We start from the raw sequence: 72,089 nt of genomic DNA, 5'->3' as shown, positions 1-72,089 counted from the left end.
ATTCAGAGGCAAGGAGAGGAAGCATCTCACGCAATAGATTCGAAACAGGTCGAACCGGACAAAAAGAGCGGCTTTTACAACGCACCCCGTCACCAAGGAATACACTTATCTTGAGAGCCTGTCCCCTGGCTTGCCGAAGAGATACGATTCCGAGGCACTGCACCTCCGGCTCCATTTTATTTTCACAATCCATTTTGGTTTGGAGCGTGGTGAACTAGCTAATTAGTGATACTGCGGTGGTGTCCGGCGACCCTGATACAATAACATAAGTAAGTTTAAATGCACCTAAAAAAGAGTACTCGACCCCACTGTTCCCAAATAAGAGTTTTTAAAAAAAAAATCAGATACATTATTATTATTAATTGTGAGAATTGATCACATTACTCCTAATTACTAATATTATTTTAATTGAAAGCCGCGCTGTCAATTTTGTTTTCTAGATCCTTAATAAATGCACAAGCATTAGAATCAGAAAAATAGGACATGCACATCCAATAGAAAGTACGACGGTGTCCGTATTAGTGGCAAACAACAGCCATCAATACACACAGGAAATCAGGAATGTATGGCCCCTTGGCACACTTGTAGGTTCAAACTCTGAATGCAGAATCAAAGCCATCTTCTTCTTTTCAAAGTAAACACAAAAGAATCATGGCACTCTAGTACCGGATGGAGCCCCCATCCAGTACTAGAGTGGCCATCCCGCGCGCTCCCACCAAGACTTAGATTTTTTGGCGCACACATCGAGCAGCACAGGCGCGGCGCCCCCTTATCTGCTCTTCCTCTCTCCTTCTCTCCTTCTCTCCTTCATTCTCTCCTCTCATCCTCTCCTTCTCTCCTGTCTCTTCCTCTCTCCTCTCCTCTCCTCAACAGAGCCAGCAGCGGAGGCGGCCAGAAGGGGGGCGGCGTAGGCGGGGCCGGCGGCGGGGAGGCGGTGGCCACCGGTGTCGGGGAGGGCCAAGCGGGCCGGGGAGGAGGGGAGGGAGGGAGCCGGGGAGGCAGGGCCATCGCTGGCAGGGAGGGAGGGAGCCGGGGAGGCGGGGGCTGCCGGCGGCCGGAAGGGAGCCGGGGAGGCGGGGAGGCGGGCGGGGCCGGTGGCAGCGGGGCCCACGGCGGTGAGGGAGGCGGGGGTGGGGGGAGCCAGGCAGGGCCGGTCGGGGGGCCGGTCGGGTGGGGGATTTTTCTTATTTTTTAATTTTTTGACACCCTCTAGTACCGGCTATTTCAGCCGGTACTAGAGGGATTGCCAGTACCGGTTGAGCAACCAGTACTAGAGGGGGGTTCCCAACCTATAGTAGATCCACTTTTTCTAGTAGTGCAATTGCAAAGTATTAGGCCTCGTCTAGCTCTACAATTTTGATATAAAGTTTCTATTCATCCAAGATCAAATGAAAAAGTTGGTACTCAAAACATACATCCATTAATCTAGTCGTGCTAATCCTTACCATCAAATAAAAAACTAGCATGTGTTGTGTGTTTGTGACCCTAAACGATCACAAATGAATAACTTATGTGAATAACTAGCATCGGACGCACGAGCAGCTGTCCGATTGGGTCCGACAAAACTTCAGGATCTAGCTTATAAAAAAGTCCCACCGAAACATTGTTCCATGCTGCATGAAACATCCCACTATCCATCGCCAGGTCTAGAGCAAGCACCACCTTCCAATCTGCTGCTTACCCAAGCTAAATAGGGGCATTAAAATTGCAGAAATATGTCGCATATCCTTCTCAAATTAAACTAAATCGCAACATCCAAAAATTTCTTACACAAAACCATGAAAGATATCGATTAGATAGGTGTAACAAGATGGAATATGGTATGCAACATATAGATTCCAAAAAACAGATGAAACATTGTCTAATGATTGTTGAAACAGTCGAGAAAAATAGATGTAACATCTAAAATTAAGAAAAGAAGCTTTATGCAAATTGCAAAAAGCTGACATAAGTGGTTAAAACATTTCAAATCGCCAAATACCACATTTAAATGACTAGAAGAAACATCACGAAATCAATTGCAACAGTTGAAGATGAAAACATTCAAATGGCTTGCCTTTCTCCAGATTTGACCCTCCAAGCATGAGTCCAGCCATTTGCACATTAGACCCTTGGGAGGAGCTCACCGGAGAACAACAAGACCATGTTCTCCAACAAATTTCCGATCAAATTGCAACATAAAAAACAAAGCATTGCAACATCTGGCATCACTAGCTACAACATCAACCAGCACTATCGGAAACAGTAGAATTGTGGAGTGCCTGAGGGTTTACCGAGTGCATTCCATCGGGCACTCGGCAAAGATCCTATTTACCGAGTGTTTTAAATGAAACACTCGGCAAACAAATAGCACTCGGCAAAACCCAACTTTGCCGAGTGCTTAAAAGAAAACACTCGGCAAACTATAACGAAACACTCGGCAACACACGGACACTTGGCAAAGTACACTACGTAAAAAATGATTTTTAGCAATGGTTTGATTTTTTTGTAGGGGCGGCTGGTGATGGAGCCGCCCCTACAGTAGCGTGCTCGGTTGCCCAGACACCAGCCGCCCCTACAAATGGAACAGCAGGGGCGGCTGGTGTTACGAGCCGCCCCTACAAATGGGGTCTGATTTGTAGGGGCGGCTCAATCACCAGCCGCCCCTGGAAATGATATTTGTAGGGGCGGCTGGTGATTGAGCCGCCCCTACAAATGGCCCCGTATTTATAGCACTGATTTGTAGGGGCGGCTCAATCACCAGCTGCCCCTACAAATGCCCCCCCCCATATAGAACAGATGCAGCACCTTCTTCTTCCTCGGGTCACTCACTCCAACCCGTGAAAAAAAGGTGGGGAGGCCTTGGGTACCTCCCAAAAATTGCTCTACTAAGGGGGGAAGGTTTTGGTCTCAAATCCTTTGGTGGAGAGGTTGTAGAAGGTAAGAAAATGCTATTCTATACTTTTTTTGAAGTTTTAATGGTTGGTTAGTGAGTAATTAGAGTTTTATTTTTCTCTCTCTTCTATGGTGCTTGAGCTATTTATGAAGCAAATTAGACCCAACTTTTGAATGTACTAGGGTAAATTAGGGAGGGGAACAAGATCATACCCTTATTTGGTCCATGTTTCTTGATTTTATTGAACAATTAGTTAGTTTTATGGATGTTTAATGTGCATGTGGATCTAGATCTAGGGTTTGGTTTTTTTATTAATTTCGTTTTTGTAAATTTATGTTTGATGAAATTGGACTAGGGTTTGTATGAAAGATATTGGGTAAAGTATAATTCTTGCTAATTGTTGTCTTTAAAATTATTTATTGTAATCAATAAATATGTATTTTAATTATTTATGGATAAATGGGCCGTTAATTAATTTTCTTTTACCATAGTGTGTTTGTATGCTTCATATAATTATATTAGATTTATATTCATATATCTAAAGTATATACAATTATTCTCAAGTAATTATTAATTTGTTTCATTTTTATATATATCTGAATAAGTACTCCTTTAATGTTTGTTTTGTTGTTGTTGTAAAAGATGGAGTACAGGAACTCTTGGATGTATGGTTCATTAAGGTTCAAGGCAGGTTTCCGTGAAGAGGTGGATAAATTTATTAAAGCCGCAAAGAAGCATGCAACGACATTAAAAGAGAATAAGGATACAATTATTTGCCCATGTAAAGATTGCAAGAACCATATGGCATGGACAAATGTGACTATCATCATATCACATTTGATTATGCGAGGATTTGTTGAGGACTACATAGTGTGGATTCATCATGGTGAAACGGTTATTGTTAACGACGAGGATGAGGAGGAATACGACGACGAAACCATAGAATCCATGTCCTAATATTCAGCAGAGCTTCATGCATGAATGGATTTAGATTTTGGCAATGAACAAGGTGGTGATGCTGGTGGTTGGGATGGTAACGATGAAGGTGGTGCCAATAATGATGGTGGAGCATGTGTTGGGGATGAAGATGATTTGGAGGACATGATTCGAGCCCTTGGACCAGAGATTTTACTAAATAACCTGAAAGGTCTAGAAAATTTGGAAAGGGTGACAAAAGCATCGAAGGAGACTGTGTATGGTGTTGAAAAGGGTTGTCCGATACATTGGACATTGCTACGTTTTGTGCTTGAGCTACTCATCCTGAAGGCTAAGTATGGCTGGTCAGACTGTAGTTTCAATGATCTATTGCATCTCCTGTCATGGGTGCTGCCACAACCAAACTCAGTTCCCACCAACACATACCAAGCGAAGAAGGTCATAAGTCCATTGACAATGGGGGTTGAAAAAAATCCATGCATGCCCCAACCACTGTATACTTTTTCGTGGCGAAACGTTCAAGTCACTGGATAAATGTCCCTGGTGTGGGGCCAGCCAGTACAAGAACAATGACCTTTACGGTGGGGACGAAGCCTCCACAGGGAAAAAGTGGAATAAGAAGGGTACCAAAAAGGTGGTACAAGAATCTTAGCCCCCAGAGGACACTCCATTAGGCAACGATGTAAAGCAGAGAAGAATTCATGCCCTGGTAATGTGGTACCTACCAGTGACCGACCGCTTGAGACGTATCTTCGTAAACCCTAAAGAAGCCACACTCATGACATGGTGGGGCGATGAGCGCAAGGTGGATGATGATAAGATTGCACACCCAGCTGATTGTAGTCAGTGGCAAAGGTTTGATGAGAAGCACAAAGAATTCAGTGATGACCCAAGGAATGTACGGTTTGGCTTGAGCACCGATGGAATGAATCCCTTCAATGAGAGGATGAGTGACCACAGCACATGGCCAGTGATCTTGACCATGTACAACATCCCAACATGGCTGTGTTAAAAGAGAAAGTACCTTCTCCTCACTGTTCTTATTTCTGGCCCTAAACAACCAGGCATTGATATAGACGTGTTCCTCGAGCCCTTGATGCAAGCAATGGAGAGGCTATGGAGGCATGGGGAGCAGATGTACGATGCGTTCCGAAAGGAGGACTTTATATGTAGAGCAATAATATTTGTTACTACCAATGATTACCCCACGCTGTTTGCTTTGTCTGGACAGATCAAAGGGAAGACGGGATGCTTGGTTTGCTTGGATGGTACTACATGGGTGTACCTGGATGCATCCAAGAAGACAGTTTACCTAAGGAACCAACGCTTCTTAAAGATAAGTCACAAGTACCGCAGCAAATTGTTCTTTAGATTTTATGACAACGCCCCAGAGATTGAACCCCCTCTGGAGAGACGTCATAACGGAGAACACGTGTACAGAATGGTGAAAAACATACGCATTGTCTATGGAAAGAAGAATCCGGATGGGACGAACAGAGATAGAAGCACACCTCCTATCGAAGGCGTACCTTTCAAGAAACAATCGATCTTTTTTCAGTATCTGCCTTATTGGCTAGACTTAGAGGTCCCCCATGCCATTGATGCTATGCACATGTAGAAGAATGTCTTTGAGAGTCTCATTGCTATGTTGATGGACACAGGCAAGTCAAAGGATGGTCTGAAAGCACGGAAAGACATGGTGCAGCTAAACATGATGCCACAGCTTCACCCGGTACCTGAGGCTAATGGAAAATACACTCTGCCCGCGGCATGCTTCAACCTAACACCAGACGAGAAGAGAGCTATATGCACTTTCCTGAGAGGGATCAAAGTCTCGACTGGGTTTTCAACAAATGTGAAGAAGCTAGTGTTGATGAAGGACTTGTCAATAACACACTGCAAGGCTCACGATTGCCATGTGATGCTGACAATATTTCTACCTATTGCAATCAGGGCTATAAAGCCAGAGTTCTTGAAAATGGCCATCACCCGCATGTGCTACTTCTTTTTGAAGATCTCACAGAAGACGATTGGCAAGCAAGAGCTGAGTGACCTACATGAATTTGTGGTGGAGACACAAAACCAACTGGAGATGTGTTTACCTCCTGCTTTTTTTGATATAATGCCACATCTCATGATTCACATGGTTCATCAAATACAGGCGCTTGGCCCTTGCTACTTGCATGAAATGTGGTCCTATGAGCGGTTCATGTCGGTTCTAAGTCGATACGTGCATAATCGAGCATACCAAGAGGGCTCCATGATAGAGGGTTACAGTACTGAAGAAGTCATCGAGTGCTGTCAGGAGTACCTACAAGTATAGAAAGGGATTGGTAAACCCGATTCTCATCACAAGGGTAGGCTGGCTGGGAAGGGCACCAGTGGTAGAAAAGTGTTCATCAACCATGATTACAAAGAGGTGAGTCGGGCGCATTACAGTGTCTTGCAGAGTACACAACTGATGCAACCGTATATTGATGAACACTTGGCTATCATTATGGCGGAGAGAAATGGTCGTTCGGATGATTGGGTCATGAAACAACACAAGCAACAACTAACTACATGGTTGAAGGACCAAAACATACTGCCTAGAGAAACCATAGACTCTATTACCATCAGTAGGTTGGCAGAGGGGCCATCGAGACAAGTGACATCTTGGAATGCTTATGACATCAATGGGTATACGTACTATACCCACGCAAAGGATAGTAAATATGTGAACCAAAACAGCGGCGTTCGAATAGAGGCTCTCGATGGATTAGGGCAAAAGATCCAATACTTTGGCATCATTGAAGATATATGGGAACTTGACTATGGAAGGGATATAACGGTGGCCCTGTTTCGATGCCACTGGATCAAACAACACCAACTGAATGAGATCGGATTGAGAGTCCTGGACCTCGAGAATCTAGGCTACCAAGATGACCCTTGGGTGCTGGCTTCATGTGTCGCACAAGTTTTCTATATGTCTGACTCACAAAGTAACCTCCCCCTGAAGAAGAAGACAAAACACATGGTTTCCTCCGAGAAACAGCCCATTATTGGAGTTGATGGCGTGGACGATGTTGAAGCTTACAATAACTACGATGAGATGCCACTATTCACAGACTTTCCTAAGAAGATCAGTGTTGTGGAAAAGAACCTCCCCAAAGACATATTGCCATGGGAACGAAAAGGTGTCAAGGGGAAAGTCGTTACACTGGGCTAGCTAGTTGTTGAACGTGGAGTGTTTGTGTAAGTGTGTGTTTGTAAGACTTTATTTATGCATGTGTGTGAGACTATATATTTATGTACGTGTGTAAGACTACATATTTTTGTATGTGTGTGAGACTACATTTATGCATATGTGTGAGACTACCCTTTGCAACATCCAGATGACTCTATTTGAACATCCACTCTATTACTACTAAAACTTTATGAAATCACTTAACACTTTATGAAATGAAGAAATGACCAAAATAAAAGTCGGAGATCTTGATGAGTTATACAACTCTTATATTCATCACCTTTACAGCTGAAATCATTTAGTGTTTGAAAATCAGGTTTGAAGCTGCCATTTTCTGAAATTTAAAATTTGAGGTTTCAAAATCTTGTTTGAAGTTGCCATTTAGTGAAATTCAAAATTTCAACTGTTCAAATTTGGTCAAATGAAAATATGATCAAAATAAAAGTTGTACATATTGATGAGTTCTACAATTTTGGTATTCATAAGTTTTTCATCTGAAATCATTTACTCTTTCAAAATATTGTTTCAAGTTCAAATTGTTTGAATTTTAAAATTTGAATCGTTCAAACAAAGTCACATGACAAGATGACCAAAATAAAAGTTGTACATGTTGATGAGTTATATAACTTTTATGTTTACAATATTTTCATTTTATTTAATTTAATGTCATAAAATTGTAGTCGAAGTTTTAAAATTCAAATTTTTAATTTTTGTTTTTTTTGTTTTCTATATTGTTTTGACTACAATTGTTTATATATATATTTCTTCATATATAAATTAATACAAAATATTATATTTGTGCATATACACAAATTGTTTTATATTACTTTGTGTTTTTATGATATAAAAAATATAGAATTTATAATTTAAAAAATAGAAACTAATTGTAGGGGCGGCTGGATCAGGAACCGCCCCTACAAATGCATTTGTAGGGGCGGCTGGATCAGGAACCGCCCCTAGAAATGTATTTGTAGGGGCGGCTGTATCTGGAACCGCCCCTACAAATCATCCCAACTATATAACAAGGCCGCACACGGGAGTTGCCTGTTGGGCGCTCTCTTCTTCTCCGACGCCGTCAGGCTGCCTCCCGGACCTGTCCCGACGCCTGCCCCGCACACCCCCTCCCCGCACCCGCTCCCTCACCATCCTCCACCGTGCGTCGGGTCGCCCCTCGCCGCAGTCGTTCCCTCGCGGCGCAACCGCACCCACGTTCCCCATGTCGACGACCGTCCGTCGCCCCTCACCGCCGTCCGGCCCTCTCCCGGCGGCCCCCCTACAGATCCGGCCTTCGCTGAACTCGGAGAAGCCACAACACCTTCACGGCTGCCCAAAACGCCCTGGATCCGAGCAGCTCCGCATCCTCTTCGGTGGTTCACAGTCCTAGCGGCCAGATCCGGTTTGCCGAGGTTCGTTTCTTCCCTTTTCTACCCTACCTACTGTTCCCTTGATGCAAAAGTGAGTCGCATAACAGGTACTACATCACGAAAGACTTGCATTTGAGTATTTGTGCTCAAGTATTGCTGCTTGCAATGGAAACCTCAACTCTGCATATCATTCCTTCCTTTGAAAAGTGTCTGCCCCAAAAAACTGATTGTTATGAAACCTAAGCACTGCAATCTTATACGGTCAATGTTATTCTTGCATAAATTTATTGTGGTTCAATATCTTGTAGATTCTAACTGGTTGGATAAGAAGATACTAGTTTTTAATTTACTGTTCTGAGACCTACTTTTGTGGCCAGCCTGGTAAACATCCAAAGTCAAGATAGCTTATATATTTGTAAACCTTGAAATCAGAACACAACAATCAATAGGGACAAGACCATTGCCACAAAGCCACGGCACCTTCACGGCCGCCCCTCCCAGACCTGTCCCGACGCCTGCCCCGCGCGCCCCCTCCCCGCACCCGCTCCCTCACCATCCTCCGCCGTGCGCCGGTGTAACACCCTAAAAATGACATTCTTTTAAAATTAGTAAATATGATTTATTTATGCAAATATGTGCGCATTAAAATATAGGGAAATAATAAATTTTGTGGAATTAAAATTTAAAAAAAAGGTTAGAAATTTTTTTTGATGCATACAGGCTGCTGCATATCTAATTTTGTGATGATTGATCTTGTTTCAAATTTCAAATGAATTCAAAACTTATTCAAAAATGCCTTTGGAAATCCATGTGGAAAAAGAAAGAAAAATGCAAAATTCATTTCCCCACCCCCTTCTTCATTTCGGCCCGCAGGCCTTCCCTCCGCTGGCCTTTTTCCTCCCGCAGCCCAGCTCGCCCCCCTCCTTACGCGCTGCGCGGCCCAGCCGCGCGCCTCGCTCGGCCCAGCAAGCCACGCTAGCCCAGCTTGACGCGCGCAACCACCGCCGCGCCTTCCTCGGCCTTCCTCGCGCCCACAGCCGCTGACCGCCCGGCCCCGCATGTCAGCGCCATCCCCTTCCTCCGTGCGGCTCGGCAACCGCCTGCACGAGCGCTTGAGCAATCGCCGCCCACGCTCCTGGCGTCGTGGGAGCACCCCCCTGCTCCTCGGCCCCGATTTGAAGGAGCCGAGCCCCCCCCCCCCCCCCCCCGCACTCCCCTCCTCTCCCCACTCCATTTTCTCTCTCGCGTTCATGCCACGGAGGCCACAACCGCCACATGGAAGAGCTCCGCCGGCCACCGTCCTCGCCATCCGTGTCGCCACCTTCCCCGAGCCGAATCCATCACCGAGTTCCCCGCTGTGAGCCTCCCCTTGCTCTCCTCTTTCTCCCCGGCCCTTTTCTTTGGCGTTAGATGGTTCCTAGCACCGTAGCCACGGGCGTCCGCGAGCTTTGGCTGTCGGCCATGGTGTCCGCTGCCTCAGCTCACCCCTCTGGCCATCTTCTTGGCCCAGCCTTGACCCCCGCTCCCCCGCTTCTTCCCGGTGCCCTCGGATATGCATTCCGTGGCCCGTGGGGCCATAACCGAGCCCGCCGGCGAGCTTTCGCTGCCGTCCATGGAGGTTGCCGCCGGCGTTACTGTGTTGGCCGGGTCTCCTCTCTCTTCTCTTCCCCTGGTTTCGATTCCAGCCGTCCGTTTTCCGATTAGCGGTCGAGATTAGAAGATACCTATTCGGAGGTCAAATAGCTTAAGAGCCCCTCGGTTTTCATCTAATTGAACCCGCAGTCCAATGCATAGTTCCCCGAGTACGCATCCTCGTTTTGAAAATGTAAACTTCACTGCATAAGTCTAAAATACGTTTTTAGTATTTACAGAAATGCCATTTGAACTGTTTTGCTTATAAAATTGTCGTTTCAGCTCCGAATTGATCCATTCAAATCGCGTTAGCTTCGTAATTCCATAATCTACATGTTAGAACCACTGTTAGTCAAGTTTGGAACTTTTTAATTTCATGGTTAGATTTAATTAAATATATGGCTATAGGAAAACCCGTTTAAATCATAACTTTCGCATTTTAGCTCCGTTTTTCGTGAACTTCGCGTTGACGTGATCGTAGCGAGACGTAGATTATTTTAACAAACATTTTACCTTGTTTTCTATACTGTTGGTGTACTGTTCTAATGATAGGAATGTTTGCTTTGCATGAATGCTTTTGGAATGTTGTATGTTGCCGTGTTGGTCGCGTTCAGACGGTGAGGAGAACGTTGGAGACCAAGAATTCTTCGACGACCAGCAGGACCAGCAAGGGTTTGTGAACCAAGGCAAGTATAGCATGGGCCTACCTTGATGTCCTATTTCACTTTAATCAATTACTCATTTGCATGTGTCTAATTTTGATACCCATAAGGACATCCTATTGATTGATTATCCTATTCCTTGTCTCCTATGGGTTAAATGCATATGGGTAGATTGCTAGTGCTCTAACTGAACTTGATCTATATGATGATGAATGATTCTATGGAATTGAGTTTAACATGATTTATAACAATTGTTCCATAGGGCGAAGGTGCAAATGACTCTTGATCATGTTGCTCCTAGCCCTCCATAAGGACTTATCTGTCGGCAAAAGCTGGGACTGACAGTGCAACCGGGAGAGTCATATGGCTCTGACTTTAGCTCAGTAATAGGACCTTTTCTAACTAGTTAGAAGTTACCTTTTTGGCGCAAATGGGGCTTGCCACATTGGGTATAGGGCTGCCTCTGTTCCTATGAGTATAGCCGCGATGGATATGTGCCATAGAAAAGGGGGGTTCCTACATCTGCCTGCCAAGGAAACCTAGCGGCCCTAACTTGTTAGAGAAACCTATGAAATGGCTTCATAGTGTACCCTGCCCGCTCACCTTGGCAGTGACATGGGAGTAATTAACCTGGGCATATGGGGATCATGACTCGCGGTGAATGTGCACCACCTCTGCAGAGGGTAACAAACTGTTATAACAGCCATGCTCATGGTCATCAGCGGCCTGAAAAACTCATAGAATAACTGGATACTTGTTGAGGATTATTTAAGTCATTCTACGATGATATATGGTACACTTGACCCTGATATATGTTCTTATGGGATTAAATGGGAGCTTAAGCATAATTTGATAATACCTAAGAATAAAAGTTTGACTTACTAAAAATGCTAACTGCAGTAAACCAGAGTCAACCTTTTTGAGCTTCATAACCCCATGTTAGCTTGTTAAGTACGAGATGTACTTACGCTTGTTTATTTTCTTTATTTGGATAAAAATCCCGGATGGGTAACAGATGACAACGGGTATGAGGAATTCCCGGAGGATTTTTAGGCTTGTGGTCAACCAGTTGACCTTCCCTGTGATGAAGCCCCTCGAGAGAGAGTTACTTTTTATTTTCCGCTGTGATGTTTAAGACTAAGATATGTTATGACTCTGATGTATGAGACACTGTGATGATACTTTATGTAATTTGTCAGCTTGTGTGTGTGATTGATTCCTGGGCACACACGAGTTTTGTGCATTCAATTTTATCCTTAAAATTGGGTGTGACAAATTGGTATCGGAGCCGTGTTGACTGTAGGACTCAAGCCTAGTTAGAAAACGGTCATTTTTAGCACCTTTGCTCCTCTGGATTCTTGCTTACTGTCTTATTCTTGTTATTTTATTAAAACATTTATGTTTTTCATACCCTAATCTATTATTTAAAGTTGTTGATTCTAATTCTATCTCACTTTAAATCTATAGATGTCTCATAACCCGAAGACTGCTCGCCTCAGCACCGCCGGCTATCGTGCCCTGTTCACCCTGCGTGCCCCACAGGCGGAGAGGGAGATTGTGATCATCTCCGACGACAAGGAGATGGCTACCCCGACGCCTGCACCTGCTCCTACACCAGTCGCCGTGCCGGTCTATCCTGTTGTAGCTACACCTGAGGAGTCGACGGCTACTTCCCCTACATCTGCACCATCCCCAGCTGTTCCCGTGGTGGATGAGGAGATTGGCTGGAAGTGCAAGTACTACTTCAAGCTAGCCCTAGAGATAGCCTACTACCACACCCTCCTCACTCATGTACTGGACGACTACTAGCCCGACTTGCACGCCTCCATCAGCTACCACTGTGCCGAGTACCAGCATCCATTGGAGGCTACCTTATGGAAGGTAGAGCTGGTGGTCACCGCTTGGAACGACGTCAAGAATGGACATGAGGTGGAGACTGTCCACTGTGCCCCTGCCAGGAGAGCCCATGCCTTGGATGGTATGGAGGATGCAGCACAGAATGCCTACATCCACTACCATGGTCGTCGCTTTGTGGCCATGAGGGAGGATCGCTTCAGGTTCCTTCCTCGAAATGATCATGAGGGTGTTTGGCAGGTCTTGGCTCCACCAGAGAGTGACCCAACTCTGGAAGCAACGGTGCAGCATATCCACGCTATGCAGGGGGTGGATGAGGAAGTCAAAGGAGAACTGCGTGCATCTCAGAGGGCTCAGAGACGCCTCTAGAAGCAAGTGGATGAACTTCGAGCTCAACTTGGACAGCCATCCATCTACAAGAAGAAGCGTCGGTCCTTCACCATGATTGACACCGCTCCATAGGTGTTAGGTGCCTTGATCTAGATTACCACGACGTTAGTTTGTGTTTCATATTTAGTTTTGTTTGGTCTTGTGAACTTGGATGATTAGATGTTTAATTTGTGAACTTGGTTGATTTGGTATTTGTTTGATTGCTGGAAGTTTATGGGCATGTCCACAACTTCGTTAGATTGGAACTTTAAGTTTAGAATGAAATCTTAATGCAGATGCCTCGCTTTATCTAATCTCTGTTGTGCTGATTTCTGGAGCAGCCTGTGTTCATTATCTGATATCTCGAAATCTGAGCTGTTAAAAATTCTGAAAATTTTGTGGAGATAACTAGACTTCTGTATCTTTCAAATGTCTCTGGAATCACGTCAAAAGCTGTTCAGGTTTGTGAGATCTAGCTGACACAAGTTGATGTTCCTGCGCTGTCTGGAACCCAGAACAATTTCTGTTTAGCTCTACTTTTGACCATGTGTGTGTCAGAATCTGTAAAATTGATCTAAATAAAAGTTGTAGCTGATCTCCTAAGCTTTCTAACAAATCTTCGTGCACCTCTGTTGGATCTCTGAAACTCGAGTTATCACAGTTTTACTGAACTGCTGAATTTGAATCTTGTCCAGAAAATTCTCAGCATTATTTCTTATCTTTTGTAAGCTCTCTATAATTAGAAAATCTCTAAATTTTGCACATTTGTTGGAAGACAGATGGCCGCAAGAGGAGGAAGAGGCAGAGGCCATGGACGTGGACGTGATGCTCTCATAAATCCACCACCACCGCCACCTGTGACCATGGAACAGATATTGAGAATGCAAGCGCAGCTGATGCAAGCTATGATGCAGCGCTTGGACAATGAACCTGCAAGAGGACCACCGCCTGTTGAGGTTAGAGATAAGCGTGGAGAGTTTATGAAAGGTCGACCATCGGTGTTCACCCATGCCTCAGACCCTATGGAGGCAGATGATTGGTTGCGTGCTGTGGAGAAACAACTGAACATAGCACAATGCAACGACCTTGAGAAGGTATTGTACGCTTCTGGGCAACTCCAAGGAGCTGCTCAGGATTGGTGGGAATCATTCTAGTTTGGACGTCCCAACAATGCTCCTGCTATCACTTGGTAGGAATTCAAGGACAATTTCTGGTCATACCATATTCCCGATGGACTAGTGGAACTGAAGCAGGAAGAATTCAGATCTCTCAAGCAAGGATCCATGACAGTGGTGGAGTATCAGGACAAGTTCGCACAACTATCACGCTATGCTCCAAATGATGTAGCGGATGACAAGGATAAACAACGCCGTTTCCTCAAGGGACTCTATGATGGACTGCAGCTCCAGCTGATGTCTAATACTTACCCTAACTTCCAGTCTTTGGTGAATCGCGCTATCGTGATTGACGATAAACGCAAGGAGATGGAAGCTAAGAAGAGAAGGCTCCAAGGGCAAGCTTCTGGAAGCAACACTCGCCCACGTGCTTATCCCCAGCAAGGTTTCCAGTAGAGGAATCAAGGACCAACTCCCCAGGGAAACCATGGTCAGTATCCTCAGTGGAACCAGTTCCAGCAACGCCCTCAGTACTAGCAACAGTTTGGAAATCAGCGTCCCCCGCAACAGACCAGCAATCCTGCAACACACCAGGGAGTGCCCAACAATGCTCCTATGAAGAGTGGTGCACCCAACAATCCCAACGCCTGCTATCGCTGTGGAGAAGTAGGTCACTATGCTCATCAGTGTCCTAGGAAGCAGAACCAACAAGCACCTCAAAACCAGACCAGCAATCAGAAGTTCAACGCCCGACCACCTCACACCGCGAAGGTGAACTATGTGTCATCTGATGCAGTTCAGGAGACGCCTGAGGTCATGTTGCGTACGTTCAGGGTCAACTCTATCTCTGCTACCGTACTTTTTGATTCTAGTGCTTCGCATTCTTTTATCTCCCAAGCTTTTGTTAGAATGCATAGCATACCTTTGTGTGCCATGAAAAACCCCATACTAGTAAATTCCCCGGGAGGAAGTATGCCAGCTTCTTATTGGAGCCCCTCAACTAACATTTCCTTAAGGGGGGTAGATTTCAAAGTGAAGCCTATAGTGTTGAGAACAGCGGGAATTGATCTCATTCTGGGGATGGATTGGATGAAACAACACCGGGCATTGATTCAGTGTCAGGAGAAAATCTGTGGTTGTGACATCACTCAATGGAGATAGAATCTGTGTAGAAGTGGTAGTGCAAGCCCAGCCTATAGCCACAGTGAACCAGCTAGATGGTGAAGTCAACGAACAAGATCGTATCGTGGAGGAGTTCCCGGATGTCTTCTCCGATGACTTGCCAGGTATGCCACCTGACCGAGACATTGAATTCATTATTGAATTATTACCTAGAACTGCACCAATAGCTAAACGTCCATATAGAATGGGAGTTAATGAATTAGAAGAGCTTAAGAAACAACTAAAAGAGTTGCAAGAAAAAGGTTTCATACGCCCCAGTTCTTCCCCGTGGGGGGCACCTGTGATCTTTGTGGATAAGAAGGATGGTAGTCAACGAATGTGTGTGGATTACCGCTCACTTAATGAGGTTACAATCAAGAATAAATACCCATTGCCTAGGATTGATGATTTGTTTGATCAGTTGAGAGGAGCCCATGTGTTCTCCAAGATTGATCTCCGCTCAGGTTATCATCAGCTTAAGATTCGAAACTCAGACATACCCAAGACAGCATTCACTACACGGTATGGATTATATGAGTACACCGTTATGTCTTTTGGATTGACCAATGCACCTGCATACTTCATGTATCTGATGAATAAGGTGTTCATGGAATTTCTGGATAAATTTGTGGTGGTATTCATAGATGACATACTAATATTCTCCAAGACAGAAGAAGAACATGTTGAACACATAAGGATGGTCTTGCAAAAGCTTAGAGAGCATAAGTTGTACGCTAAGCGGAGTAAGTGTGAGTTTTGGTTGAAGGAAGTCTCTTTTCTGGGTCATGTTGTTTCTAATGGTGGAATAGCAGTGGATCCAGGCAAAGTGCAAGATGTACTGAATTGGAAACCACCAACAATGGTAAGTGAGATTCGAAGCTTTTTGGGATTGGCTGGATACTACAGAAGGTTCATTGAAGGTTTTTCCAAGCTAGCCAAGCCCATGATAGCTCTGTTGGAAAAAAATGCTAAGTATGTATGGTCGGATAAATGCCAGGCAAACTTTGAAGAGCTAAAGAAGAGATTGACTACAGCTCCAGTATTAATTTTGCCCGATTTAAGCAAGAACTTCTCTATATATTGTGATGCATCCCATTTGGGCCTTGGATGTGTGCTTATGCAAGAAGGAAGAGTGGTGGCATATGCATCTAGACAACTGAGGAAGCATGAGTTGAATTATCCTACTCATGACTTGGAATTGGCAGCTGTGGTTCATGCTTTGAAGATCTGGAGACATTATCTAATTGGACACAAGAGTGATATCTATACAGATCATAAGAGTTTGAAGTATATCTTTACCCAATCAGATCTGAATCTGAGACAACGTCGTTGGTTGGTATTGATCAAAGACTATGATTTGGAAGTGCATTATCACCCGGGAAAGGCAAACGTCATAGCAGATGCACTTAGCAGAAAAAGCTATGCCAATGGACTTCAGATGATATCTATGTCAGCAGAGTTGTGTGCTGAAATGGAGAGTCTCAATTTGAGCCTTGTCACTAATGCAATGGAATTGGTGATAGAGCCTACATTGGAGCAAGAGATACACAAAGGTCAATTGGAGGATGAAAAACTTAAGGAGATAGCAGAGAATGTAGTGCTTGGAAAGGCACCAGGATTCAGAATGGATGAGAATGGCACTCTTTGGTTCGAAAAAAGGATATGTGTACCTGAAGTGAAAGCTATCCGTGGTGCAATTCTGCAAGAGGCCCATGAGTCTGCTTACTCTATACATCCCAGAAGTACCAAGATGTACTTGGATCTCAAGGAGAAGTATTGGTGGTATGGTTTGAAGAGAGATGTGGCAGAATATGTGGCTTTGTGTGACACTTGTCAAAGAGTGAAAGCTGAGCATCAAAGACCTGCAGGGTTACTACAACCAATGAAAATTCCTGAATGGAAATGGGAAGAAGTTGGTATAGACTTTATTGTAGGATTGCCCCGCACTCAAAGAGGCTATGATTCAATATGGGTAATAGTGGATCGACTCACAAAGGTTGCCCACTTTTTACCTGTCAAGACTACCTATACTGGTGCAAGACTAGCAGAGTTGTACATGGAAAGAATAGTGTGCTTACATGGTGTTCCCAAGAAAATTGTGTCGGATAGAGGCACTCAGTTTACATCGCAATTCTGGCATAAAGTACATAGATCTTTGGGGACAAATTTAAATTTCAGTTCTGCTTACCACCCGCAACTGATGGATAGACTGAAAGGATCAACTAGATTTTGGAAGATATGTTGAGAGCTTGTGCACTTCAGTATGGTGATAGTTGGGATAAGAGTCTGCCATACACAGAGTTTTCGTACAACAACAGTTATCAGAAGAGTCTCAAAATGGCACCTTTCGAGGCGTTGTATGGACGTAAGTGTAGAACGCCTTTGTTCTGGAATCAGACTAGAGAAACTCAAGTGTTTGGACCCGATGTCCTTAGAGACGCGGAAGAACAAGTGAGAATGATTAGAGACAATTTGAGAGTGGCTCAGTCCCGACAGAAGAGTTACGCTGATACTCGCAGAAGTGAGCTGACTTTCGAAGTTGGTGATTATGTGTACTTGAAGGTGTCACCAATCATAAGCGTGAGAAGATTCAATATGAAGGGAAAATTAGCACCAAGGTATATTGGACCTTTTAAGATCCTAGAGAGACGAGGAGAAGTAGCTTATTAGTTGGAACTGCCTGAGAGTTTGTCAGGTGTGCACGACGTGTTCCATGTTTCCCAATTGAAGAAGTGTTTGAGGGTACCAGAAGAGATAATTCCTTTGGAAGAACTTGCTGTTAAGGAGGATCTTACTTATGAAGAGTATCCGATAAAGATCTTGGAAACTGCCAAAAGAGTTACGAGAAGCCGAATCATAAAGATGTGCAAGGTGTAGTGGAATCGGTATACAGAGGATGAAGCTACTTGGGAAAGAGAAGAGGATCTGAGAAAGACTTATCCCCAACTATTTGAGTATTTGAGTAAGCAATCACCCGAATCTCGAGGACGAGATTCATCTTAAGGGGGGTAGAATTGTAACACCCTAAAAATGACATTCTTTTAAAATTAGTAAATATGATTTATTTATGCAAATATGTGTGCATTAAAATATAGGGAAATAATAAATTTTGTGGAATTAAAATTTATAAAAAAGGTTAGAAATTTTTTTTGATGCATACATGCTGCTGCATATCTAATTTTGTGATGATCGATCTTGTCTCAAATTTCAAATGAATTCAAAACTTATTCAAAAATGCCTTTGGAAATCCATGTGGAAAACGAAAGAAAAATGCAAAATTCATTTCCCCCCCCCCTTCTTCATTTCGGCCCGCAGGCCTTCCTTCCGCTGGCCTTTTTCCTCCCGCAGCCTAGCTCACCTCCCTCCTTGCGCGCTGCGCGGCCCAGCGCCAGCCGCCAGCCCAGCCGCGCGCCTCGCTCGGCCCAGCAAGCCGCGCCAGCCCAGCTTGACGCGCACAACCGTCGCCGCGCCTTCCTCGGCCATCCTCGTGCCCGCAGCCGCTGACCGCCTGGCCCCGCGTGTCAGCGCCATCCCCTTCCTCCGCGCGGCTCGGCAACCGCCCGCGCGAGCGTTTGAGCAACCGCTGCCCACGCTGCTGGCGTCGTGGGAACACCCCCCCGCTCCTCGGCTCCGATTTAAAGGAGCCGAGCCCCCCCTGCCGCTCCCCTACTCTCCCCACTCCATTTTCTCTCTCGCGTTCACACCACAGAGGCCACAACCACCGCACGGAAGAGCTCTGCCGGCCACCGTCCTCGCCATCCGCGTCGCCGCCTTCCCTAAGCCGAATCCGTCACCGAGTTCCCCACCATGAGCCTCCCCTTGCTCTCCTCTCCGGCCATCTTCTTGGCCCAGCCTTGACCCCCGCTCCCCCGCTTCTTCCCGGTGCCCTCGGATATGCATTCCGTGGCCCGTGGGGCCATAACCGAGCCCGCCGGTGAGCTTTCGCCGCCGTCCATGGAGGTTGCCGCCGGTGTTACTGTGCCGGCCGGGTCTCCTCTCTCTTCTCTTCCCCCGGTTTCGATTCCAGCCGTCCGTTTTCCGATTAGCGGTCGAGATTAGAAGATACCTCTTCGGAGGTCAAATAGCTTAAGAGCCCCTCGGTTTTCATCTAATTGAACCCGCAGTCCAATGCGTAGTTCCCCGAATACGCATCCTCGTTTTGAAAACGTAAACTTCACTGCATAAGTCTAAAATACGTTTACAGTATTTACAGAAATGCCATTTGAACTGTTTTGCTTATAAAATTGTCGTTTCAGCTCCGAATTGATCCATTCAAATCGCGTTAGCATCGTAATTCTATAATCTACATGTTAGAACCACTATTAGTCAAGTTTGGAACTTTTTAATTTCATGGTTAGATTTAATTAAATATATGGCTATAGGAAAACCCGTTTAAATCATAACTTTCGCATTTTAGCTCCGTTTTTCGTGAACTTCGCGTTGACGTGATCGTAGCGAGACATAGATTATTTGCACAAACATTTTACCTTGTTTTCTATACTATTGGTGTACTGTTCGATAGGAATGTTTGCTTTGCATGAATGCTTTTGGAATGTTGTATGTTGCCGTGTTGGTCGTGTTCAGACGGTGAGGAGAACGTTGGAGACCAAGAATTCTTCGACGACCAGCAGGACCAGCAAGAGTTTGTGAACCAAGGCAAGTATAGCATGGACCTACCTTGATGTCCTATTTCACTTTAATCAATTACTCATTTGCATGTGTCTAATTTTGATACCCGTAAGGACATCCTAGTGATTGATTATCCTGTTCCTTGTCTCCTATGGGTTAAATGCATATGGGTAGATTGCTAGTGCTCTAACTGAACTTGATCTACATGATGATGAATGATTCTATGGAACTGAGTTTAACATGATTTATAACAATTGTTCCATAGGGCGAAGGTGCAAATGACTCTTGATCATGTTGCTCCCAGCCCTCCATAAGGACTTATCTATCGGCAAAAGCTGGGACTGACAGTGCACCGAGAGAGTCATATGGCTCTGACTTTAGCTCAGTAAAAGGGCCTTTTCTAGCTAGTTAGAGGTTACCTTTTTTGCGCAAATGGGGCTTGCCACGTTGGGTATAGGGCTGCCTCTGTTCCTATGAGTATAGCCGCGATGGATATGTGCCATAGAAAAGGGGGGTTCCTACATCTGCCTGCCAAGGAAACCTAGCGGCCCTAACTTGTTAGAGAAACCTATGAAATGGCTTCATAGTGTACCCTGCCCGCTCACCTTGGCAGTGACATGGGAGTAATTAACCCGGGCATATGAGGATCACGACTCGCGGTGAATGTGCACCACCTCTGCAGAGGGTAACAAACTGTTATAACAGCCGTACTCACAGTCATGAGCGGCCCGGAAAACTCACAGAATAACTGGATACTTGTTGAGGATTATTTAATTCGTTCTACGATGATATATGGTACACTTGACCCTGATATATGTTCTTATGGGATTAAATAGGAGCTTAAGCATAATTTGATAATACCTGAGAATAAAAGTTTGACTTACTAAAAATGCTAACTGCAGTAAACCAGAGTCAACCTTTTTGAGCTTCATAACCCCATGTTAGCTTGTTAAGTACGGGATGTACTTACGCTTGTTTATTTTCTTTATCTGGATAAAAATCCCGGATGGGTAACAGATGACAACGGGTATGAGGAATTCCCGAAGGATTTTTAGGCTTGTGGTCAACCAGTTGACCTTCCCTGTGATGAAGCCCCTCGAGAGAGAGTTACTTTTTATTTTCCGCTGTGATGTTTAAGACTAAGATATGTTATGACTCTGATGTATGAGACCTTGTGATGATACTTTATGTAATTTGTCAGCTTGTGTGTGTGATTGATTCCTGGGCACACACGAGTTTTGTGCATTCAATTTTATCCTTAAAATTGGGTGTGACAAATTGGTATCGGAGCCGTGTTGACTGTAGGACGCAAGCCTAGTTAGAAAACGGTCGTTTTTAGCACCTTTGCTCCTCTGGATTCTTGCTTACTGTCTTATTCTTGTTATTTTATTAAAACATTTATGCTTTTCATACCCTAATCCATTATTTAAAATTGTTGATTGTAATTCTATCTCACTTTAAATCTATAGATGTCTCATAACCCGAAGACTGCTCGCCTCAGCACCGCCGGCTATCATGCCCTGTTCACCCCGCGTGCCCCACAGGCGGAGAGGGAGATTGTGATCATCTCCGACGACGAGGAGATGGCTACCCCGACGCCTGCACCTGCTCCTACACCAGTCGCCGTGCCGGTCTATCCTGTTGTAGCTACACCTGAGGAGTCGACGGCTACTTCCCCTACACCTGCACCATCCCCTGCTGTTCCCGTGGTGGATGTGGAGATTGGCTGGAAGTGCAAGTACTACTTCAAGCTAGCCCCAGAGACAGCCTACTACCACACCCTCCTCACTCACGTACTGGACGACTACTACCCCGACTTGCACGCCTCCATCAGCTACCACTGTGCCGAGTACCAGCATCCACTGGAGGCTACCTTCTGGAAGGTAGAGCTGGTGGTCACCACTTGGAACGACGTCAAGAATGGACATGAGGTGGAGACTGTCCACTGTGCCCCTGCCAGGAGAGCCCATGCCTTGGATGGTATGGAGGATGCAGCACAGAATGCCTACATCCACTACCATGGTCGTCGCTTTGAGGCCATGAGGGAGGATCGCTTCAGGTTCCTTTCCCACGTCGCTGAACGTCTGTCGCCCCTCGCCGTCGTCCGGCCCTCTCCTGGCGGCCCCCTACAGATCCGGCCTTCACTGAACTCGGAGAAGCCGCGGCACCTTCACTGCTGCCCAAAACGCCCTGGATCCGAGCAGCTCCGCATCCTCTTCGGTGGTTCACAGTCCTAGCGGCTGGATCCAGTTTGCCAAGGTTCGTTTCTTCCCTTTTCTACCCTACGTACTGTTCCCTTGATGCAAAAGTGAGTCGCATAACAGGTACTACATCACGAAAGACTTGCATTTGACTATTTGTGCTCAAGTATTGCTGCTTGCAATGGAAACCTCAACTCTACATATCATTCCTTCCTTTGAAAAGTGTCTGCCCCAAAAAACTGATTGTTATGAAACCTAAGCACTGCAATCTTATACGGTCAATGTTATTCTTGCATAAATTTATTGTGGTTCAATATCTTGTAGATTCTAACTGGTTGGATAAGAAGATACTAGTTTTTAATTTACTGTTCTGAGACCTACTTTTGTGGCCAGCCTGGTAAACATCCAAAGTCAAGATAGCTTATATATTTGTAAACCTTGAAATCAGAACACAACAGTCAATAGGGACAAGACCATTGCCACAATGTCACCATACAGGTTGTCCACAGGTTAAGCTCATCGGGAGAACATAACTGACATTGTCAAAGAATAACAGAAAATTAGTTTTGACTTGGCTTTAGTTCTAATATTGATTACAGCTGGAGTATGGTGTTTGTTTATCTGGATTTTGTATTCATCAGCAAAGCTCAAGTTATCACAGAGCTGAGTTTTGTCTCACATGTCCGAGATACTTCATCAGTCATCAGTATTGTTTGTACTTGAGTTCGTGTCTAAATGTTTGCCTTGCACTTAGGGTCGGAGATCAAACCATGACACTTTTATTAAATTGTATGTCATGTTGCAACCCCACGGACATGTTCACAGCTAGCAGTTTACAGAAAAAACTTCAAGTACATGTGAAACACTGCTGCTTGATGTGTCGTCTTATTTTTATGTGTGCGCTACATAGCCAACCAGCTAGCCGGTATATATGTTGTTGGCCTATAGATATAGATGTCGTCAAGTGGATATCGTTCGCTTGATATATGTAGATGAAAGCTATGTGGTGTGATATATATAGCCATCTTTGAGAAACGTAACTTTACGACCATGAATGATGTTGTTCGTCCGACTGACCGACCTCACCGCCGGCACACGTACCTTTCCCATGACACTTACAGTTTCAATTTCATTACCGAGCCATCGATCTTATATATTACATTATGACATCTGTAAAACGATTCTTCTATGATTCATCCATATTGATCATGGATCATATGCTGCATTATTGGCCAATACACTCTCAGTTTGATTGCTCTTTTAGGTTCATTTCCTCACTCTTTCTTAGACATTAGATGAAATAGATAGCCTGTCCTACTGTTGTAATTAATGTGCTGCTATTCTATTCTCTCAAGTTCTACTGTTGAGGGTGGCAGTTTAGCCTGTTTTTTTATGCTCTTTGTTTTTGCTGATTTGGATGCGCTTCTTTTTGGGATCGACCCAGCATGGCCGTCTGCAGTGTCTTATTATGAATAGATATCATGTCCCCGAGGTAAATAGAAATTGACGCTATACTCAATATGACCACTAAAATATATACTTAGGGTGAATCTAGTATATATCGTTGCTGGAGCATTGCTAACACAATTCATTGAGTACAACTAGCTGCAGTTCATTGAGTTTACATTTGGTTTATTTATTTGCAACTCAGATTACAGTGGTTCATTGAGTTTCAGAAAATTTGTAGTAGCTAGCTGAGTTTAGTGTGGTTTTCATTTCCTGTGCAATGTCATTTTCATGATACAACAATCTACCTTTATAATTTGTTCCATGCTTAGCTGTTGTGTTTTTTTGTAGCTGTTTGTTTCTTATATTAGTCTCTTTTTAGCTTGAACTGCATGGATGCTGGGCCCGTTGGTGGATGGTTAGCTGTAGGTTAGTTTCATATCAATGTTTGAGTGGTTAGTAATTGAGCCTTTCAGTTTTAAATATTTGAGAAGTGAATAAAATAAGTTCCTAAATAGGCCATTTGACATTGCTAACAACATTGCAAGTGAATCATACATATTCAAATCAGATTGTTACACATATTCAAGTAGCAGCCATTTCAGGTTCCAGATCTTGACTGTAGCATTTCACTTATATGATTGGTTGTAGCATTTCACTACATACCTGCTACTGCTATACTACTATCCTACTGTACTACTCTCTACTGTACTGAACTACTACTACTCTACTTGCTACTACTAGCTACTCCTACTCCTACTAGCTGGCTGCTACTCTACTCTCTTCCCTTGCTGTTGGCTGCTACTCTACTACTATACTGTCCTACTGTTGAGGGTGGCAGTTTAGCCTATTTTTTATGCTCTTTGTTGTTGCTGATTTGGATGCGCTTCTTTTTGGGATCGACCTAGCATGGCCGTCTGCATTGTCTTATTATGAATAGATATCCTGTCCCCGAGGTAAATAGAAACTGACACTATACTCAATATGACCACTAAAATATATACTTAGGGTGAATCTAGTATATATCGTTGCTAGAGCATTGCTAACACAATTCATTGAGTACAACTAGCTGCGGTTCATTGAGTTTACATTTGGTTTATTTATTTGCAACTCAGATTACAGTGGTTCATTGAGTTTCAGAAAATTAGTAGTAGCTAGCTGAGTTTAGTGTGGTTTTCATTTCCTGTGCAATGTCATTTTCATGATACAACAATCTACCTTTATAATTTGTTCCATGCTTAGTTGTTGTGTGTTTTTTGTAGCTGTTTGTTTCTTATATTAGTCTCTTTTTAGCTTGAACTGCATGGATGCTTGGCCCGTTGGTGGATGGTTAGCTGTAGGTCAGTTTCATATCAATGTTTGAGTGGTTAGTAATTGAGCCTTTCAGTTTTAAATATTTGAGAAGTGAATAAAATAAGTTTCTACTACTACTGCTGGCTGGCTGCTCTACTACTATACTGTCCTCCTGCTCTACTACTATACTGTCCTCCTGCTCTTCTACTACTATATTGTACTACTCTACTACTCTACTACTACTACTATACTACTATACTGTCCTCCTGCCTTTCAGTTTTAAATATTTGAGAAGTGAATAAAATAAGTTTTAAATATTTGTTTCCCTTGCTGCTGGCTGCTACTACACTACTATATTGTCCTCCTGCTCTTCTCCTACTACTCTACCACTCCTCTTCTACTACTACTCTCCTCTACTCCACTCTACTCCTCTCCGCTCCTAAGCAGTTGTTGCTTTTTTTTGCTACTTCTACTACTTTCTTACTACTACTGTTTACTACTTCTACTTCTGTCTTCTATCAACTACTTGTACTTCTGTCAACTACTTATACTACTTCCCTACTACTACTGTCTACTACTTCTAATTGTTCGATCTGTCTATCAGGTTCGGAAGATATTAAGCATATGATGTTCATGTGTGATTGAGCAAAGTCAATATGGCAGCTGTTGCTTTTTTTGGGAAGTAGCACCTGCTTTTTATGTCAAATCTCCCCTCTCCTCTATTTTTGCCACCTTTCCTATCCTCTATGTTTGGGAAGCAGTAGCTGCTTTTTTTTACACCTTTTCCTCTCTATGTTTGTTAAGCAGCTGTTGTTTTTTTGCCAAATCTCCCCTCTCCTCTCCTCTCCTTTGTTTTGCGATGATGAAATTGTCCAAGTCCATACATTATATAGAATATGAGCTGATGATCAAGAACTTGTGAGGAACTTGGCATCATTAGCAGCCGCCCCTACATTACCTTCTCCTCTCTTCTCTGTTATGATGCCTTGACGCTCCAAGTTCAAGATCAGATGATATTTGACATGTTTCTGAGGCCTCTACCACTGTTACTTCTTGTTTTTTTATATATTGTTGTTTTATAGGACTACTTTGGTTTATAGACCTTTTTGATTTCTTATACCTTCTCGCGTACCTAAAGCACACTTTCTTGCATCTATTAGAACAAAGCGTGAAATAATGTCGCGGACACCAGACAGTGCAGCCCGATGCCCAAGCATGATGAGTAGCCAACCCTTGAGGAGAAAGCACTAGAGGACCAGCTTACTCAGGAACAGTTCAATAAGGAGGTACAAAATGATCTAGAAGTGATGCTTACTCAGGAGCAGTGTGACGAGGAGGAAGGCCCCGAAGGAGAGGCTGCTGAAGGTGAAGAAGAAGAGGATGATGCTGATGATGACTCAGAAGAGGGATATGTAAGTCCCGAGGATCTTTTCCCACATGAAGCCAGAAGGAGGCCAATGGAGGAAGATTTGGACAAGGACTTTGACCCGAACGAGGAGGTAGGGAAAAAGCCTTAGCTTGTAAATTTGCTAAAGCTTTGGCTATGTTACATCTACTAACACTTTGACCTGTCGTATATACAGGTCCCTCCTAAAACTCGAAAAAGACGACGTCGACGTCCGCGACATCTCGCTGGACAAAACGGAGTAGAGGAAAGGAGAGCAGAGGCAACAGCCATAGAGACAGATCACGATGCCTCTGCTCCACAACGTGAAGACACAACCACGACTACCAAGCCTAAGAGGAAACGAGGGGATAGAAAAGGAAATCTATATCCAGATAAGGCATGCTATGTGATAATGGAGGTCGGGCCAGTAGGGGAGGTCCTTGAGCCGAAGGAATTAAGAGGACGATTCCGTAATGCGATCGGGGCCCTAGTAAGAGATAAATTGAACCCAGCAATCCCTAACTGGAAAGAGGTACCAGAGAACAAAAAGAATGAACTATGGGATAGGCACTTGAGGGTCAATTTTAGATTTCCAGAGGGTAAGCATGAACTGGTAAAAAAATGCTTTCAAGATGATGGGAGAGGTATTTCGACGTTGGAGGTCGGACCTCAACACGAAGTATATCCAAAAGGGGTTAACTCCCTTCAAAGAGTTCGGCAAAATAACTCCTAGTCAATGGGAGGAGCTCGTGGCTCGGAGGACTTCACCAGAGGCATTGGAGCTTAGTGCCCGTAACACCGAGCTAGCAAAGAGGAACAAACACCACCATCATCTAGGCCCCGGTGGCTACTATGCCAAGGAAGAGCAGTTTAGGAAGATGGACGAAGAGGCCACAGCTGCTGGGAATATCGATGTGATGAATCTGAAGGTACGCTCAAGGAACTGGATATATGCGAGGAGTACAGAAACATCCGGCAGTAATCTTAAGTTTGATAAGCCAGAGACCCAAGAGGCGGTATCAAGGATACTGAAATATGCTGAAGACAAGGAGAAGGGCTCCTTCAATCCTTCCAGAGAGAGGGACGAGCATTGCCTTGGCTTGGGAAACAAGGAGCACACAGGTCGCACCAGGGGGCTAGGGAAAAGGATGACCTGGAAGCAAGGACTCAAAGAGGACAGGCACATGTACAAGAAACATGCCCGAGACCAGGAGACTAGTCTTGAGCTCCAAGTGAAGGCTCTAGTTGCAAAGGCGCTGGAGGAGCAAGGACTGTCTACAGAGCCATGGATGTTAGTGACGCCACCAGGAGAACTGGCATTAGTTGGCAGCCCTCCGATAGTTCCAAGCAGCCAAGGTTCCACTGTAGCCTCAACCCCCATCGATCGCATACGGGAACCAACTAGTTGCACCTTGGTGTTTCTAAGCGGCCAACAGAACACTGTGATGGAGGTGGCAACGGGGGTGGCACATCCTCCCGGTGGCTTACACCATAATAATAAGATACCGCTGGACTACACTAGGGTCGAGGTGCATACCATGAAGCCTGAGTTCATGCAGTGGAGGATAGACTACGCAACTCCCGAGGGGCTAGTGTTACTCGGAGACGTTATTGGGTAGTTCATCCTCTGGCACAAATGGGACATTATATTCACTGCTTCTTCGCCACCTCCCCCTCTCCCAAATTTGGAGCAAGTTGTTGAGGTTGGGGAGATATTTTCACCGTCTCGTGACCACCACGTACCTGAGATGCCACATTCTTCCCCGCCTCCTAGCGAGCATGTGCCTGATGAGATGCCACAACCTTCTCCAGCTCGTACCAAGCAAGTGCATGATGAGATGCCACAGTCTTCTCAACAAGCACATGAACAACGAGTGCCTCCTGAAGAAGGTGGTGCACAAGAAGACAAGGACATGCCTGAATGGGAACTTTGAAAGAAGATTCCAATCAACATAAGGCCAGTTTATGTTCCGGTGAAAGATGTCTCATTGGTGTCCAAGTGGTATTCACATGATCAGTTCAAGCCTGAGAACCAAGTTAAACAAGTCCCAGAACGGGGTTCTGAGGAGGCCGTAACTAGCAAACTCCACCAAATTGCAAAGCAATATCCAAATGTTGATGACATCAAATGGTCAAAGGATTGCCCGAAAACATATGAAAGAGGCTAGCCCTTTATACCAAACCAGGACATCCGGTGCCTACCACTTGGAATGAGAAGGTTCCATGATTGGTACTTGCATGTTCTCCCAACGAGCATAGATCTCGTACAAGCATGCTTCCCCACCGGCATATTTGGAAGCCCAGCCGGGAAAATTGTCTTTGACTTCAATGACATGCACACATGCTTTCACCTGGGAGAAATGGAGATGAATCTAATTCGCATGTGGTGCTTGTAAGTCCTTGTCCTCCCGATATGATATGAATGTAATCTTTGAATTTTGTTGTAACTAACCAACGCCGTGATTTGTAGAATGCAAGTGCACATTGTCAAACAAATGCCAAGTCTGAAAGCTGGGTATGTAGACCCTCAAGCTATAGCCCAACCAAATTTTAATTACCCTAAACAGTGGACAGTGGATGCCAAAGAGCTAGCTGCTACAAAGACTCTTCGGGAGAAAGAGCGCATCTGTACGGCGAAACTAAAAGAAGAGTCCCTTAAGGTTGCGGCATACATTACTCTGGCTTTCAAAAATATACAACAACACTCTACTATATGGCTACCATACAACTTCGAGTAAGTTCAACTATATACTTAAAGCTTTGTTCGATATATTTTATTCGATGCAAAAGAGCTTATCTAGTTCTATGATTAAATCCATGCAGCAACCACTGGATTTGTATAGCCGTCGATGTCGGGAGGAGCATGGCATGGGTCTTTGATTCAATAGATAAGGATCCGGCGACATACAAAGACTTCATATCGATTCTCAAGACGTATACATATCGAAAATCCTCATTAGCTTATATGTTTGTATACATAATTGTAACATTCACTTATGGATACTAACAAGTTGTATTTGCTAAAATAATTTGAACAGGGCATTTAGGTTCTATGTCACTCATCATCACAGAAGGCATGATCCAGCAAGGAAGGAAAAGCTAGTTATAAAAACACTATGTGCGGTAAGTGTAGTGCGAGGAATACTTACCGACAACTCGCCCTTCACCCACTCTGCCTTGTTGGGGACTACCCTGCCATCGCGATCAGTGGCGTAGTGGGGCCGGATCAATAAATTTGCCGAGTGTCCCTTGTACGACCCTCGGTAACTATTCTTTTTGCCGAGTGTCAGGTAGAGAACACTCGGCAAAAAAATTTATATTTCATGTTGCACCGTCCTCCTTCATAGCGTGTTCTACTAAATTTGTTATGATGCATCTTGAAAGTACCTTGTCCAATTCACTCAACAATGCATATTTGATTTTTCTACGAATATTATTCAATTATTTCATGCAGTTATAGCTCAAATCAATTTATATCAATTAAAATTCTATAATTGCAGTTAATAAATTAAAATTATCAAACAGATCCAAAAACTTCCCAAAATTTGACATGGACCAATCTATGTTGTCTATTGCCTATACAAAAAGTTTTGAAGTCAAACCCCAATTCGACCGTCACTTTGACTCCAAATCTTACCAGATCCTTCTCAACTCCTTGATTCTTCTTCGGAGATGCTTCGGTTTGTAAGTGTCGTACGTGACAAATTATGCGAAACCTTCTCAATTTTTTCCACAGTCTCCATGTATGATATCATGAGATCTTGACAAATCTCATGATTTTCAGACTTCGTTTGCTTTTTTAGAATTTAAAAACCATTCGGCCACACGTTCGTGGTCGTGTTTCCTGAACAAAATATTTGAAAATTCTTTTCATTTCCTGGGTAAGGCCCCAAAATGGACACAATAACATGAATATGATTTTTCCACTCAATTTATTCCATTATTTGAATCACTTGCAGTTCAAATTTGAATCACTCGAAAATTTGAATCACTTGCGGTTTTGCTACAGTAACGGCGGGTTGCTACAGCGCCAGGGGTTCTGTCTTTTTTTTTCCTTATTTCCGCTGAATCTTTGAAAAATCATAGTAAATCACAGAAAAATCATAAAATGGAAAATCTAATTTTGTTGGACTCCACATGAGTAGATCTACACAGTGAACATATAATATGGTACACTTTAGCACAAAACTTTTACTGTAGATCTATATTAATTAGAAAATCTAATTTTGTCTATAATTAATTGGAATTTATCTATAACTAAGTTATACATGGTCCAATGAGTACGAAATTTTTACTATAGTTTAAGCATATAATAATTAATCTACCATAAAAATTTCACCACAATTGGACCATAGAAGCTGCAGCTATGAATTATTCTAATTAATTACAGATAAAATTGGATTTTCCAATTAATCTAAAGCTACAGCAAAAACTTTGTTTTAAAGCATACTATATTATATGTTCACTGTGTAGATCTACTCATGCGGAGTCCAACAAAATTAGATTTTTCATTTTATGATTTTTCTGTGATTTAGTATGATTTTTCAAAGATTCCGCGAAAATAAGAAAAAAGACAAAACCCCTGCCACGGTAGCAAACCCGACGTTACTGTAGCAAAACCGCCGCTGAAAACCGCCTAAGGGGTAAAATAGACGGTTTTGAAAAGTTCAGGGGGTAAATCAGACCGTTTCATAGTTGAGGGGGTTATGTAGACCACCCCCCATAGTTGGGGGTGGAGTAGACTTTTTCCAAGCATTTTTAGGGGCGGCTGGTAACCCTTTGTAGGGGCAGTTTGGCCAGCCGCCCCTACCGAACCGTCTCTACAAATCATGCATTTGTAGGGGCGGTTCCCAGGCCGCCCCTATAAATCGATTTGTAGGGGCGGCTGGTATTACGAACCGCCCCTACAAATAGATTTGTAGGGGCGGCTCAATCACGAACCACCCCTACAAATTGATTTGTAGGGGCGGCTGTAGTGCCAGCCGCCTCTATAATACCTATTTGTAGAACCGCCCCTACAATATGTTTTCCCGCCAAAAAAAATTCAAATTTACAATTCAAATTCGACCAGAACTGTATGTTTTCGCGTATTCCATCCAGCGTTCGCGTTGCCGAACGCCCCGCGACCAACGTTCTGAACCGCGTTCGCGTTGCCGAATGCCCCGCGACCAATGTTCCGAACGCGACTACCAGCACAATAGTATTATATAAACTATAATTACAAGTCCAATTCGTAAGGATATATACAATCCATCGTTTAATATACAAATTTCATAAACATTGTTATCAACATCCTAGAGCTAGCCTTTCAGTCTCACGAAGGTGTTGGTACTGAGGATTTCTACCTAAGTCAGACTCTCGGTCATGGTAGGCGCCTTTGACGTGTACAATCTAGTCCAATATGAAGTTGCAAAGGTCGCCGACGAGCTCTAAGAGTTGGTCATCCTTGTATGGGTCTTTTTTCATTCCTTTCTCTTCTCTCCACTACAAGAGAACAAGTTTCGGTTTAGTATTTCATACCATGTACGGAGTTTTTATACTACTGATGAAGAGGTTCAAACTTACCCTTAAGGGGTGTCTCCTGTAGGCACTGGTGTTACTCATCATAGAACATATATAGTATCCACAATGTACACTCCCAGGCCTCTGCTTGGGGCACTGTGTGTTTTGCATATGAAAATGTTAGGTAATGCTTTTGACAGCCATGTAATGGAGTACTGAAGAAGTAAGTTACTCAATACATCACATTCACTAGACATTCTAGAAGTAATGACTGTATACATCGCGTTTATATGCAGGACTTCTATAGATGCCAGGAGAGGTACGAGGCCAAGGCTACCTCCATCTCTGAAGAAGCTGCCAAGAAGCTCGTGAAGGACATGCACTACGAGGTGCGTGTCTAGGCCATCATCGACTACTATACTCAATACAGAGGGATGAATGTTAAAAAAGAAGAGGCAAGAACAATGAACCTGACCCGGGAACAATTCTTGAAGGTAAATATAGAACATTAATACTTACTTTTTATGAGATTAATTACGCTTAATTTCATTTTTTCGTATGTCATACACTTGATGACGTAGGTGCCCCGTACTGGTGCGCCGGCAAACCCGGTGCTGGAAATACATGGTGGACAAGTGGTCGGATCCCGGGTGGGTGGAGACACACAACGCTTGCCGGGACTGGTTTTTGCTGATGCCAGGTGCATCACACCATCAAGGCAGCCTGAGCCTCGACGAATATAGGGAAAAATGGGTACGCGAATTTATTTATTTATTCTAACGCTCAATTCTGCATAATTTCTAATCATTTTACATTTTTGCCGTAGTCGTCGTCACATGATGGCCAGCCTTGCTCCCAGATCATGGCATGGGTTCTGTCCAAAAAGGGCAAGGCGACAACAAACATCGACTTCAACCCGGAGGACCTGCCCGAGGCGTATAGCGATCCCAGCATCCACAGCCGTGTCACTGAGTACACAGCGATGGCAAGGGAGGTTCATGTGCCAGAGTTCTATCCGAGCACCCAGGATCTTGATGGAGAAATCATGATGAGGGTTGGAGGAGACAAGAAGCATGGCCGGTACTAGATTGGCGACAGTACAATCGACACGGCCTCTACTCACACTCTCTCTCATATCCAAGCAAGGAGCACGAGCTTGAGCCCGGCGATACGCCCACGTCCAACCACTACATAGTTCCAGATGGAGGCTCTCTAGGTTATTTCTATTTTATTCATCATTTGTTGATTGTTACATACTTTAGCTTTGCATTGTAACATTGGGATGAAATATTATAGGCCTGGGTGGAAGCAGAAATGAAGCAACGGGAGGAGATGGAGGCGAGGATGGAGGAGATGATTCGGCAGAGGGTAGCGGCCGAGCGGCAGAACATGGAGGAAGAACAACAACTGACAATGGAGCATATGATTTAGTAGAGGATAGAGGCCAAGCACCAGAGGATAGAGGAAGAAAATCGGTTGAGGATGGACCAAATGTTCCAATACATGCAGCATTTTGCATCAAGTATGGGTCAACCTTTGCCTCTGCCACCGATGCTATTCCCTCCACCTTAGCCACCCACAACTACTCCTGTGAGTCACTTGACACCTTATACTGCAGATTGAATACATTGACTTAGAGAACTTTAGATGTTAGCTCAAAATGACTTAGAGAACTTTAGATGTTAGCACAAAATGACTTAGAGAACTTCAGATTGAATACTTTGCATGTTTTTGTGACTAGGTAGAGATGTAGAGTCGTGGGTAGTCTTGATGCTTTGTTTAGATAGGTTTTGGTCCATGAGTCGGCTGGATGATATTGGGCATGTGAATTTGCAATATTGCAACTAAACTCTTAAGATTAGCTTGGGCTCCGTAGTTCTCTGTTTTGTGCAGAATTAAGTGCAATCTCCATGTGTCAAGGAACCTTAGATATTAAGTGCATCACATATAAATATCAATCTTGTCTCACACATGCAATCTCTTTTCTTTTGTGTAGAATCAATCGGTGGCATCAAATAATCAGCCTCAAGACCCGGATTTGTCGCAGTGGTTCCAAGGGCATCCGCACTGATTGCATTTGCATTTGTGGCTTATTGTGACTTAGTTGTGACTTGTGATGATGGTTTATTATGCCTGTGATGATGGTTTATTGTGAATTGTGATGATGGTTTATTGTGAATTGTGATGATGGTTTATTATGCCTGTGACATATAATTATGCATGTGATGATGGTTTATTGTGAATTGAGAGGGATCCGTTATATGTGACAGATTAGTAAAAAATGGGGGGTATTGGTCGCTTTGCCGAGTGTAACACTCGGCAAAGAGAGGCTTTGTCGAGTGTCAAGACAAAACACTCGGCAAAGAGGCCAATTTCTGTTATTCTGGGAACCTTCTTTGTCGAGTGTTTTGGCTTTGCCGAGTGTATTCTAATGCACACTCGGCAAAGTGACCATAAAAATCTGGCCGTTGCGCGCTTGTTTGCCGAGTGTATTGGGCGTGACACTCGGCAAAGTGTCTAAACTTTGCCGAGTGTTTTTCCGTCGTGCACTCGGCAAAAGCGCCGTCACCGTGCCATCCCGTTAACTTTTTTTGCCAAGTGTTTATTTTTGCCGAGTGTTTATTGACACTTGGCAAAAGGCTTTGCCGAGTTCTCGATGATTGACACTCGACAAAGAGCTCTTTGCTGTTAAAATGTACGCCGTGTGCTCTTTGCCGAGTGTTACACTCGGCAAAGCCTTTGCCGAGTGTTTTTGGGGCTTTGCCGAGTGCCCCTAGCACTCGCAAAGCTACTGTATCCCATAGTGCAGCTACAACAAATAAAGCTTGTATGTACATATAACAAATTAAATGCATTGAATAGAGTGAGTTTAGTGATTTTACCAGAATCGGCCAGAATACATGGGAAACAGCAAGTGTTCTTGCAGATTGTGTCGGAGCCACCCGCAGCAATAAGTAAAACAACATGCTTTTGCCCGGCCGGATATCCATCAGCCGCACTTTGCCGCGGTGGCCGGGTTAACATTGAGGCTCAAGATGACCAGGCACATGATCACCATCAAAGTGGTAGTCCTCTTTCCCTCCATTGCCTCCTCTTGCTGCTACCTTCCTTGGTTACCTAGCTAAGTTTATTGGTTTTGTGTTGAGAGGTGATTCTTGAATGGACGTTGCCGGCTGCAATTTATAGGCAGCTGCGCTATGTGATGATATGGACAAGGTCCAAATGGGTGCATGGTCCTGATATGGATAAGGTGTGAATGGCTGTCTACTTGTATAGTATAGCTGCAATGTACGTATGTATCTTATGCATGTATACAGTTGATGGATGTACATGTTTGTTGCACAAACTCTGAACCGACTCTTCATAACATGTCTTTGTTACCAAGTAATTTTACTTTTGCACGTTTCAGCGGAGAGGCAGAAGAGAATATTTTTCAGAGAGGGCAGAGAAGGGGGTTGGTGGAGGCGCCGTGGTAGGGTTCCCCGTGTTGCTAAGATTTTTGCATTTTACATGTGTGTATAGATCACTTCGTCATGCAGCGCCCAACTCCAGGTTGTACCCCAGCAGACCACGTTCTGTTTCTTTGCCTCCAATGAGCATGCATGCCTCCACAAGGACCACAAGACTTAGTAAAAAAGCTAAACTTTGCAACACGATGTAACACCCTAAAATTTGCAACTTTGGAAATAGGGTTAAAATGATTTATTTGTGAATTTTTGTTCTCATGAAACATAGGAAAATAAAATAAAATTCCTTAAAATAAAATTCATCATAGGGCTGTGACTTGTTTGTGCATTCATGCTGATGCATTTGATTCATTGAGATGGGTGGTTTTATCTAAAACTTCAAAATGAATTCAATTGCTTTTGAAATGAGTTTAAAAATAGCTTGGAAATAAAAGAAAAATAAAATAAAAAGAGAAAATCCCTCCTTCCCTATAAAACCCGGATGCCTGCGCCATAACCCGCCGCCTCCATCTAGCCGCTTTGGAGCCGCCTCCGTGCCCTAGCCGCAGCCCGAGAGCACCACAAACCTTGGGTAGCCGCTGCCGCCGTTCGGTTCGCCATCGCGTTGCGTCGTCGATTTGCCCAACCACCTGCTTTGCTTCGTGTGAAGGTAAGGAAGCTGCCTGGGCCGCGCGATCGTTCTCTCTCTCTCACTCTCACGTCGTCGCTGGATTTGCCGAGCCGCTCCGCCGCGTAGCCCGTCGCCGCCGTGCCATGTCGGGCCACCCCGATGCCCTCATCGAGTTCGCCATCTCTTCTGTTTGCTCCCTGTGCTTTGCTCATGGTGAACCGAGGCCTCTAGGGCCATTTCCAAGTTCGCCGGCGAGGTGCTCGCCGCCATCAATGGCACCCCACCGTGCCGCCCTTCCTGTTCCGGCCAGGGGCAGGTTACCAGCCGTTCTCAGCCGTCCATCTCCGATCCAGTGGTCCAGAATCCCCGATACCCCTTCGCGTGGTCATCTTACTAAAGAGCCCTTCGGTTTTCAGTTATTTGCACCCGCGGTCCAAAGCGTAATCACATATTATGTTTTCTTCTTTGGAAAGCGTAGTTTCTTCGGTTTAGATCCAAAATACGTTTTCACTTATTTACATATTTGCCACTGATTTTGTTTTAGCCATAACTTCTCCATTTTAACTCTGATTTGACCCGTTCAAATTGCGTTAGGTTTGTAATTTCATAATCTACATGTTCATACTACTCTTAGATATGTTTTCAACTTTTAAAAGTTGAGGTTAGATTTAATCTATTATTTTAATAAAGGAAATATTGTTTATTTCATATCTTGTGCGTTTTAACTCCGTTTTGACCCATTCAAGTTGTGTTAGATTCAAAGCAACGAGATCTATGCATTAGAAACAGTGGTTACCATGTCATTATTTCTGGAATTTCATGGTTTAAACTCTAATTTGAATAATAATTATGCAACTGAAATTTATAAATAAAATATGACTTGTTTTATTTTAGTTTTATAAATCAAATCTAAATTTGACTTAATTCAATTTATAATATTTATAAAATATCTTATATATATATGAATTTATATGGTTAAAATAAATGAAGCCTATAGTTTTCTTTTCCACGTATAAAGCAAATCTCTCGGTAGTTGTATCTTTTCAACCGTAGCTCCGATTAGAGTGCTTCTTGCGACTGTGTGTTCGTAGCGAGCGTAGAATCGTGTTTCAAACTCTTTTACTTATTTTTCTATGATTGGTGTACTATTCTAATTTAGATCTATTGTTTGTTTCGTGTATGATTGCATGGATGTTTGTGTGGTGCTTTATGATCATGTCCGGTCGATGAGTTATACATGGTGAATCAAGGTGCAGATCTTTGAACTTTTGGACTTGAAGAAGGATCTAAGTTTAAGGCAAGTATAGCATGGGATCATCCTTGTTGTCCTATACACCTTTAATCATTTAATTCATACTGCATGTGTCTACCTTGATTACCACTAAGGATTTCCTAGTATTTTTGTACCTTGTGCCTTGATACCTATGGGGTATTGCATTGAGTAGTATGATGCTAGTGCTCAACTAAAGCCATGATCTTGTAACTTGACTAATGGTATATGCAATAAACTTTAAAAGATGCTTTTTAGCAACATGGAACAAGGGGGCTAAAGCATTGGGCTGTTTTTATGGTGCTCTAGATTCCTCTCCCTAAGGACTTGTCTGTAAGTGATCATCTGGGACTTATAGTACAATTGTGAGGGCTACATGGCTCTGGCTTTAGCTCAGTATGAGGACCTTTTCTAGCTCGTTAGTGGTTACCTTTATTGGCGTAAGTATGGCTTGCCGAATCGGGTATACGACAGCCTCTACTCTTATGTGTATAGCCATGATGGAATTGTGCCATTCGATAGGGGGGTTCCTATATCTATTTGTCGAGTGAATCTAATGGCCCTAACTTGTTAGACGAACCTTTGAAAGGCTTCATAGTGAACCCTACCGACCTTCCTTGGTAGTGGGTCAATAGGTTGGCCGCCTTTGGTGAAAGGGTAAATCATGACTCATAGTGAAAGTGTACAACCTCTGCAGAGTGTAAAACTGGTATATCAGCCGTGCTCATGGTCACGAGCGGCCTTGGAACATTTATGAAATAGATGATGTACACTAATAATACTGATGATAAAGATGCTCATTAATGATTACTGTTTATGCTATTCATTATTCATGTTTACCTGATCATGTGTTTACATTGGCTTGTGGATAAATTTGTTGCTACTCAATTGCTAAAATGATGGCTCGTTAAAAGCTAATCATAGTTAAACCAGTGTCAGCCTTTTGAGCCTCATGAACCCCATGTTATATTTGTTGAGTACGATATGTACTTACGCTTGCTTTATTTTTCAATTATTTGGATAAAAATCCTGGATGGGTACCAGATTGCTAGAGTTTGGAGGCATTAGGCTTGTGATCAACCAGTCTATTGTCCCTGTGGAATTGGAGTCTTCGCCTAAAGATCAGAGTTGCCTCTCTGCTGTCTATACACTGAGGTTATATTCTTTATACTAATACGCTATGTATTTAAGCATTGTCTAGTGATATTACCCTTATTTGTAGCTATATGTGAGATTTGACTTCCTGGACTCACATATGCTGTGTATCTATTTTTGTTCTTAAAACTGGGTGCTACAAAGTGGTATCAAATCAATGCTGACTATAGGACGCAAGCCTAGTTAGAACTGAACGTTTTAGCATGCTTTCATCTCTGCTTAATTCTTGCTTTCACTCTAACCTTGATATTTTCTAAAGTTATGCTCACTTCGGCCTCTGTTCTATTATGAAAACCTTGTTTCCTCTCTGAATCCTCTCTCTTCGTCTAAAAGATGGATCGTAATGAGGAGACCGTCGACATCATATCTCAGGAAGACCAAGTTATGTCACCTTTGACCGCCTCTGACAAGGAAAAGCTATCAGTTATGCAAAACCAAGTACTAGAAGGAATAATTCAACATGGGAACTCTCAACAGTGCTCATTGCCAGGTCAGATCAACATACCAAAGGGACCAGTGAAGAGACAAGTAGCAGAAGCTTGGAAGAAATAGGAGCAAGGAAGTAAAGTAAAGAGAAACTGCATCCAGGGAAGATTGAATAATGTGGATATGATTACTACTCATGGACCTAAGGAGGTTGTGTATGGTTTCATTCTAGTAAACTCAGCTCCCACCACAGTGCTGTTTGACCCCAGAGCTTCACATTCGTTCATCTCTAGCCAATATGTAGAAGATCATAAGATAAATATGCTTCTGATAAGGAAACCGGTGATAATTAACTCTCTAGGAGGTGAAGTGAAGGCAGACCACATATGCCCAAAAGTTAGTCTTGACATAAAGGGGGTGAACTTCATGGCAAACCTTATCATTTTGGAGTCAATGGAAATTGATGTTATCCTAGGACAGGGATGGTTATCTGCTTGTAAAGGAGTGATTAAGTATGCCTAATGTTTGGTTCTTCTAACAACACTGCAGGAGAAAGAATTGAGTATGAAGGTATTCAGCCTGTACCCGAGGACAATATGGATAAGAAGAGGAAGGCAATATCATCAAAGACACCAATGACGAAGTCCTGCTAGACTACCCAAGAACCTTAGTTAAGAAATAGGAGTTTGTGCCCTTTATGTAATAAAAACGATAGTATCGCAAGTTGAGTCAATGATTGAGTTGTGCACCTTTATTGCATGTTAAATTGTCATTATGCTTATGATTGTTTTGAGCCTTTGTAATGATTGCAATGATCTTGTTGGGTGTTCCCACAATTTCATTTAGTTTATAGGCCTAAGGTATAAGGATCAGTGCAAGAAATAGTTGGATTATGGCTTTCTTCTGTTTTCTCTATCCTGTCTTTTCGGAGCAGCTTGCACTCTTCGGCTTATATCTCTAATCTTAGTTGACCAAAAATCATGAGAAAATTCTGGACAATAGTAGACTTCAATATCTTTATCTGAGCGCAAGAATCACCTTGATAGCTATTTTTGTTATGGAGATACGAAAATCACCAGGCAATGCATCTGTGTTGTTTGGAACCCAGAACAGTTTCTATTGTGCACTATTTTCGACCAAGAAAACTGAGGAATTTGGAAAAATGTTCTATAAGGAAGTTGTGGAGAATTTTATAAGCTTTCCAATGGTATAAGCTACAACTTGATTGGATTAACAGGATAAGAATTACAGCTGTTTCACTGCACTGCTGTTTTCTACCTGTGAGGAAATTTCAGATTTCTTGTTCTTGCCCCTCTACAAGAGTATCATTGGGATGTTAGAACATCTTGATACTAGTTAACTCATCTAGAAGAAGGTGCAAGCTACCCTTCTTGTGTCCCCTACTTTATCTTTTCTTAAGGGGGTAGCCAAGCTAAAAATTGCAAGATGAAGGTTTCATATGTTCTGGAGTTTCACTTGGAAGTATAGGTTATGCCTCTAGATGAGAGATCATCTTCCAGCGCAGATGGATAAATTTGTTGGGTCATCTACAAGGAACTGATGTATTCATCAAGAATTGACCTTCTCTTCGAGCTATTATCCACTAGGGGTTTAATCTTCAACATACCTAGGATAGGTTGGTATGGATGACGTAGGAAGGAGATATTGGACATCTATAGTCAATTCAATGGAGACTTAGAACATCTCAATGATTTACCGAGTTAGAAAGTGAGTTTTGGTTCAAGGGAAGTTATCCGAGATCCTCAAGATATTGGTAGAGCTGCTCGTGAAGTTTTAAGTTAGTTGGATCAAAAGACCTCAGCTAAGTGTTTGAAGGAGTCTAAGAAGAGGTTGAAGTAAAACCTATATATTAGCTTTGCCAGATCCGGACAAGAGCTTCATATCTACAATGATGCACCTTGTCAAGGTGTGGAATGCGTCTTTATACGAGAAGAAAAGAAGTGGCTTATTCATTAAGTGAATTAAGGAAGCGTGAGTTGAACTACCTAACATTTATCTGGAGTTATCCATTATGGAGCATGGAAGTAATATCTTCTTGGAAGTAAAAGTGACATCTAGGAGGATCACAAGAATCTACAGGACATTTTCACTAAGTTGGTCTTGAGCTTGTGATATCCTCATTGGAATGAAATTGATTGTGACTCGGAAAGGTGCTATTACTTCAAGGATGCAAAGTCATGGCCGATGCCTTTAGCAATGGAGAATTGTGCTAAGAAGGTTCGGGTGACACCAAGGATCAAGAATTGTATCCCAAGTTCGAGCGACTTAACTGGAATCATTAATGTTTTGAAGGTTGGTAGTAGAATCTCCTTCTGACCAACAGATTCGTCAGGCTTCGTTGGAAGGTGAATATTTTAAGAAAGAGAATTGATATTATGGACTAAAAAGGAAAGGTGGCCTAGTGATTGGAGTTACCTGAGTATTGTTTGGAGTACCTGTCAGAATCTTAGAATCAGTTGGTAAGATACTTGGAGTAAGGTTAACAGGTATGCAAATTAACGTGGGATCCTTACCAAGATGATGGAATTACATGAGGAAGTAAAGAAGAATCTAAAGACGAAGTATCTCTATCTCCTAGTCCACGTCGTCCAAATCTCGAGGACGAGATTCATCTTAAGGGGGGTAGAATTATAACACCCTAAAATTTGCAACTTTGGAAATAGGGTTAAAATGATTTATTTGTGAATTTTTGTGCTCATGAAACATAGGAAAATAAAAAAATCCTTAAAATAAAATTCATCATAGGGCTTAGCGACTTGTTTGTGCATTCATGCTGATGCATTTGATTCATTGAGATGGGTGGTTTTATCTAAAACTTCAAAATGAATTCAATTGCTTTTGAAATGAGTTTAAAAATAGCTTTGAAATAAAAGAAAAACAAAATAAAAAGAGAAAATCCCTCCTTCCCCATTCTAGCCAAAAGGCCCAGCAATCCCCCTCTTTCTCTCCCCCTCAGCCCACTCTCCCTCTTTTCTCCCTACGGGCCCAGCTTCATTTGGAGCTGAGGCCCAGCACCCACTCGCGAGACCAGCAGCAGGCCGGCCTACCAGCTTGGGAGCCGAGCGCGCCAGCACCGGCCCAGCAATGCCCGCGTGGACCCCAACCTCCCTTCCTCTCTAACAGACAGGCGGACCATGCGCCTTGAGCCGCTGATGCCTGGGACCCGCATGTCGGGGTTGTCCTCCACCTTCAGCCCGTGCCCGGACAGGACTCTACCGAGAAGGGACTCCGCCTCCGCCCCGATTCCTCGCGACTTGACGTGACCCGCACGTCGAGCTTCCCTATAAAACCCGGATGCCAGCGCCGTAACCCACCGCCTCCATCTAGCCGCTTTGGAGCCGCCTCCGTGCCCTAGACACTGCCCGAGAGCACCACAAACCCTGGGTAGCCGCTGCCGCTGTTCGGTTCACGTCACGTTGCTTCATCGACTTGCCTAGCCGCCTGCTTTGCTTCACGTGGAGGTTAGGAAGCCGCCTGAGCCACGCACTCATTCTCTCTGATTCTCTGTCACTCTCACGTCATCGCCGGATTTGCCGAGCCGCTCCGCCGCATAGCCCGTCGCCGCCGTGCCACGTTGGGCCACCCCGATGCCCTCATCGGGTTTGCCATCTCCTCCGTTTGCTCCCTGTGCTTTTCTCATGGTGAATCGAGGCCTCTAGGTTCATTTCCAAGTTCGCCGGCGAGGTGCTCGCCGCCATCAATGGCGCCCCACCGTGCCGCCCTTCTTGTTTCGGCCAGGGGAAAGTTACCAGCCGTTCTCAGCCGTCCATCTCCGATCCAGTGGTCCAGAATCCCTGATACCCCTTCGCGTGGTCATCTTATTAAAGAGCCCTTCGGTTTTTAGTTATTTGCACCTGCGGTCCAAAGCGTAATCACATATTACATTTTCTTCTTTGGAAAGCGTAGTTTCTTCGGTTTAGATCCAAAATACGTTTTCACTTATTTACATATTTGCCACTGATTTTGTTTTAGCCATAACTTCTCCGTTTTAACTCTGATTTGACCCGTTCAAATTGCGTTAGGTTTGTAATTTCATAATCTACATGTTCATACTACTGTTAGATATGTTTTCAACATTTAAAATTCGAGGTTAGATTAAATCTATTATTTTAATAAAGGAAATCTTGTTTATTTCATATCTTCTGCGTTTTAACTCCGTTTTGACCCATTCAAGTTGCGTTAGATTCATAGCAACGAGATGTATGTGTTAGTAACAGTCGCTACCATGTCACTATTTCTAGAATTTCATGGTTTAAACTCTAATTTGAATAATAATTATGCAACTGGATTTTATAAATAAAATATGACTTGTTTTATTTTAGTTTTATAAATCAAATCTAAATTTGACTTAATTCAATTTATAATATTTATAAAATATCTTATATATATATGAATTTATATAGCTAAAATAAGTGAAGCTTATAGTTTTCTTTTCCACGTATTAAGCCAATTTATCGGTAGATGTATCTTTTTCACCTTATCTCCGTTTGGCGTGCTTTTCGCGTCTGTGTGCTCGTAGCGAGACGTAGATTCGTTTTACAAACTTTTCATCTGGATTTTATGTTTGGTGTACTGTTCTAGTTTAGTCCTACTATTTGCCTCGTGTATGATTACATGGATGTTTGTGTGGTGCTTTATGATCTTGACCAGTCGGTGAGCTATACGTGGTGAATCATGAAGCAGATCTTAAAGTTTTGGACTTGAAGAAGGATCTAAGTCTAAGGCAAGTATAGCATGGGATCTTCCTTGTTGTCTTATACACCTTTAATCATTTAATTCATACTACATGTGTCTACCTTGACTACCACTAAGGATTTCCTACCACTAAGGATTTCCTAGTACTTTGTACCTTGTGCCTTGATACCTATGGGGTATTGCATTGGGTAGTATGATGCTAGTGCTCAACTAAAGCCATGATCTAGTAACTTGACTAATGGTATATGCAATAAACTTTAAAAGATGCTTTTTAGGTACATGGAACAAGGGGGCTAGAGCAATGGGCTGTTTTTATGGTGCTCTAGATTCCTCTCCCTAAGGACTTATCTGTAAGTGATCATCCGGGACTTACAGTACAACTATGAGGGCTACATGGCTCTGGCTTTAGCTCAGTATGAGGATCTTTTCTAGCTTGTTAGTGGTTACCTTTATTTGTGTAAGAATGGCTTGCCGAATCGGGTATAGGACAGCCTCAACGCTTATGTGTATAGCCGTGATGGAATTGTGCCATTCGACAGGGGGGCTCCTATATCTATTTGCCGAGTGAATCTAATGGCCCTAACTTGTTAGACGAACCTTTGAAAGGCTTCATAGTAAACCCTGCCGACCTTCCTTGGTAGTGGGTCAAGATGTTGGCCGCCTCGAGCGAAAGGGTAAATCACGACTCACAGTGAAAGTGTACAACCTCTGCAGTGTAAAACTGGTGTATCAGCCGTGCTCACGGTCACGAGCGGCCTTGGAACATTTATGGAATAGATGATGTATTTGCCTGAAGTCTTCGCCTGTGGAATTGGAGTCTTCGCCTAAAGATCGGAGTTGTCTTTCCGCTGTCTATACTCTGAGGTTATATTCTTTATACTAATACACTATGTATTTAAGCATTGTCTATTGATATTACCCTTATTTGTAGCAATATGTGATATTTGACTTCCTGGGCTCACATATGGTGTGTCTCTGGTTTTGTTCTTAAAACCGGGTGCTACACACGATGTATACAGAATTAGTAGCTAGATCTATATATGAAATTCATCCTAAAACTGATGGGTGGAGACAAGTAAAAAATACCAATTTGATTTCCTATCTAATTAGAGGAAATATGGATGGATCGTCGCAATTAGCGAAGTGGCTACAATTTCCATATAAAGGTGCGCATTGCATTCAGCAAGAAAATTTAAGTTGCTACTGAATCTATGAAAAAAATGAGCTTACGTTATCATATATAGGCATAAATTAAAATGACAAGAAATTCCAACCACGGTATATAAGACCAATAATTAGAAAGATGGATGAAAGGAAGATAGGGTTTAAATTAAAGTCTCCGCATAGGCAGTTTTACTATGATCAATTTTACCTGTATTTCTCAATATGTAGATAATTCTATGCCAACAATTAAAAACTAATACATAATTTGACACGGTGTACCTCGAGAACGTTTTGAAAATGTACTCTTGTTAGGCATTCACCTCCTTAAAAATAACTGCGACTGTAAAATAGGTACATTGACGCTAGCTAAATAAACCACTATAAGATTTAGCAAGAGATCATTTTATACAATCCTATAATGAAAGAATTTGACAATTATAGTGTCCGCATATTTTGACAAAAAAACGTCTAAATTATATAAGGAGGTAAGCCCGAAACAGTTGGATTATCTTATGGTTACCCGTTTGTTGTCTTCCGGCCCTAAAAAAAGGACCATCTTACTGAAAAAGGTTCTATTTGGCCATGCAGCCGGCTCTGTGGTACCAAAAACAAATTTTGACACGGTTTACATCGAGAACGTTTTGAATCTAGAATTTGGTATGCAGTTCACCTGCTTAACAATAATAGCGTACATAGACGCTATCTAAATTAACCACTTTAAGATCTAGCGAGAGATCTATTTTTTTAATCCCGTAGCGAGATCTATTTTTATAGTCGCGTAGCGACTGTAAGGACTGAAAAATAAGTTTGATTACCATATATAGTTAGCCAACTCTTTAATGCAATAAACGATAGAGAGTTCAGCGAGGCAGACTAGCCTTTCATACAGCAGCTCCGCGGCACGAAGCCAACGGTGGGGCTAGGGGGGCTTCAGCCCCCCCTACCCATCCTGAGAACGTGGAGTTCTCCTAAGCCTTTCCTTAAAATTTTATGCATACATGTATTAGGTAGGAGGAGTTAAGGTTTAGAGAAGATAAAAAAGCCTCTATTCTTTTGTTCAGCCCCTGCTAAATTTTTTTCTGGCTTCGTCACTGGCTCCGCTGGCACCAACTGAGCTAGCTGGCATGGGTAAAACTATCACGTGGTGGCCCTGTGACCACGGCCAGCAACTTGCCGACAAGGCTGTGGGCGTGGGTATTAATAGATCTGCATGTGCATCCATGGTTGTGACCACTAAATCAACAGCAACACTGGCACTGGCCGGTTTGATTGGGATATCAATACGAGACGCTCAACTCAACAACCCAGAGCACCTCATCCTAACTGACTTTATTATTAACATGAAAGGGACATGTTCGCTTGTTGGTTTCAACCAGGGATTATCAGGCATGGTACAGTATTTTCCTCTCACAATAAACCAGCACCAGCCGGGCTTATTAGCCCAAAAACCAACCAGTGAGTAGGCTGAATATAATTAATTGCGTGCATGCCATCGTTACAAGATTTTTAACATTTCCCAACACTTCTCTTACAAATGCCCAGTGGGTTTTAGCTAAATTTGGATAACTAGTAGCTACGTGACTGTGGGAAATGATCATATTCGGAGTTATATTGTTACTGATTTGATAAACTGTTAAAAAAATGCAAATTGTATGAGAAGGTTGGTGAGTGAGCATTGGTGTGCAACGTGTGCGTGAGCATGTGTGCATAGGATACTGTGCTTTGTTAGAAAAAGAAGATAATGCCAGGAAACAATCCAGAATAGAAAGCGGGCCCTTACGACAAGATAATGCCTTACGCGGCGATGTCTCAACTTGTCACCTGGGGCGGCTTTTGCAGTTTCCCCGTACACACACTAAGAGCCTCCGACCCTTTTTCGTCAAACCTTCCTAGTCATGCATATATCCATAATTATTTGAGTCTACTGATTGACGGCTATATGTTTTGCTTGTTTGTGAGAATTTTTAGTTTCTGTTTTTTAGAGTGTCCACCTAGGATCTTAGGTGGCTTCACCTGAAAGCTTCAAAAGAAGCGTCCAAATTAGTAATCGTAAGATTTTCTCAAAAGAGACTTAATTCTACCACTATAACTTGATTGACTGCCCTAGCCTCTACCTTTGCCTCCACTCGACTATTTGGTTGGCTGTGAACAGTTCACGGCGCTAGCAACGTTACGTTTGATCCAAATGCCACCACTCATGCGCGCCAGCTGTATTCTACCAAGTGCCATGTGGTAATGCCATGCTTGTTTTAATTTCGTCCATCAGCACCATTATATAATTATGCCACTTTTAATTTTCTTGCAACTTGTTAGTAGAAGATTTGTGAAGTTAACAGAGAGCATTGGTTGACTTTGGGAGCCCACGTCCTGTGATAAAGTTTCTGAGGATTGCTATATCTTTGTTTATTATAAGAAATTCACTATACATTTTATCTACGGAAGTTGACAGCACATCCACCGTAATTCTACTGTTTCAAGGCCCACCAGACTCTAAGTCCACTGCAAGTATATATTTGTTTTAATCCGACTATACTAGATGTACCAATCATTCGATGTGAGGGACGATTATTGCACCTTACCTCCCGTTTTCCAAACAATTAAAGGTACCCTTCCATCACTACTAGAAAACTGACCTCTCATCCCTAGCCTTAGTACCGGTTGCATTTGGAACCGGTACTTATAGTAGCATTAGTACCGGTTCAAAGGATAGTGCCTGGAGCGCGCCACGAGGACCCATTTAGTACCGGCTGGGGGCAACAACCGGTACTAAAGGGTGAGCATTATATTAGTACCGGTTGGTGATAGCAACCGGTACTAATTCTCCACGCACCCTCTAGTACCGGTTGTTTGAATCAACTGGTACTAGAGGGGGCAACCTCTAGTACATGTTGCTTCCACCAGCCGGTACTAGTGTGGCACCCCCCCCCTCTAGTACCTGTTGGGTTCACCATCCGGTACTAGAGGTAGGGAACCCTTTAGTACCGGTTGGTGACCCCAACCGGTACTAATTTCCTTTCTACAAATACCCTCCTCCTTCCTCTAGCCCGAGCCCCATCCTCCAGCTCGAGCTTCACCCTGTCCATGGAGCCATAAGCGGAGGTTTTGCCGGATTTGTTACATTTCTTGGGGATTTCACTCATTCAAGTGTTCTAAAGGTTAGAAACTTCATCCTCCTTCGATACATGGTTAGTATACTAAGTTTTATGCTTTAGACCTAGACTAATTTGTGATTTTTAGAATAAGGTACAAAGGGGAAATTTTTCATTTACATGAATGTGTTATTTAGGAGATTTCACTTATTCAAGTGTTCTACACTTCATCCTCCCTTGATACATGGTTAGTATACTAAGTTTTATGCTTCAGAGCTAGAGTATTTTGTGATTTTTAGAATAAGATACAATGGGGAAATTTTTCATTTATATGAATGTGTTAGTTAGAGCTCATATTTGTGATTTGAAGAATAAACTACAAAATTTTGGATGCCATGATTCGTACTAGTCAAAGAAATTGATATGAGGTTAGAGGAATAATTTCATAGTTTAGTACTTTTTCAAATTGAGGTACGTAATTAATCATTTTTAGAATAAGCTACAATGGAGAAATTTTTCATTTATATGTTATGTTATCAAATTGTAGGAAATAATGTTCATTTCTCGCTAATTGAAGAATTTTTCTATATTCTCTAGCTATTCAACATTTTTACTACAATTTCCACAGCTCAAGCTTCACCCTATCCATAGCGCCATAGGGGAGGTGCTGCCGGATTTGTGACCATTTTTTGGGGATTGCAATCATTCAAGAGTTGTAAAGGTTAGAAACTTCATCCTCCGTTGGTACATGGATAGTAAACTTCAAAATCCAATCCATGTGTATATACTTAGAAAAAATAGATTAATTATTTCAATTCATTTTCTTATAGTTCAAAAACCAATCCATGTGTAATATTTTGTAGATGGCTCGGCAATGGATGTACAACGCAGACAAACGTTCCATGGAGTACATTAATGGCTTGCGTGGTTTTCTTGCTCAGGCAGAAGCCAACAAACCGCCGTCAGGTTTCATTTATTGTCCGTGCAGAAATTGCAAAAATGAGAAGGATTTCTCATCCAGCAAGACTATTCACGCCCACATATACAGTTCTGGATTCATGGCAATCTATTTGGTTTGGACCAAGCACGGGGAAAGAGGAGTTATGATGGATGATGATGATGAAGAGGAAGATGACAACATTCCTGACTGGATTCAAGGAAGTGCCTTTGCAGATGCTCCAATGGGCGAGGCAGAAGAAGAGATGGGTGAGGCAGAAGGTCCTCTCGATGCGCTAGGTCAGGTGTTGCGAGATGCAAAGGAAGACTGTGAGAATGTGAAGGAGTCAAAACTGTTCGAGCGTATGTTAGTTCATCATAAGAAATTGTTGTACCCAGATTGCAAATAGGGGCTCAAAAAGTTGGGTACCACACTAGAATTGCTGCAATGGAGGGCAAGAAATGGAGTTTCTGACAAGGGTTTTGATGAGTTAACGAAAATCATAAAGAACATGCTTCCCGAGCGGAACGAATTGCCGTCCTCAACGTATGAAGCAAAAAAGGTTGTATGCCCTCTAGATTTGGAGGTACAAAAGATACATGTATGTCCTAATGACTGTATCCTCTATCGGGGCAAGGACTACGTGAAAATGGAGGCTTGTCCTGTGTGCAGAGCGCTGCGTTATAAGATCAGGCGAGATGACCCCGGTGATGTTGAGGGGGAGGCCATCAATAAGAAAGTTCGTGTGAAGGTAATGTGGTATTTCCCTATAGTACCACGGTTGAAGCGCTTGTTCAGGAACAAGGCACATGCAAAGTTAATGCGTTGGCACAAAGAAGAACGTAAGCAAGATGAAATGATGAGACACCCCGCTGATTGTTCGCAGTGGAGAACAGTTGATAGTCTATTTCCTGAGTTTGAAAAGGATGCAAGGAACATACGGTTTGGTTTAAATACGAATGGATTCAATCCATTTAGAGAGTTCAGTAGTGGTCATAGCACTTGGCCTGTGACCTTATGTATGTTCAACCTTCCGCCATGGTTATGCATGAAGCGAAAGTTCATTATGATGTCGATAATCATCCAAGGCCCAAAACAACCTGGCAACGACATTGATGTTTACCTAAGACCGTTGGTTGATGAACTTCTACTTTTATGGAAGGAAGAAGGTGTATGTGTGTGGGATGAGGACAAAAAGGAGACATTTATTCTACGAGCATTGTTGTTCGTAACCATCAATGATTGGCCAGCGCTAGGTAATCTGTCCGGACAGTCAAACAAGGGATTCTGAGCCTGCACGCACTGTGTAGATGATACTTGCAGCATGTATTTGAAGCACTGCAAGAAGGTCGTGTATACGGGCCATCGTCGATTTCTTCCTGATAGGCATGTTCTAAGAAAGAAAGGGAAGCAGTTTGAAGGGTAGGAAGAAGAAGGTACTAAGCCTGTTCACCGTAATGGTAAACATGTATTTTCAATGATAAAGGATATGAGGGTAGTATTTGGCAAGCGATCCGGTAGCGAACCTGTTCCGAACGACGAGGACGGACATGCACCCATGTGGAAGAAGAAGTCTATATTTTGGGAGCTACCTTATTGGGAAGTCCTTGAGGTCCATAATGCAATTGATGTGATTCACCTGATGAAAAATCTCTGCGTGAACGTGCTTGGCTTCCTAGGTGTATATGGAAAGACAAAGGATACACTTGAAGCATGTCGGGACCTGAAACATATGAATCAACGAGATGCCCTACATCCGGAAAAGAGAGATAATGTCCATTACTTGCGTCCTACCAGTTACACTCTTAGCAAGGAAGAGAAGGAAAGCATGTTTGAGTGCTTGAATAGTATCAAGGTCCCATTGGGCTACTCCTCGAATATAAAGGCATTAATAAATGTGAAACAGAAGAAATTCATAAATCTAAAGGCCCATGACTGCCATGTCCTCATGACACAATTGCTGCCTGTTGCGCCAAGGGGTATTCTTCCAGATAATGTGAGAATGGCAATCGTGAAGCTATGTGCATTCCTCAATATGATTTCAATGAAGGCAATTCATCCAGACAATCTACGGAAGCTGCAAAATGACGTAGTGCAATGCCTTTGTCAGCTTTGAGATGGTCTTCGCACCTTCCTTCTTTAATATCATGACCCACCTTCTAGTCCACCTTGTTGAAGAGATTTTTGTCTTCGGTCCTATATTTCTACACAATATATTCCCTTTCGAGAGGTTTATGGCAATTCTGAAGAAGTATGTTCGTAACCGTGCCTGTCCGGAAGGAAGCATCGCAAAGCGATATAGAACAGAGGAGGTAATTGAGTTTTGTGTTGACTTTATGGACGACCTGAGTTCGATTGGAGTTGTCCCTCTATCACGCCATGAGGGGAGACTGAAGGGAAAAGGCACACTAGGGAGGAAAGCTCGGATGGACATCGATGAGGAGACATTACGTAAAGCACATTTCACGGTCCTGCAGCAATCATCCCCGGTCGCTCCATACACGGAGGAGCACATGGCACATGTATGGTCCTCCAACCAAGGGAAGACTGAGGCCTGGATTACACGTCGTCACATTGAAACTTTTGGTTGCAGCGTAAACTGATGGGAGTAACCGTAACACACTAGTGCACTCGTCTAGTATTATCGTATATATAATACACTAACACGTACATTCGTCTAGTAATATATCTAGTATCTCTATCTCTATCTCTACCTCTATAATACACCACTTCAAATTATCCTACAGCCACCAAATAAATCACACCTCTACAGTCACGACCTAAACTACGTCTACCCCACAAAACGCATACAGAAAAAGATAACATTAAAAACGTACGCACCAAATTAACTCTCACTCATTCTCTCTCCTTACTCAGCCATATCCGACGGCCGATATTCTTTGGATCTCCCACCCCTCGTCTCCCCACTTCACCGCTGCACCCCACCCACGCGCGCAGAGGATACCAGAAAGTTACTTGTATAAATACTCGGTCCTTATCTCTTCCTCATTTCCCTCCTCATTTCTCTGTCCTCAGATGTGCGCCCACGAACGCATCGGCTCGCATGGCGGTGGCTGGCAGCGGCGGCCTCCTGCCCGTGCTTCCCAGGCTGCAACGCGACGGCGACCCTTCCCCAACCCCTAACCGGCGGCGGCGACGCTCCACCCATCTTCGTCCTCCCCTCCGACGGCATCTTCGTCCTCCCCTCCGGCTGCTGTGGAACTGGCGATGGCGGCCCTGACCTCAGCTGCGGCGCCTCTCATCCCATGCAGACGACGCTCCCCTGCAGCGACGCGCGCATCCCAGCCCCTCCCTCCATCTGGACACGGTAGCTCGTCAACACAACCAGGCGCGGCTTGTGCTGCCCTCCATCCGGCGGCGTGTCTCCTCCAACCCGGAGGGGTGAGGTCCTCGTGCAGATCCTGCAGGTGACAACTATTCTGGGGGTTTTCTTGGCCGGTTCTCGATTTGTGCCAGACGTATTTGCCATCTATTCGTGCTGTCGTGGGGTGCTCAGTCTTCCTTCTCTGTCCTGAGTTGGGTTCAATTTGTTCTACTCGTTTATTAGCTCAGTCTACTTGCTCTGTTCTTTTTTGTGATTTTTGGGAGGATTTTCTCAGGTTTGTATCGGGGGCAGGTGATGGAAGTGGAGAAAAACAAGAACTTGCAGGGGAGTATCGATTCGATTCAGTTCGAGAGAAGGACTTGCAGATCAAGAATCTGATGCCGATATGGCTTGTACGGCAGCCCCTTCGGTCTTCGTTTGGCGAGATACAACGAGGCATTATTAGTATTTGATTTTTGTTATTTTCTTACTGATTATTATCGTAAAATTATACTAGGTTCCCTTGTAAAAACGTTCCCGCCACTACTGGAAAACTGTACTTTGCCGAGTGCCTGAGACTTTGCCGAGTGCTTTTTATCGGGGCACTCGGCAAAGAAATATTTTGCCGAGTGCCGCACTCGGCAAAATAAAGCACTCGGCAAAGGTGGCTTTGCTGAGCGCCATGCCCTCGGCAAAGCCTGGCTCTCGGCAAATATAGGCTTTGCCGAGTGCCGCGACACTCGGCAAAAGTCCCACTCGGCAAAAGGTGGCCGGCCCGTGACGGCGGCATCTGCCGTCAGACTTTGCCGAGTGCCTAACGGATGGCACTCGGCAAAAAAAAATTTATTATTTTTAAAAACTTATTTTGCCGAGTGTAAACCTTGGGCACTCGGCAATTTTTTTTTAATTTTTTAAAACTTATTTTGCCGAGTGCCAGCGTCAGGCACTCGGCAAAATGTTTTTTTCATTTTTGAAAATCAGCTTTGCCGAGTGCCCCCTGGGCCGGCACTCGGTAAAGCCCACTTTGCCGAGTGCCCCCCATGGCACTCGGCAATTATTTTTTTTGATTTTGGGCCCAAATTTTTTTCTGTGCCCTTGTGACAGTATTTAAAACTCTATTTTAAAATTTGGGGCAATTTTGACTTTTTTTGATATATTTCATTAGTTTATTTCGTTTCGTCTAATTGTTTGGGATATTTCAAATTTGAACTGCAGGTACATGGAATAATGGACTTTGGTCATCCAAAAATTAATACTCATGATATTTAGGGTATGTTTAGGCCGTATCCAGAAAGTCACATGAAATCTCGAGTATCTCATTGACGTAACATGTCGAGGTACTTGCCGGAAATGTGATTTTAAATTATATAAAATGCAAACGAAGTCCGAAAATCATGAAACTTGTCGAGGCGTCATGTTATCACATGTGGAGGCTGTGGTAAAAAATTGTAATGGTTTCGAGCAAATTGTGACGTCGGATGCCAAAAACCCAGACATCTCCACATGTGACATTGTGACGTCTGGGTTTTTGGCATCCGACATGTGGAGATGTCTGGGTTTTTGGCATCCGATGTCACAATTTGCTCGAAACCATTACAATTTTTTACCACAGCCTCCACATGTGATAACACGACGCCTTGACAAGTTTCATGATTTTTGGACTTCGTTTGCATTTTATATAATTTAAAATCACATTTCCGGCAAGTACCTCGACATGTTACGTCAAGGAGATACTCGAGATTTCATGTGACTTTCTGGATACGGCCTAAACATACCCTAAATATCTTGAGTATCAATTTTTGGATGACCAAAGTCCATTATTCCATGTACCTGCAGTTCAAATTTGAAATATCCCAAACAATTAGACGAAACAAAATAAACTAATGAAATATATAAAAAAAAGTCAAAATTGCCCCAAATTTTAAAATAGAGTTTTAAATACTGTCACAAGGCCACAGAAAAAAATTTGGGCCCAAAATCAAAAAAAAAATTTGCCGAGTGCCATGGGGGGCACTCGGCAAAGTGGGCTTTGCCGAGTGTCGGCCCAGGGGGCACTCGGCAAAGCTGATTTTCAAAAATAAAAAAAAATTTTGCCGAGTGGCTGACGCTGGCACTCGGCAAAATAAGTTTTAAAAAATTAAAAAAAAAATTGCCGAGTGCTCAAGGGGCTTACACTCGGCAAATTTTTTTTTAAAAAAAAATAAAACCGCCGGCCCAAAATCCCCCCCACCCCCAGTACCCTAGCCACCTGCTTTGTCCCGACGCCCGCCGCGCCTCCCCTGCCGGCCAGCGCCGCCAGCGCCGCTCCGCCGCGCCGACGCGCCCACGCCGGCGAGCCCCCGCCACCGCGCGCCCCCGCCCCCGAGTAGCCCCCAGCCCGGCCGCGCGGCTCCCCGGCGTGCCCACGTCGGCGAGACCCCGCCCCCGAGCACCCCGACGCCCGCCGCGCCTCCCCTGCCGGCCAGCGCCGCCAGCGCCGCTCCGCCACGCCGGCGCGCCCACGCCGGTGAGCCCCCGCCCCCGAGCACCCCCCAGCCCAGCCGCGCGGCTCCCCGGCGCGCCCACGCCGGCGAGACCCCGCCCCCGAGCACCCCCAGCCCCGCCGCGCGGCTCCTCGGCGCGCCCACGCCGGCGAGACCCCGCCACCGCGCGCCCCCGCCCCCGCCCCCGAGGTCCCCCAAGCCCCGCCGCGCCGCCCGGCCGCGCGACTCCCCGGCGCGCCCACGCCGACGAGCCCCGGCCACAGCGCGCCCCCGCCCCCGAGCACCCCCAGCCCGGCCGCGCCGCCGCCGTCAGCGCTGCCCGCCGCCATCAGCGCTACCCGCCACCGTAAGCGCAGCTCGCCGCCGCCGTCCGCGCGTGCTGCCACTGCCGGCGCGCGCGGCTGTCCTCCCTTGCACGCGCCGGCCCCGTGCGCCCCTGCTCTTGCCGCCGGCTTGGAAGAAGGAGGAGGAAGCAGCAGTAAGGAGAAGAAGGAAGAAGAAGGAAGAAAAAAGAGGAGAAAGAAAGAAAAGGAAAAGGAAGAAAAGGAGAAGGAAAAAAGAGAAGAAAAAGGAAGAAGGAGGAGGAGAAGGGGAGAGGGGGAGGAAGCCGAGGTAGAGGGGAGGAGGAGGTGCCTCGGTCGTCTTCTCCGTGTGCCCGTCCCGCCGACGCCCCTACCATCACCGAACCACCTACGAGCGTGGGCAAGGTATATCCACCCTTTCTCCATTTGTCGGCCTTCGTGCCGTTGTGATGTCGGCCTTCGTGCCGCTGTTCTTATCGACCTTCGTGCCGTTTGTGAATGTCGGCCTTCGTACCGTTGTTTTTTGCAGGTTTTGGAAACCTCCCCGTGCAAGGGAGGTGCTGCCGAAATTTTGAACTTATAGTGTCGTGTTTCTTCTTTTGCAGAGCAGGACCTGTCGGAGGTGACCCGGAGGTCCCTGATCGTTTTCGTCGGCATCGCGGGTCTGCCTGCACTGCATCGCCTCGCCACTGCGTCGACTCGCCACTGCCTCGCTAGCCTGACTTCACCGACACCCTAGGTATAAATCATCTCTTTTTCTACTTGTCTATCGTCGTAGATCGGTGTAGCCTAGTTAGGCGTCTCCCGTCCGAAAGAGATATCTTTGGAGGTATGCAGATCTTTGCATATCTGCGAGCATTTCTGTTTCGGATTGTCCACGTTTTTTGGACAGCCCGCGGATGCGTAGATGGGTTAGTTTCCATGGTCCGCTCCGGTCCGAGACGGTGTTTTGGCATCACCCCCTGTTGTTCTCCGGATACACACTCTCCCTTGCAGGACGTGTATCGGGAGAACAGCAGGGAGGTGCTGCCGAAATTCCGTCTCAGATAGGAGCGGAGCATGGAAACTAACCTCATCTACGGATCCACGGGTGGGATTAGGACCTATCCTCACCTATTAGAGAGTAGGGACACCGCGTAGATGCAATTGATGGTGACTCATATGTGCCGATACGTCTGTTAAAGGATAAGTAACTATAGATGTTATCACTAGTACTTCATATGATACGTTGAAAATCAAAAGAGAAATTGATAATTATTCGTAATCACTTGTGCAGGGGCTGGCTAGTTCTGTCGGGTGCTCTTGACCCCCCACGCACCCCCGCTACCGTCCTGGGATGTCTGTGCAGGAAACACTTCCCCGGCCTTGTGGACTTGAAAGAGGCGAGGTGGGAGCCGGCCTGGTCATGGGACAGGTACAAGCTTGGCTCGGATGACGAGCAAGACAACAAGTAGGAGCGGGTTTTGGCGGACTTTTGGGTAAGTGTCTCACGACATAGCTCAATACATCTGCTCTATTGCTTAAGTCTTTTATTGAAATAATGAACGGATACATCGTGTTTATATGCAGAGGTACTTCAAGGCCGAAGAAGGTAGAGAGACCCTGGCAGATCAGACGGCACACAGAGCCTATAAGAAGTACGTCGGTGACATGATTCACGAGGCGCGACTCCAGGCCCACGTCGACTACTACAGGTCCATCAAGAAAGAGCCCCTCAACAAAACCGACGCAAGAAATGTGGCGCTGACCAAGGAGCAGTACCTTCAGGTAGGTGAATAATATTAATTCGTTTTGAGATTTAGTAGGTCCAGAATTGATCTTCTTATATGTCAAACACTTGATGATGTGTAGGTGCCGGCCTCGTGGTGCATGTCGCATAGATCGGCATGGTCGAGGATCATGGACAGGTACCTTGACCCGGCGTACATCGCAAAGCACGAGCAAGGCAAGCGGAAGCGGGCACTGAGGACCGCTCCAACTCACCACCAAGGCAGCCGCAACCTCCCCGCATTCAAGCGGGCGCTTGTATGAGATGTCATTTATCTATTCTAACGCTCAATTTTGCCTAATTTATAATCATCTTGCCGTCTTTCTCGCAGGAGGTGGCACACCCGGACGTGCCGGTGTTGGAGTTTGGGGCATGGGCTGTGTCCCACATGGGCCCAGTGAAATCCGGTGTTGTCTTCAACCCAGATGCCCCTACCCAGGCTTACTCTGACCCGAGCGTCCACGCTAAGGTCAGAGACTACACGGAGGCGGTTAGGGCGCTCCGTGGCTCAGATCACAATCTGAGCACTGAGCCCCTTGAGACAGAGGTGATCGTGAGGCTGGGGCAAGGCAGGAAGCACGGGCGGTTGTGGATTGCAGACAGCGCCGCCTCCTCGAGCTCTGCACCCTCTCTCTCCGACGTGAGGGCACAGAGCACGGCCAGAAGCCTTCCCATACGTGCACGGCCTACTCCAACACTGTCGCGGGTCGACGAACTTCAGGTAATTCTGGTTTCACTCATCGTACATTGAACGTTACACACATTGATCAGATTTGCAATACTAAAACATGTGATTGAAACACTGCAGGCCGAGCTGGCAGAGACAAGGGAGACGCAAGCGCACCTGACCGCAGAGCTGGAGGCCACGAAGAAGCAGATGGCGGACATGTATCAGATCATGTAAACCATCGGGCAAGCATCGGGTGTCCAAGTGCAGTTGCCAGCTCCAGCTCCGGTTCGACACTTCACTCCTGTGAGTATGGAAGTTTAATGCGTTCGTGCCGTTGGGATTGTCGGCCTTCGTGCCATTGTGATTTTCGGCCTTCGTGCCGTTGGGATTGTCGGCCTTCGTGCCGTTGTGATTGTCGGCCTTCGTGTCGTTGTTTCTTGCAGGTTGGAAACCTCCCCGTGCAGGGGAGGTGCTGCCGAAATTTTTAATTTTTAGTCTAACACATGCAATCTCTTCTCTTTTGTGCAGCCTCCGTCGGCGGGTTTAAACAATCCCGCTAGCGTGTCACCGGCGGCTGATCACGTCAACCCTTCGCCGCAGTCCGGTCCTTCACCGCTGTCCAGGGGGCCACACCTGCAGTTTCCGTCGCCGCAGTAGAGATGTTGAACTTTGTGATGTTGAACTTGTAATAATAAACTTGTGATGTTGAACTTTGGTGCATTTGTGATGGATTTTCGATGGATTTATTAAATATGCGTGTGCTTGTGATATATAATGCATGTTGGTGATATAGATGTGATGATTGATGTATATATATATATATATATATATATATATATATATATATATATATATATATATATATATATATATATATATATATATATATATATACATATATATATATATATATTGTCTGTTACAATGGAATGTAAAAAAATTACAATTCTCGGGGTCTTTGCCGAGTGGCATGGACAAGGCACTCGGCAAAGTTTTTTCCAAAAAAAATCCAGAAATTCTTTGCCGAGTGCCTGGGCTGGGGCACTCGGCAAAGTATTTTTTTTAAAAAAAACTTTGCCGAGTGTCTGGGCAGGGGCACTCGGCAAAGTTTTTTTTAAAAAAAATAAAAAAACTTTGCCGAGTGCCTGCGCAGGGGCACTCGGCAAAGTATTTTTTTAAAAAAATCCAGAAATTCTTTGCCGAGTGCCTGGGCTGGGGCACTCGGCAAAGTAATTTTTTTTAAAAAATCCAGAAATTCTTTGCCGAGTGCCTGGGCTAGGGCACTCGGCAAAGTAATTTTTTTTAAAAAAATAAAAAAAATTTGCTGAGTGCCTGGACAGGGGCACTCGGCAAAGTAATTTTTAAAAAAAAATAATTAAAAAACTTTGCCGAGTGCTTGGACTTGGGCACTCGGCAAAGTAATTTTTTAAAAAAATATTTTTTTTTGCCGAGTGCTGGGTCGGGCCCTCGGCAAAATAACCGTTAACGGCCGATGTGCAACGGCCGAAAATATTTTGCCGAGTGCCGCCCAAGCACTCGGCAAAATTGTTTTTTATTTTGCCGAGTGCCCCGATAAAAAGCACTCGGCAAAGACCCTTTGCCGAGAAAAATTTTGCCGAGCGGACTTTGCCGAGTGCTACACTCGGCAAAGCCTTTGCCGAGTGCAAAGGGCTCTTTACCGAGTGTAAAAACACTCGGCAAAGCCGCGGCCTCCAGTAGTGCGCTGTGAGCCCCTAACTATTGTGTACCTAGAAAAATACACACAGAACTTCGTTTCTATTAAAATTAAGGGCTAATAAAACACCAAAATGCATCCAACGGCCGATCTTTGACGTGTGACGCCAGGCTTTCTCACCCGGCGTCCTCCATCCCACGCACTCGGGCTGTTTCTTCCCTTCAAACGCCCACGCACGTCGCGATCAGGGTTTAGGGATCGAGCCTGCGAACATGGGAAAAAGAAACGCACCACGCCCGACTCCCAACGCTCCACGCCGCCGCCGCCAATGGACGCGTCGAGGACGCCATGGATCCCTCTCCTTCGGCTTTGAACCAACCGCTCTGCCGCCTCCTCTCGGATCCTCCAGACCATCCCACCGGCAGGCCGTGCCTCCTCCCGGATCCGCCAGACCAAGCAAAGCACACGCTGGTCCCGCACGGCGAGGCGGCGGCAGCGGTGGCGGCAGGCAGGCTGGCGAGACCCGACGCCGCGGGGACCTGCTGGCGCACGACGGTGCTCGCGTCCATGTCGTCGGCCGGGGGTCGTAGTCCGCCAGCGTCTTGCCGTCCTCCATATCCGCCTTGCCAAAGAAGAGGGCCATTCTCGTGGGGAGCAGCGTTCCAAAACATAAAGACGGGTAATCACCTATAATATGTTTCATCTTTCTTATTATCACAAAAAATAGTTATTTGATTTATGTACAATAAATCAAACAAATGCTCATCTCCAGAAAATTAGGAGGCTTCCTTGTATACAATTTCATGAAGTCATGGGATAGTGTAAGATTGCCACCGATCAACACTGTAAGCATATATTATCTAACTATATTCCGTACACTACATACAAAATTAATAACTTAACTTGTTATATCTACCCTGCACAGCTATCAAATTCACTGAGGATGAAATTTTTGGAGGACATTATTAAGAGCCATGCAAACGAATGTTTTGACAACTTTCCTGAAGATCTCCAAGCCATGACTAAGGACTTAGACAGAATGTAACTTAAATGGTTATATGAGAAAAAACTTTACTATGACTTCTTAGTTTCCCGGATTATATACATGCTCAAAGATATTGTATAAAAGTTGAACTATGGAAAAAAATATTGGTTGTTTTCATATGCGTCTCCAAGATAAATCCGTTGGGTTAGCACGGACATTATACTAGTTATCGTAATACGCATGTACTACTGTAACATGGTAGATCATGCACGTCCGCGACACAGCACGTCCCGAAATCACCGTGAACAATCAAAGAGAATTAATACGATTCAATTTCAGTAAATGACCGTGGCCATCGGCGTGGTAGCAGCGGCTCCGCTCACAAGCCAAGCCAAGCCACACGGGTTGCTGGCTGGGTGGGTGGGTGGCGGGGGCGCCGTTCACGCTGGCGCGAGGTGGGCCTCCTGGTCACGCGCGGGATGGACAGGCGGAGGAACGACCGTGAGGGCAGCGCTAGGGTGGTCTGGCCACACAATAGCATATTTTATGGCCGCCTACGGAGAGTGTGTGTATATATATATATATATATATATATATATATATATATATATATATATATATATATATATATATATATATATATATATATATATATATATATATATATATATATATATATATATATATACACACACACACATAGGGAGAGTATATTCAGTAGCCAGCTACAAAATAAGTTATTTTGTAGCCACCTCCATTTACGATAATCTTATATACTAATTTACGATAATGTCAAGGAGAGTATATTCAGTAGCCAGCTACAAAATAAGTTATTCTGTAGCCACCTCTATTTACGATAATCTTATATACTAATTTACGATAATGTCAATACATATTTGCCATAGTTGGGTTACTATAACATATGGGGATATTTACCATAACGTTATAGTAAATCACTTAGTAAGGAGTTACTGTAATCTCGTAAATTAACATAGTAATTATCGTAACTTAAAGTGGCTACAGAATAAACTATTTTATAGCCAGCTATAAAGTAGTATATATATATATATATATATATATATATATATATATATATATATATATATATATATATATATATATAGGGAGAGTATATTCAGTAGTCAGTTAGCTAAAAAATAAGTTCTTCTATAGCCACCTCTATTTAAGATAATTCTATATACTAATTTATGATAATGTCAATATATATTTACGATAATTATGTTACTATAACATATGGGGATATTTATCATGATATTATAGTAAATCACTTAATAAAGAGTTAATATAATCATATAAATTAACATAATAATTACCGTAACTCAAAAGTAGCTAAAGAATAAGTTATTCTATAGCCAGCTGCAGAGTAGTAGTTGGCTATAGAATAACTTTTATATATAGAACTACTGCTCTGCAGTTGGCTATAGAATAACTTATATATATACACACACGAGTGTTTTGAGAGTACATGTGCGTCAGCGTATACATTTCACACATGACATCCATAAGTAAACCTGCGCAAAAACAAGATTGCAGCCACCACCTCACCGCTCCACAACCAAGTTAGGGAATTGAAAATATGCTGGGCGCCGAAGCTTACAACACTATTAGGGAATGGACCTTTCGTCCACTCCCTTAGTAGCGGTCACATTTGGACCCGGTACTAATGTTAGCATTAGTACCGGGTCCAAATTTGGGATCCCCCGGAAGCCCTTTAGTACTGGGTGGGGGCTCCACCCGGTACTAAAGGTCACCCTTTAATACCGGATGGAGCCCCCACCTAGTACTAAAGGCCTTAAGGTACATTAGTACCGAGTGGGGATTTCCACCCGGTACTAAATCCCCCCTCTCTCTCTCATGTCTCCTCCTCCTCTACTGCCTCCCCTCACATCCCCCCTCTGCTCGCCCCTCACCGGCAGTGAGGAGCAGTGGCGGGGAGAGGTGAGGTGGTGGCTGCAACGCTGGGCGGCGAGGCAGGGCAAGGCAGAGCGGTAGGGTGGAGGGGCGCGGCAGAGGGTGGAGGGGCAGGGCGGATACGACGGGGTAGAGGCGGAGGCGGGGCGGGGCAAAGGCTACGGTGACGACGGCTAGCGGGGCGGGGCGAGGCAGCGACAACGGGGCAGAGGTGAGGCGGCTAGCGGGGCGGGGCAGAGGTGGGCGGCGGGCGAAGGGTGGGAGGCGGAGCTGAGGCGGCAGCGGCGGTGGGGTGGAGGTGGGCGGCAGGGCGGATACAGCGGGGGGTGAAGGGCAGGAGGCGGAGGTGGAACGGGCTAGCGGGCAGTGGTGCTGGCGGCGGAGGGCGGCAGGGCTGGCGGCGGGGCAAGGCTGGCGGCGGAGGGTGGCGGGGCTAGCGGCGGAGGGGCCCGGCAGGGCGGGGTGGGCCACGGAGGGTGTTGGGTGCGGGCGGCGGGGTGGGCCGGCGGGGTGGGGCTGGCGGCGGACGGTGACGGGGCTGGTGGCGGAGGGTTCCGGCGGGGCGGGGCGGGCCGCGGACGGCAGGGGCTGGTAGAGGGGGCCAGGGGCGGGCGGCGGAGGGGGCCGGCTGAGGGGTTGCGGGGCTGGGGGTATTTCATTTTTTATTTTTTTAATACCTTTTAGTAGTGCAAGGTGGCTTACTCTAAAACCAAACTCAAGGTAGCCACACATTGCTCTCTCTCTCTCTCTCTCTCTCTCTCTCTCTCTCTCTCCCCCCCCCCCCCCCCCCCCCCCCCCCCTCTAGATCTAATCTAGCACTAATCACTCCTTTAAGCTTGTGCTAATTGCCTTGGATGAACGCTTTACCATGTTTGTGGCTTAGATGTGTTCTTAATATGTCTTGCTTTTTAATGAACTTTTGCACACTCCAGCAACTCCAAATGGGCTAGTAGATGGGATTTGTATAGCCCAAGCAACTCAAAAAGTCGTTGCTCCAATAGCTAGTTAAAGTGCAATGAGTATCAAATGATTTGATGGTAACTTTGGAAAGGCATTAGAATATTTGGTGCATCATTTTTATCACATAGCCATTGGATTCCCTCTACCCAAAACCTCTAGCACTTCATCCGTCGCCACATCAGATATTGTCGGGGATAGACCCCCAAGTACCAACAAGGAAGAAAGAAGATGGAATCACTATGATTCCCCAATACAAATTGTAATATGATTAGGACTCCTACATTGTAATTGACTAAGATACTTGCAATGTAACCGTAAAGGAGGCCAGACATCCCTAGATTGGCAGAACCAACTTAGGATCAATTCAGACCAACATCAACATCTAATGCAAGACAATACATAATATAGAACGTAGGGTGTTACATTACTCTAGTGGTAGAACCCGTTTAAATTGTGTCTTGTGATTCACCGTAAGGCTCTAGGTGTGGCGATTCCCTCCAAATAATCTAATACCTCGGCTATCCCTCAGTCCATGATGTCATCCAAATTGGCAGGCACCGCTGCCCAGGGTCTGACACACATGAAGCAGGATGTGTTGATGAATGGTAATGCAGACTTTTAACCTCTCTCCTTAATATGCCTGAAAAATTCTAAAAATAGCTATATTATGGAATGAACATAGTCAAAAAATAGGACATGGTAGTCGTGGTCTTGTGGAACAAAATAAAGTTGGCTTAAATTCTTTTTTTTTTTAAACGAACCATGCAGGAGAGCTGCTGACTGTATTAATAAAGAAGATGAAGTCCAGACTGGACGAAAACATAAAAAAGGAAAAAACGACGCAAGCACCGACAGGTTGGATTGGGTCCTCAACGCATGTCGCCCTCACACGCAACTCAACTCTACAACACATCGGCCGGTTGGATTGGGACATCAACTGTCGCCGAACTCTACTCCTCTCAATACCTCGGCGACAGAACCGAAGCCTAACCGCAGCCCATAGCACCAAACACATTGTCAAGAAGTCGCCGAAACCTCCCAGCGTAACCTAGCGTTGATGTTGAACCGAGAAGCAGATTGCACCGCACCGAGAAGGTCACCGCCATGCAGGACCTTCCGCCGTAGTGCCGCTGCAACATTGCTCTCCACCTGACAGGGTCATAGCACCGAATCCGGACCTCTCGCAGGCTGCCTCGCATTCGCCGCCACGATAACACAACACGCAGGGGCCTCGCCACATCCGCCATTGGACTCTGCCTCTCTCTCGTCGCCTCAAAGATACACCGCGCGCGGGGGCCTCGCCACGCCCACCGCAGTACTCCACGTCACGGATCCATTTCTTTTGTCGCTGTAATAGTGTTGAGCGATATTACCTCGCTCCCCAAGATCTCCATTGATCAGCCAAGCCGCCGCAGTGTGTCGACCTTGCCTCGTTGCTTCACCCTCGTACATAGACTTCTCCGCCTGTCGGCAAGCCAGAGAAGTCGCTTGCGCCGTCTTCCGACGATGTACCGCACCGGATAGCCCAGCTAAGCTGAGCTACCCGCCGCGGTCCGCTGCAAGCCTAGTCGTCCCACGCTGCCGTTGCCGCAAGTGCCGTCCTCCGACGCAGTCCCACACCGCTCTGATCGCTGCCAAGCAACGTCAGCCGCCGCGGTCCGCTGCATGTAGCCAAATACGACAACCATGCAACAACCCCTGGCCGCCACGATGACTTCGATCGCCTGCACATGGGCTCGACAACACCCATTCAGCTCACCACGTGGCGGAGTTGCCGCCCTCAGCTATGACCTCCCATTAAATTGGTTCAGCAATGTCACGAACCAAGTTGGGTCTCTAGAGATGATGCCTCCAAGGAGGGCACGACACCAATGGCGCCGCCATCGCTCGTCCAGGATCTGGATAGGGTTTTCACCCAGAGAACCCCGTGTAGCAGGGTCGTAATTCCAACATGACGCTCCCAACGGGGAAGACAACGTCCTAGGATGCCGCCGTCATGTCCACCAGCACGAAGGCCGGTGAGGGCTTTCGCCCGGAGCAATACAACCCCTCGCTGCACGTACATGGTTTGGCACTCCCGGACAACTGCTATGGCAACCCAGCCGAGGTGACGCCGCCGCCATGCCGCCGTACCTCCACCTCCGTTTCTGTCGCCGCCCTACATCGCTGCCCACGTGCAGTGCCCTCCACCACCTGCACCTCCCTGCCAACTCCGCGCGTCCGCTTGCCGTGCTCGTCCCGGCCGCCGCACTCCTCCCGGCCACCGCGCACTCCTCCGGCAGCGCGCTCCTCCCGGCCGCGCTTCTCCCAGTGGCGGCGCGCCTCCCGACGTCTCCCACCTTGCGCTCGCCGCCGTGTCACGGGGACACCAGGTCCGGGCCTCCATGTCGCTCCTGTCGGACGTGCTCCTCCCAACGGAGGCGCGCCTCCCGGAAGCCGGCTGTCAGCACGGGCTTCCCACGCCTGCCACAGCTGTCAGCCGCCCCCGCTTGCACAATATCCGCCACACCGATGCTGAGCCGCCACCCACTCGCTCACTCCGAACGCCAACCTTGGGTCTCCTCCACATGCCGGCCTGCACTGCCGGCCTCCTCACAACGCACGGCCATAGGATCCGGCCGCACGCCGTCTTCCCCGTAGCCAGCAAGCTGCCCTTGTCGCCGTAGTCAGGTGACCCGAAGCTGCCAGCCACACCTCCATGGCGCACCCGGCTCCCCCTACGCAGGCCGCCGTTAGCCGTACCACCATGGCGCCGCCGGCGAGGCCCCGCACAAGCCACCCCCAGCCGTGGCACCACGCCGCCGCCAGAAACTGTGTTTCGCCTCGAGCCTTGGCGGCACCGCAGCGCGCCGGCCTCCTCGCCGCCAGCGTGCGCCTCTGCGCCCGGCTCTCCTCCGCCCAGACCACCACCGTCTGACCTGGAGTCCTGGACCGCTGCCGCACCTCGCACCCGGGCCGCCGCCGCCCCTCACCGCCGCAGCTCGACGGATCCGGGGCGTGAAGGCCCGATCCGCCTACGGCAGGGCCAGATCCGGCCTACTGCCGCCCCGGCGTGCCGCCCGGTCGAAGCAATTCTGCCATGCCGGCCCAGCGTGGAAGCTTCGAGCAACCGGTGCCCCGCTGCCGCCATCCTCGGGAGCCGGACGGGCTTCCGGCGGCCCCCTCTGGCGGCAGCGATGGGGGGTGGGGGGGGGGGGGGGGGGGGGGGGGGGGGGGTCAGCGGCGGCGGCCCTCCGGGAGAGCGACGCGGGGCCGAACCAGCTTAAATTCTTGCGCATGTCCTTATCTTGTTCTTGTCACGAATAGCAGAATCAAGCATCATGTATGAAATATCACTCATCAGGAAGTTGCTCATAACTTGGTAGCCGAGTATACTTCTGGTCAGTGTCACACATCGGTCGACCTCTGATGTTTCAGGAAATTCACCTGCGTTGCTCTCTACAATTCAACAAACTGCCGCATGCTGGATCGCAACAACTAGCCAATACGACGTCAACCTATAAGCCATGATGATGCCCATTCTCTTCGGTAAATAGCTACTTATATTTGCACATTAAGTTTTTTAATAAAGGAATTCATTACACATCGAAGAGATACAAAGTCTTAAAAAAATATTCCCAACCTCTACATAGTGAGGAAGCATGCACTCAACCTAAAAGAAAATAAAGGAGACCCTACATGCTAATGACAATCCTTTCACACATATGACCACAATATACTAGTGTTTTGAGAGTAAATGTGCGTCAACGTATACATTTCACACATGACATCCATATGTAAACCTGCGCAAAAACAAGATTAAGCTCCAACACTGAAGAGCGTGACGGCAGCCGCAGCCAGAGCCGCGATCACCGTCGTCTTCGGGCCGACCGATGGAGCAGGAGGAGATGCAGCAGCAGACCCTGTTGGAGGCTCGGCTGGCGGTGCCGCCGGCGGCACAGCCGCCATTCCGGCGATGAAGTTAATCGATCGGTTCGTTCATCTGGTACTTGAGGTAACAGCTGACCCCCATGACGGAGGCAGACGTGCTGTTGGTGACGCCCACATCCCCGTACATGACGGCAAGGGGTCTACGAGGCAGCTGCTGCACTCGCTCAGCGGCAGGTTCCTGGTGCACTGCGCCAACCCGTACATCACCTGCCAGTCATCCATGTCGCCGGCGTCCTTGTACCCCTGGCCCCCGGTGGCGAACTGCAGGGCATCGCCGCCGGCCCTCTCGGCGAGCTGGCCCAGCAGCCCCCGCCGCACCTCCTTCATGCTGGCAGAGGCCGGGACAAACGAGCACTACTAAAAAAAACGTTTGTTGCAACGGGATAATTTTTTTTAGGGGCGGTTGGTGATGGAGCCGTCCCCTACAGTGGACGTGCTTGGGACCCATGAGACCAGCCGCCCCTACAAATAGCACAGTAGGAGCGGCTGTTGATACGAGCCGTGGGTCGATTGGTAGGGGCGGCTCACTCACCAGCCGTCCCCGGTGTTGCGATTTGTAGGGGCGGCTCAATCACCAGCCGCCCCTACAAATGCGCCACGTATAAAAACCTGCAGCCCCTTCTTCCTCCTCGGGTCACTCACTCCAACCCGTGAAAAAAGGTAGGGACGCCCTGGGCACCTCCCAAAAATTGCTCTACTAAGGGGGAAGGTTTTGGTCTCAAATCTTTTGGTGGAGATGTTGTAGAAGGTAAGAAAATGCTATTCCACGCTTTTTTTAAGTTTTAATGGTTAGTTAGTGAGTAATTAGAGTTTTGCTTTTCTCTCTCTTCTATGGTGCTTGAGCTACTTATGAAGCAAATTAGACCCAAGTTTTGAATGTACTAGGGTAAATTAGATAGGGGAACAAGATCATACCCTGATTTGGTCCATGTTTCTTGATTTTAGTGAACAATTAGTTAGTTTTATGGATGTTTTATGTGCATGTAGATCTAGATCTAGATCTAGGGTTTAGTTTTTTTATTAATTTTGTTTTTGTAAATTTATGTTTGATGAAATTGGACTAGGGTTTGCATGAAAGATATTGGTTAAAATATTAATTGTTGCTATTTATTGTCTTTAAAATTGTTTATTGTAATCAACAAATATGTATTTTAATTATTTATGGATAAATAGGCCATTAATTAATTTTCCTCTACCATGGTATGTTTGTATGCTTCATGTAATTATATTTGATTTATATTCATATATATCTGAAGTATATACAATTATTCTTAAGTAATTATTAATTTGATTCATTTTTGTATATATCTGAATAAGTAGTCATTTAATGTTTGTTTTGTTGTTGTTGTAAAAGATAGAGTACAGGAACTCTTGGATGTATGGTTCGTTAAGGTTCAAGGTAGGTTTTCGTGAAGAGGTGGATAAATTTATTAAAGCCACAGAGAAGCATGCAACGACGTTGATAGAGAATAAGGATGCAATTATTTGTTCGTGTAAAGATTGCAAGAACCGTATGGCATGGATAGATGTGACTATCATCAAATCACATTTGATTATGCGAGAATTTGTTGAGGACTACACAGTGTGGATTCATCATGGTGAAACGGTAATTGTTAACGATGAGGATAAGGAGGAATACGACGACAAAACCCTAGAATCCCTACCCCAATATTCAGCAGAACTTGATGCACAAATGGATCCCAAGTTTGGCAATAAACCAGGTGGTGATGCTGGTGGTTGGGATGGTAACGATGAAGGTGGTGCCAATAATGATGGCGGAGCACGTGTCGAGGATGAAGATGATTTAGAGGACATGATTCGAGCCCTTGGACCAGAGATTTTACTAAAGAGCCCGAAAGGTCTAGAAAATTTTGAATGGGTGAAAAAAGCATCGAAGGAAGCTATGTATGGTGTTGAAAAGGGGTGTCTGACACACTAGACATTGCTACGTTTTGTGCTTGAGCTACTCATCCTGAAGGCTAAGTACGGCTGGTTAGACTGTAGTTTCAATGATCTATTGCGTCTCCTATCATCGGTGCTGCCACAACCAAACTCAGTTCCCGCCAACACATACCAAGCGAAGAAGGTCATAGGTCCATTGACAATGGAGTTTGAAAAAAATCCATGCATGCCCCAACCACTGTATCCTTTTTCATGGCAAAACGTTCAAATGACTGGATAAATGTCCTCGGTGTGGGGCCAGCTGATACAAGAATAATGACCTTTACGATGGGGATAAAGCCTCCACGGGGAAAAAGAGGAATAAGAAGGCTACGAAAAAGGTGGTACAAGAATCTCAGCCCCCAGAGGACACTCCATTAGGCAACCATACAAAGCAAAGAAGAATTCCTGCCTTGGTAATGTGGTACCTGCCAGTGACCGACCGCTTGAAACGTATTTTCCTAAACCCTAAAGAACCCGCACTCATGACATGGTGGGATTATGAGCGCAAGGTGGATGATGATAAGATTGCACACCCGGCTGATTGTAGTCAGAGGCAAAGGATCGATGAGAAGCATAAAGAATTCAGCAATGACCCATGGAATGTATGGTTTGGCTTAAGCACCGATGGAATGAATCCCTTTAATGAGAGGATGAGCGACCACAACACTTGGCCAGTGATCTTGACCATGTACAACATCCCAACGTGGTTGTGTTAGAAGAGAAAGTACCTTCTCCTCACTATTCTTTTTTCTTCCCTAAACAACCAGGCATTGATATAGCCACGTTCCTCGAGCCTTTGATGCAAGAAATGGAGAGGCTATGGAGGAATGGGGAGCCGATGTACGATGCATTCCGAAAGGAGGACTTCATATGTATAGCAATAATATTTGTAACTACCAATGATTACCCCGCGCTATTTGCTTTGTCTAGACAGATCAAAGGGAAGACGGGATGCTTAGTTTGCTTGGATGGTACTACAAGGGTGTTCCTAGATGCATCAAAGAAGATAGTTTACCTAAGAAACCGGTGCTTCTTAAAGACCAGTCACAAGTACCGCAGTAAATTGTTCTTTAGATTTTATGACAACACCCCCAAGATTGAACCCCCTCCAGAGAGACATCATAATGGAGAACACGTGTACAGAATGGTGAAAAACATATATGTCGCCTATGGAAAGAAGAATCCAGATGGGACGAACAGAGATAGAAGCACACCTCCTCTCGAAGGCGTATCTTTCAAGAAACAATCGATCTTCTTTCAGTATCTGCCTTATTGGCCAGACTTGGAGGTCCCCCATGCCATTGATGCCATGCATGTGCAGAAGAATGTCTTTGAGAGTCTCATTGCTACCTTGATGGATACAGGCAAGTCCAAGGATGGTCTAAAATCATCGAAAGACATGGTGCAGCTAAACGTGATGCCACAGCTTCACCCGGTACCCAAGGCTAATGGAAAATACACTCTGTCCGCGGCGTGCTTCAACCTAACACCAGAAGAGAAGAGAGCTATATGCACTTTCCTGAGGGGGGTCAAAGTCCCAACTGGGTTTTCCGTGAATGTGAAGAAGCTAGTGTCGTTGATGGACTTGTCAATAACACACTGCAAGGCTCACGATTATCATGTGATGCTGATAGTGTTTCTACCTTTTGCAATCAGGGCTATAAAGCCAGAGTTCTTGAAAATGTCCATCACCTGCATGTGCTACTTCTTTTCGAAGATCTCACAGAAGACGAATGGCAAGAAAGAGCTGAGTGACCTACATGAATTTGTGGTGGAGACACAAAACCAACTAGAGACGTGTTTAGCTCGTGCTTTTTTATAGAATGCTACATCTCATGATTCACATGGTTCATTAGATACAGGCATTGGGCCCTTGCTACTTGCATGAAATGTGGTCCTATTAGCGGTTCATGTCGTTTCTAAGCCAATACGTGCATAATCGAGCATACCCAGAGGGCTACATGATAGAGGGTTACAGTACTGAAGAAGTCGTCGAGTTCTGTTAGGAGTACCTAAAAGTACAGAATGGGATTGGTAAACCCGATTCTCGTCACAAGGGTAGGCTAGATGGGAAGGGCACCAGTGGTAGAAAAGTGTTCATTGACCATGATTACAAAGAAGTGTGTCGGGCGCATTACAGTGTCTTGCAGAGTACACAACTGATGCAACCGTACATTGATGAACACTTGGCTATCATTATGGCGGAGAGAAATGATCGTTTAGATGATTGGGTCATGAAACAACACAAGCAACAACTAACTACATGGTTGAAGGACCAAAACATACCACCTGAGAAACCATAGACTCTATTACCATCAGTAGGTTGGCGGAGGGGCCATCGAGACAAGTGACATCTTAGAAAGCTTATGACATCAATGGGTACACGTACTATACCCACGCAAAGGATAGTAAATATGTGAACCAAAACAACGGCGTTCGAATAGAAGCTCTCGATGGAGTGGGGCAAAAGATCCAATACATTGCATCATTGAAGAGATATGGGAACTTCACTATGGAAGGGATATAATAGTGGCCCTAATTTGATGCCACTAGATCAAACAACACCAACTGAATGAGATCGGATTGAGAGTCCTGTCATGGGTGCTACCACAACCAAACTCAGTTCCCGCCAACACATACCAAGTGAAGAAGGTCATAAGTGCATTGACAATGAGGTTTGAAAAAAATCCATGCATGCCCCAACCACTGTATCCTTTTTCATGGCGAAACGTTCAAGTGACTAGATAAATGTCCTTGGTGTGGGGCCAGCCGATACAAGAACAATGACCTTTACGGTTGGGACAAAGCCTCCACGGGGAAAAAAGAGGAATAAGAAGGGTATGAAAAAGGTGGTACAAGAATCTCAGCCCCAGAGGACACTCCATTAGGCAACTATGCAAAGCAAAGAAGAATTCCTGCCTTGGTAATATGGTACCTGCCAGTGACTGACCGCTTGAGACGTATCTTCCTAAACCCTAAAGAACCCGCACTCATGACATGGTGGGATTATGAGCGCAAGGTGGATGATGATAAGATTGCACACCCGGCTGATTGTAGTCAGTCGCAAAGGATCGATGAGAAGCACAAAGAATTCAGCGATGACCCAAGGAATGTACGGTTTGGCTTGAGCACCGATGGAATGAATCCCTTGAATGAGAGGATGAGCGACGACAACACTTGGCCAGTGATCTTGACCATGTACAACATCCCAACGTGGTTGTGTCAGAAGAGAAAGTACCTTGTCCTCACTATTCTTATTTCTAGCCCTAAACAACTAGGCATTGATATAGACGTGTTCCTTGAGCCTTTGATGCAAGAAATGGAGAGGCTATGGAGGCATGGGGAGCCGATGTACGATGCGTTCCTAAAGGAGGACTTCCAATGTATAGCAATAATATTTATTACTACTAATGATTACCCCACGTTGTTTACTTTGTCTGCACAGATCAAAGGGAAGACGGGATGCTTAGTTTGCTTGGATGGTACTACATGCGTGTTCCTGGATGCATCAAAGAAGATAGTTTAACTAAGGAACCAGCGCTTCTTAAAGACAAGTCACAAGTACCATAGCAAATTATTCTTTAGATTTTATGACAACACCCCGGAGATTAAACCCCCTCCAGAGAGAC

At 45.1% G+C, this 72,089-nt stretch overlaps 2 protein-coding genes and 1 pseudogene across 2 annotated transcripts; 1 reads left to right on the top strand and 2 right to left on the bottom strand.

Annotated features, from left to right (window-relative positions):
• The first annotated feature begins 49,135 nt into the window (after window positions 1-49,135).
• On the top strand, window positions 49,136-51,089 carry LOC136481137 (uncharacterized; annotated as a pseudogene).
• Window positions 51,090-53,628: 2,539 nt separating this feature from the next.
• LOC136481136 (uncharacterized) lies at window positions 53,629-55,253 on the bottom strand. The gene is made up of 3 exons (XM_066478495.1): window positions 55,137-55,253; window positions 54,051-54,746; window positions 53,629-53,691 (listed from the first exon to the last, which is right to left on the bottom strand). The coding sequence occupies exons 1-3, from the start codon at window positions 55,251-55,253 to the stop codon at window positions 53,629-53,631; spliced, it is 876 nt and encodes a 291-aa protein (XP_066334592.1).
• A 6,331-nt stretch (window positions 55,254-61,584) lies between these two features.
• LOC136481135 (vegetative cell wall protein gp1-like) lies at window positions 61,585-62,358 on the bottom strand. Its single transcript, XM_066478494.1, has one exon. The coding sequence runs from the start codon at window positions 62,356-62,358 to the stop codon at window positions 61,585-61,587; it is 774 nt and encodes a 257-aa protein (XP_066334591.1).
• Window positions 62,359-72,089: the final 9,731 nt, after the last annotated feature.

This window comes from Miscanthus floridulus, chromosome 9 (genome assembly GCF_019320115.1).
Source record: "Miscanthus floridulus cultivar M001 chromosome 9, ASM1932011v1, whole genome shotgun sequence".
Lineage (NCBI taxonomy): Eukaryota > Viridiplantae > Streptophyta > Magnoliopsida > Poales > Poaceae > Miscanthus > Miscanthus floridulus.
The sequence above is the reverse complement of the archived record's forward strand: the minus strand, read 5'-3'. Positions and strand labels throughout refer to the sequence as shown.

Coding starts and splice junctions, on each gene's coding strand:
- LOC136481135 (XM_066478494.1), bottom strand. CDS start 62,358: ATGTGTGGCTACCTTGAGTTTGGTTTTAGAGTAAGCCACCTTGCACTA.
- LOC136481136 (XM_066478495.1), bottom strand. CDS start 55,253: ATGCCGACGAAAACGATCAGGGACCTCCGGGTCACCTCCGACAGGTCC. Junction 54,747..55,136: donor CACCTCCCTTGCACGGGGAG/GTTTCCAAAACC, acceptor CCTTCTTCCAAG/CCGGCGGCAAGAGCAGGGGC. Junction 53,692..54,050: donor GGACAAAGCAGGTGGCTAGG/GTACTGGGGGTG, acceptor ATATTTCATTAG/TTTATTTTGTTTCGTCTAAT.